The following is a 72,089-nucleotide window of genomic DNA, read 5'->3' as shown; positions in this document are numbered from 1 at the left end:
TGATATCATAAGATATGTGTCTTTCGCTTTCTGACTTACTACAAATTGCGTGATCACCTCTAGACTCATCTACGGTGCTCCAAATGCATTGTGTCAGTTTTTTCCTTGGCTAATATTCCATCTGTACCTGTACCAGTTCTTCTTTGTCCACTCATCTGTTGATGGCCTTTTTGGTTGCTTTCCTGTCTTGGCTATTATCATACGGTTGCAGTGCAGATTTGCCTGCTTGTGTCTTTCCAATTCTGTCTTCTTAGTTTATAGGCCCAGGAGTGGGACTGCTGGATCATATGGTAGAAAAATGTGCACCATGTAAAGGCACCTCCATTCTGCTCTCATTAGTGGCTCTTACCAGGTCACGTCCCAATTAAAGTTGAGGGTATGCACTTCTCCACAAACCATTCAGCATTTATTGCTTCTAGGTTTTTGCTGAAGTTTATTCTGACTGGTGTGAGCTGCTACCTGTTTGTGGTTGGATTTGCATGCATCTCATAATTCCTTGAAATTGAGCTTTCAGGCATGTCCTTTTTTTCTTAAAAGTGTGAGTACAGCTTACCTCTTCAAATGGTTTTCTTGAAGTATGTGCCACATTTTGAAATATTTTGGCCATTACTTCCCTCAAGACATTTTGAGGGCAGGTTTCATTTACAGCCCAACAGTACTTGTGCATATGAAATGACCCTTAGCACAGGTTTTAAAGCTGCTATTGCAGGTAATGGGCAGAGGGCGGCAGCATTTCTGCTTTTCCCACTCTGGTAACTAGGAAATAGGACTTCCGGCCAGTGGTTTTCCTCGGTCGTAAATTAGAGAGGAAAGTACCCGTATAAACCCCCAAATGCTGATGTCTCCTTACTTATGTTTGCTTTTAAATTGATTTTATATTTTTTATTGGAGTCATATTCTGTTGTGTACACGGACCACTTCTTTGTGCATTCCTCTGTTGATGGTGATTTTCATTGTATCCAAGTGCTGGCTATGGTAAATATTGCCGGAGTGCAGCCTTTGTCTTTCTGATTCTCATCCTCTCAGGTGACAGACCCGGCAGTGGGTAGGCTTGTTTGAATGGTAGCTCAGTATTTACCTTTTCAAGCAATATCCTTTGTGTTCTCATTACTGGCTCTTACCATGTCCCACTTTGAACCGAGGGTACGCATTTGTCCACAATCCCTTCAGCATTTATTGTTTGCAGACAGTTTGCTGATGGCCATTCTGACTAGTGAGAGCTTATGGGTTTTTGTAATTTGGACTTGCATGTCTTTAATAATACCTAATGTTCAGTATTTTGCCACAACTTTTTTTATTTCTCTTAAACAGAAAACAGAAAAAAACCAGTGAGTACAATAAACCTCTTGAAATTATCTTCTAGGAAGGTTGCCCTCTTTTGAATTTTTTGGTCGGTTTCCGTCCCCAGGATGTTTTTGGAGTGCAGGTATCATTTACAGGCCTGCAATGAGTGTGAATATTTAGTGACCATTATCACTGGGTTTAAAGCTGCTGTTTTGGAAATGGCCACAAGGCGGCAGCATTTCTCCATTCCCAAATCTCCTTAGTAGGGCAGAAGAGCCTTTTTGGAAGTCCTGTTCCCACGTTGTAAATTAGAATGGAATGTGCCAGGTAAAAAACCCCTTATGTTTATGTCACATTATTTCTTGTTCTTTGTTTTCGTTTTTTTAATCGGGGATAATGATTAGAATATTGGTTCTCTTAGGTATACACAATTTGAGTAATTTTTACATATATCTATCTATCTATCTATCTATCTATCTATCTATCTGTATATTAATGTACAGATCCTCTTCCCATGTAAATTATGGCAGAGTGTTCCATAGACTTCCCTTGCTATCTGGTCAGTCTTTTCGATATATGTATTTAATAGGTATTTGTACACGAATGGCAACACTAACCCTAATGTATCCATTCCCCCCACCTTTCCTTTTAAATAAGCATAGTATGTTGTCTAAGTCTGTGAGTGTCTTTCTCTGTGGAAGTAGGTTCATTTGAGTCCGTTGTTAGATAACGCCTGTACGTGATGTCATAGTATGTGTGTTTTGCATTCCGACTTACCTCATGTTCTGTGATTATCTCTAGGCTCATCTATGATGCCTCAAAGAGCAGTGTTTCATTGTTTTCCATGGCTAATGTTCCATTGTGTACATGGACCACTTCTTCTTTATCCATTCATCTGTTGATGGGCATTTCGCTTGCTTCTGTGTCTTGGCTATTGGGAAAATTCCTGCAGTGCAGCTGTTTCAGCCTGTGCCTTCTCGACTCTGGTCTTCTCAGGGGAGACGCTCAGCGGCGGGCCTGCTGGATGGAATGGTGGCTCAATTTTTCCTTTTAAACGCAGCTCCATTGTGTTCTCATTATTGGCTGTTACCACTTTACATCTCACCAGCAGCTAGAGGGTACACAGTTCTCTAAAACCCCTTCAGCATTTATTGTTTGTAGACCTTTTGCTGATGGTAGTTGACTAGCGTGAGTTGAAACCTTTTTGTAGGGTCGAGTTGCATGAGTCTTATAATTCCTGGTGTTGAGCTTTTATCCATTTCCCTTTTTTTGTAAAAGAGTGAGTAAAACTTACCTCTTCATACTATCTCCTTGAAAATTTTGCCAGTTTTGGATTTTTTGTCCATTCCCTACCTCAGCACAATGTTAGTGGGCAGGTGTCCTTTACACCCCGGTGTCCTTGTGAATGTAAAGTGACCTTTAGCTCTGGGTTGACAGCCACTCTTCTGGGAAACGGCCACAAGGCGGCAGCACTTCTACATTTGCAACTCGAGGTTTTTGGGCAACAGAGCCTTCCTGGAAATCCTGTTAGTAGGCTGCAAGTTAGAGTGGAATGTGCCAGGGCAAATCCCCAGGAGCTTAGATGTCCTTCTTATTGGTTATTTAAATTTAATTTTTATTAATTATCAGAGCAAATTTGATAAAAATGTTGTTTCTATTAGGAGTAAAACTCTGATTCATTATATCTATGTATCTAACTATTCATCTTTGGATCCTTTCCTGTGTACTTTATTAGAGAGTCTTGAGTACACCTCTCTTGGTATTCCATAGTTATTTTGTGACGTATATTTCATATGTGTTAGTACAGGTCTGTTAACGCCCATATCCTAATTCATCCATTCCGTCCACTTTTCCATTTAGTTAAACATAACTTTGTTTTCTTAATCCATGTGTGTCCTCCTCTTGGAAATAATTTCATGGGTATCAATATTTAGGTAACACCTATAGTTATTAGCATAGATTATCTGTTTTGGGGTTTCTTCCATACTTCAAGTTGGGTGATTTATCTGTAGGTCCTTATATGGTGGTGGAACCGGCACTGTATCATGGTCTTCCATGCCTAAGATTGCATTGTGTACATGGACACTTCTTTGTGCATTTTTCTGTTGCTGGACATTTTGGTTTCTTCCACATCTTGGCTATGTGAAATGATGCTGCCGTGCAGGACTGCCAGCCTGTGTCTTTTTGATTCTGGTCTATTCAGGTGATAGGTGTGTGAAAGGGCCTTCCAGATAACATGGTAGCTCAGTTTTTACCTTTAAACGCACCTCCAATCTGTTCTCACTACTGGCTGTTACCAGGTTACATCCCACCAGAAGCTAGTGGCTACGCAGTTCTCTAAAACCCCTTCAGCATTTATTCTTTGTACAGTTTTTTGGTCATGATCATTCTGACGACTATGAGGTGAACCTTTTGTAGACTGGATTTTCATGGTTTATTAATTCCTGATGTTGAGCCTTTTTCCATGCCCTTTGTTTTTAAACAAAGAAGAAAGAAACAAAAAGTAAGAGAAGCCAAAATGTGTATAAAATATGCCTCTTGAAATTGTCATTCTGAAATATGCACATCTTTTGAGGTTTTTGCTCAATTTAGGACCCAAGGATTTGTTTTGAGGGCACGTGTCAGTTGCGGGCCTGCAATTATTTTCAATATCCAGTAACCATTAGCCCTGGGTTAAGAGCTGCTGTTGTGTGAAACGGCCACAAGGCGGCAGCATTTCTCCTTTACCAAATCTGGTTACTAGGGTAACAGAGTCTCAATGGAAGTCGTGTTCTAGGTTGTAAAGTAGAATGGAATGTGCCAGGAAAGAGCCCCTTAAGTTTATGTCTCACTACTTCTTATTCGTTTTTTTAATTCAATTTTTATGTTTTATCACAGCAAGTTTGATTACAATGTTTTGTTTGTTCTAGGTGTGCAAGATGTCGTTCTTTTACACGTATACATATATGTATTCTTCTTCGGATCCTTTTCCCATGTAGGTTATGACAGAATGTTGAGTAGTCTTCTCTTGGTATTCTGTAGGTCTTTGCTGATTATACACTTCACCTGTGTTTGTATAGCTCTGTTAACCCCAGTAACCTAATGGATCCAATGCTTACACCTTTCCATTGGTGAAACATAAGTTTGTTTAATGAACCTGTGATTGCCTTTCCCTGTGGAAATATCTTCACTGATATCAATTTTTAGGTAACACCTCTAAGTGATATCATAAGATATGTGTCTTTCGCTTTCTGACTTACTACAAATTGCGTGATCACCTCTAGACTCATCTACGGTGCTCCAAATGCATTGTGTCAGTTTTTTCCTTGGCTAATATTCCATCTGTACCTGTACCAGTTCTTCTTTGTCCACTCATCTGTTGATGGCCTTTTTGGTTGCTTTCCTGTCTTGGCTATTATCATACGGTTGCAGTGCAGATTTGCCTGCTTGTGTCTTTCCAATTCTGTCTTCTTAGTTTATAGGCCCAGGAGTGGGACTGCTGGATCATATGGTAGAAAAATGTGCACCATGTAAAGGCACCTCCATTCTGCTCTCATTAGTGGCTCTTACCAGGTCACGTCCCAATTAAAGTTGAGGGTATGCACTTCTCCACAAACCATTCAGCATTTATTGCTTCTAGGTTTTTGCTGAAGTTTATTCTGACTGGTGTGAGCTGCTACCTGTTTGTGGTTGGATTTGCATGCATCTCATAATTCCTTGAAATTGAGCTTTCAGGCATGTCCTTTTTTTCTTAAAAGTGTGAGTACAGCTTACCTCTTCAAATGGTTTTCTTGAAGTATGTGCCACATTTTGAAATATTTTGGCCATTACTTCCCTCAAGACATTTTGAGGGCAGGTTTCATTTACAGCCCAACAGTACTTGTGCATATGAAATGACCCTTAGCACAGGTTTTAAAGCTGCTATTGCAGGTAACGGGCAGAGGGCGGCAGCATTTCTGCTTTTCCCACTCTGGTAACTAGGAAATAGGACTTCCGGCCAGTGGTTTTCCTCGGTCGTAAATTAGAGAGGAAAGTACCCGTATAAACCCCCAAATGCTGATGTCTCCTTACTTATGTTTGCTTTTAAATTGATTTTATATTTTTTATTGGAGTCATATTCTGTTGTGTACACGGACCACTTCTTTGTGCATTCCTCTGTTGATGGTGATTTTCATTGTATCCAAGTGCTGGCTATGGTAAATATTGCCGGAGTGCAGCCTTTGTCTTTCTGATTCTCATCCTCTCAGGTGACAGACCCGGCAGTGGGTAGGCTTGTTTGAATGGTAGCTCAGTATTTACCTTTTCAAGCAATATCCTTTGTGTTCTCATTACTGGCTCTTACCATGTCCCACTTTGAACCGAGGGTACGCATTTGTCCACAATCCCTTCAGCATTTATTGTTTGCAGACAGTTTGCTGATGGCCATTCTGACTAGTGAGAGCTTATGGGTTTTTGTAATTTGGACTTGCATGTCTTTAATAATACCTAATGTTCAGTATTTTGCCACAACTTTTTTTATTTCTCTTAAACAGAAAACAGAAAAAAACCAGTGAGTACAATAAACCTCTTGAAATTATCTTCTAGGAAGGTTGCCCTCTTTTGAATTTTTTGGTCGGTTTCCGTCCCCAGGATGTTTTTGGAGTGCAGGTATCATTTACAGGCCTGCAATGAGTGTGAATATTTAGTGACCATTATCACTGGGTTTAAAGCTGCTGTTTTGGAAATGGCCACAAGGCGGCAGCATTTCTCCATTCCCAAATCTCCTTAGTAGGGCAGAAGAGCCTTTTTGGAAGTCCTGTTTCCAGGTTGTAAATTAGAATGGAATGTGCCAGTTTTAAAACCCCGTAAGTTTATGTCACATTATTTCTTGTTCTTTGTTCTCATTTTTTAATTGGGGTGATGATTAGAATATTGGTTTTACAAGGTATACACAATGTGAGATAGAAATCTGAGCCTAGAGGTAATCACAGAACATGAGGTAACTCGGAAACCAAAAGACAAATACTATGATATCACTTACAGCAGTTATCTAACAACTGACACAAATGAACATACTTCCACAGAGAAGGACAGTCACAGACTTAGAAAACATACTCTGCTTATCTAAAGGAAAGGTGGGTGGAATGCATAAATTAAGATTTGGGTTGACATTTGTGTCCAAATACCTATTAAATACATATATTAAAAAGACTGACCATATAGCAAGGGAAGTCTACGGAACAGTCTGCAATAATTTACATGGGAAGAGGATCTGTACATTTATCTATCTATCTCTCTCTATATATATATATGTAAAAATTCCTCCAATTGTTTATACCCAGCACAACCAATATTCTAATCATTACACCGATTAAATGTGACATATACTTACGGGGTTTTTTACCTGGCACATTCCATTCTAATTTACCACCTGGGAAAAGGTCTTCCAAAAAGCCTCTTCTGCCCTAGTAATCAGATTTGGGAATGGAGAAATGCTGCCGTCTTGTGGCCATTTCCCAAACAGCAGCTTTAAACCCAGTGATAATGGTCACTAAACATTCACACTCATTGCAGGCGTGTAAATGATTCCTGCACTCAAAAAACATCCTGGGGTCGGAAAACAACCAAAAAATTCAACAGAGTGCAACCTTCCAAGAAGATAATTTCAAGAGGTTTATTGTACTCACTTTTTTTTTTGTTTTCTCTTTAAGAGAAATTTAAAAAGGTGTGGCGAAATGCTGAACATTCGGAATTATTAAAGACATGCAAATCCAAATTACAAAAACCTATTAGCTCACACCAGTCAGAATGTCCATCAGCAAAAATTCTGCAAACAATAAATGCTGAAGGGGTTGTGCAGAAATGCGTACCCTCGGTTCAAAGTGGGACATGGTAGGAGCCAGTAATGAAAACACAAACGATATTCCTTGAAAAGGTAAATATTGAGCTACCATTCAATCAAGCATACCCACTGCCGGGCCTATCGCCTGAGAGGATGAGAATCCAAAAGACACAGGCTGGCAATCCTGCACTCTGGCAATACTTACCATAGACAACACCTGGAAGCAACGAAAATGTCCATCAACAGAGGAACATGCACAAAGAAGAAGTGGTCCATGTACACAATGGAATATGACTCCAATAAAAAATACCAATTCAATTTAAAAAAACAAACATAAGTAAGGAGACACCAGCCTTTGGAGGTTTATCCGGGCACATTCCTCTCTAATTTAAAACTGAGGAAAACCACTGGCAGGAAGGTCTGTTTCCCTAGTTACCACAGTGGGAAAAGCAGAAATGCTGCCGCCCTCTGCCCGATACCTACAACAGCAGCTTTAAAACCTGTGCTAAGGGTCACTTAATATGCACAAGTACTGTTGGGCTGTAAATGAAACCTGCCCTCAAAATGTCTTCAGGGAAGTAATGGCCAAGATATTTCAAAATGTGGCACATACTTCAAGAAAACAATTTGAAGAGGTAAGCTGTATTCACAGTTTTAAGAAACAAAGGGACATGCCTGAAAGCTCAATTTCAAGGGATTATGAGACGCATGCCAATCCAACCACAAACAGGTACCAGTTCACACCAGTCAGAATAAACTTCAGCAAAAAACTACAAGGAATAAATGCTGAATGGTTTGTGGAGAAGTGCATAGCCTCAACTTCCAGTGGGACGTGACCTGGTAAGAGCCACTAATGAGAGCAGAATGGAGGTGCCTTTGCATGGTAAACATTCTGCTACCATATGATCCAGCAGGCCCGCTCCTGGGCCTATCACCTAAGAAGACAGAATTGGAAAGACACAGGCAGGCAAATCTGCATTGCAGCCGTATTACAATAGCCAAGACATGGAAGCAACCAAAAAGTCCATCAACAGATGAGTGGACAAAGAAGAACTGGTGTAGGTACAGATGGAATATTAGCCAAGGAATAAGATGACACAATGCCATTTGGAGCACCGCAGATGAGTCTAGAGGTGATCACTCAACTTGTAGTAAGTCAGAAAGCGAAAGACATATATCCTATGATATCACTTACAGGCGTTACCTAAAAATTGATACCAGTGAAGATATTTCCACAGAGAAAGGCAAGCAGAGATTTATTAAACAAACTTATGTTTCACCAATGGAAAGGGGTGAGGATTGGATACATTTGGTTACTGGGGTTAACAGAGCTATACAAACACAGGTGAAGTATATAATCACCAAAGACCTACAGAATACCAAGAGAAGACTACTCAACATTCTGTCCTAACCTACATGGGAAAAGGATCCGAAGAATACATATATGTATATGTGTAAAAGAACGACATCTTGCACACCTAGAACAAGCAAAACTTTGTAAGCAAACTTGCTGTGATAAAACAAACATTAAATTAAAAAAAACGAATAAGAAGTAGTGAGATAAACTTAAGGGGCTCTTTCCTGGCACATTCCATTCTACTTTACAACCTAGAACACGACTTCCATTGAGACTCTGTTACCCTAGTGACCAGATTCTGTAAAGGAGAACTGCTGCCGCCTTGAGGCCGTTTCACACCACAGCAGCTCTAAACCCAGGGCTAATGGTTACTTGATATTCAAAATAATTGCAGGCCTGTAAATGACACGTGCCCTCAAAACAAATCCTTGGGTCGTAAATCAAGCAAAAACCTCAAAAGTCGTGCATATTTCAAAACGACAATTTCAAGAGGCATATTTTACGCACATTTTGGCTTCGCTTTCTTCTTGTTTCTTTTTTGTTTAAAAAAAGGGCATGGAAAAAGGCTCAACATCAGGAATTAATAAACCATGAAAACCCAGTCTACAAAAAGGTTCACCTCACAGCCGTCAGAATGATCATCACCAAAAAACTGGACAAAGAATAAATGCTGAAGGAAGTTTAGAGAACTGCGTAGCTGCTAGCTTCTGGTGGGATGTAACCTGGTAACAGCGCATAGTGAGAACAGAATGGAGGTGTGGTTAAGGTAAAAACTGAGCTACCATGTTATCTGGTAGGCCCTTTCATACACCTATCACCTGAGTAGACCAGAATCAAAAAGACACAGGCTGGCAATCCTGCACGGCAGCATCGTTTAACATAACCAAGACGTGGAAGAAACCAAAATGTCCAGCAACAGAAAAATGCACAAAGAAGAAGTGTCCATGTACACAATGCAATAGTAGGCATGGAAAACAATGAAACAGTGCTGGTCGCACCACCATATAGGGACCTACAGATAAATCACCCAACTTGAAGTAAGGAAGAAACAGAAAAACAGATAATCTATGGTATCAATTATAGGCGTTACCTAAAAATTGATACCCATGAAATTATTTCCAAGAGGAGGACACACATGGATCCAGAAAACAAAATTATGTTTAACCAAATGGAAAAGTGTAAGGAATGGATGAATTAGGATATGGGGGTTAACAGACATGTACTAACACATATGAAATATATGTCACGAAGTAACTATGGAATACCAAGAGAGGTGTACTCAACACTCTCTAATCTACACGGGAAAGGATCCAGAGATCAATAGTTAGATACATAGATATAATGAATCAGATTTTATACACCTACTAGAAACAACATTTTTATCAAATTTGCTCTGATAATTGATAAAAATTAAATTGAAATAACAAACAAGAAGGAGATATAAGCTCTTGGGGGTTTGCCCTGGCACATTCCACTCTAACTTGCAGCCTACTAACAGGATTTCCAGGAAGGCTCTGTTGCCCAAAAACCTCGAGGTGGAAATGTAGAAGTGCTGCCGCCTTGTGGACGTTTTCCGCAAGAGCGGCCTTAAACCCAGAGCTAAAGGTCACTTTACATTCACAAGGACACAGGGCTGTAAAGGACACCTGCCGTCAAAAATTGGGCTGAGGTAGGGAATGGACAAAAAAATTCAAACCTGCCAAAATTTCCAATGAGATAGTATGAAGAGGTAAGTTTTACTCACTCTTTTGCAAAACAAGGAGAATGGATAAAAGCTCAACATCAGGAATTATGAGACTCATGCAAATCGAACCTACACAAAGGTTTCAACTCACGCTAGTCAACTCCCATCAGCAAAAGGTCTACAAACAATAAATGCTGAAGGGGTTTTAGAGAACTGTGTACCCTCTAGCTGCTGGTGAGATGTAAAGTGGTAACAGCCAATAATGAGAACAGAAAGTTGCTGCGTTTAAAAGTAAAAATTGAGCCACCGTTCCATCCAGCAGAAAGTGCCTTATAAAGGTAACAACTGAGCTACTATGTGATCCTGCCAAACCACTAATGGGCCTGTAACCCAAGAACACCAGAATTCAGAAAGATACAGGTACCCCAACGTGCTCTTCAGCAATACTTAAAATAGCCAGACATGGATGCAAGCAAAATGTCCAATTACAGATGAATGGACAAAGAGTGGTACACGTACACAATCGTATATTAGCCATGGAAAAGATGAAACAATGCCTTTTGCAGCACCACTGATGAACCTATGGGTAATCATACTACATAAAGTAAGTCACAAAAAGAAAGACAAATATCCAATGATATCATTTAGTAGTGTTATCTAAAAATTGATATCCATGAACATATTTCCACTGAGAAAGACCCATACAGACTTTGAAAATGGTGAAAGGAATGGAAAAATTAGGATGTTGGGGTTAACATGCATTTAATAATTCATATAAAATATATAATCAAGAAGAACCTACTGGATGCCAAGGGACGTCTACTCAACTCTCTCGAATGACCAACATGGGAAAGAATCTAAACCTGATTAGATATATGTATATATGTATATGTATGAATGAACCAGATTCTGTACACCTAGAACAAACACAACATTGTAATCAAATTTACTCTGATAAGAAATAAAAATTAAATTAAACAAGAAGTAATGTGACACAAGATTTTGGGTATTTGTCCTGGCACTTTACACTCCAATTTATAACCTAGGAAGAGGAATTCCACTAAGACTCTGTTTTCCCTAGCAATCAAGTTGAGTTTGAATAAATTCCGCTGCCTTGTTGCCCCCCTCCTGCAACTTCAACTTTGAAAACAATGCTTATGGGTACTTAATATTCACAAGGACCATTGGGCTGTAAATGATACCCACAATCAGGAAATGTCCAGGGGTAGGTAAGCAAAATAAATTCCAAAGGAACAGACCTCAAGATCCTATTTCAATAGGTAAATTTTACACTGTTTAAAAGAAAAGCACTTGAAAAGATGCTCTAATTCCTGTATTATTAGCATCATGGAAATCAAAACTACAATGAGGGATCACTTCACATGAGTAAGAATAGCAATCATCGAAAAATCTACAAACAATAAATGCTTGAGAGGTTGTAGAACAAAGGGAATCCTCCTATGCTGCTGTTGGGAACTAACGTGGTAACAGCCACTATAAATAACAGTATGGTGGTGCCTTTACAAGGTAAAATTAGAGGTAACATATGATCCAGCAGTCCCACTCCCAGGCATATAACAGGAGAAAACCAGAATTGGAAAACACAGATGCAACCATATGTGTACTGCAGCACAATTTACAATGTCTAAGACATGGAAGCAACCAAAATATCCATCAGCAGATGGATGGATAAAGAAGTGGTACATGTTCACAGTGAAATATTACTCAGAAATGAAAAAGAATGAAGGAATGCCATTTGCAGCATCATGCATAGAATTAGAGATAATCATACTAAGTGAAGTAAGTCAGAAAGAGAAAGTCAAATATCAGATGATACTACTTATAGCTGAAATTTAACAACTGATAGCAATGAACTAATTTACAAGAGAGAAACAGGGACTTTCCAGGTGGTCCAATGGTTAAGAATCCAAGCTTCCACTTCAGAGGGCATGGGTTCGATCCCTGGTGTTGGGAGAACTAATATCATGCATGCCTCGCAGTACAGCCAAACAAATAAAATCAAAGAGAGAGAAACAGACTCACAGACTTAGAAAACAAACTTATGGTTACCCAATGAGAAAGGTGGGTGGAAGGATTAAATCAGGAGGCTTGGAAAAATATTTACACACTAATACATATAAAATAGATTATCAACAAGGACCTACTGTATAACAAAGGGAAGTCTACTCAACACTCTCCAATAACCTATATGCGAAAATAATCTGAAGATGAACAGACATGAATATACATAACTGAACAAGATTCTGTACACCTACCACAAACAAAATATTTTAAATCAACTTTATTCCAATAAAAAAGAAAAATTAAATTAAACCAAAAAAAGAAGTAACAAAACAGAAGATTTGGGGTGTTTGTTCTGCCACAGCCCACACTAATTTACAATCCAGGAGCCCGTCTTCCACAGTGGGTCTGGTTACCCAAGTAACCAGAGAGGGGCATGAAGGAAATCCTACCACCTGTGCCCATTTCCACAACAGCAACTTTAAAACATGTGCTTATGGGCACTTCATAGTCACAAGGACTGCCAAGGGGTAAATGACACCTGCCCTTAACAAATGTCCTGTGGTAGTTATCGAACAAAAATTCAAAATAGTCAGACTTTCAAAAAGCCTATGTCAACTGTAACTTTTTCTCACAGTGTTTTAAAAAATACATGCAAAGATGCTCAAAATCTTGAATTACTAGACACATAAAAGTCAAAACTACAACAAGGTATCACCTCGCACAGTCAGAATGGCCATCGTCAAAATGTTTACAAACCATAAATGCTGGAGGGGACATGGAGAAAAGGGAACCCTCCTATGCTGTTGGTGACATGTAAGCTAGTAACAGCCACTATAAAGCAGACTATGGAGATGCCTTTAAAATGTAAAAATAGAGCTACCATATCATCCAGCAGTCCTACTTCTGGGCCTACATCTGCAGAAAGCCAGAATTCAAAAAGACAAATGCACCCAAACCCAAACATGCACTGCAGCACTATTTACAATAGCCAAGACATGGATGCAACCAAAATGTCCATCAACAGATGAATGGATAATGAAGAAATGACACATGTACACAATCAAATATTACTGAGAAATGAAAAAGGATGATCATCTCTAGGTCCATTCCTGTTGCTGCAAATGACATTATTTCATTCTAAGGGAAGTAATTCAGATAGAAAAAGACAAATATATGATAGCACTTATAGTGGCATCAAAAAAATGATAGAAATGAACAAATTTATGAAACAGAAACAAACCAACAGACTTCAGATATCCTTCAGTGAGAAAAATTTTTAAATCTGTTACCAATCATTAAATGTCAACCTGAAAAATGTAAGCAATAAATAACACTGTAAACGTATTAATTCTCCCCAAATGAACCTATACCAGGCATTAGCAAACTAAACCTGGAGATCACATCCAGCCTATCACCTTCTTTTGTAAATTAAATTTAATGAATGACCCACAAGAAAACCCATAATGAGACGTCAGGTCACACCTCTCAACGTGGCTATTATTCCAAAGTCTACAAATATGAAATGTTGTTCATGACATGGAGAAGGGAATTCTAGTACACTGTTGGTGGGATTGTAAATTGGTACACCCACTATGAAAAGAATATGGAGGTCCTGAGAAAAGCTACAAGTAGAACTATCATATTAGCCAACAATTCCACTGCTTGGTATATGTCCAAAGAAAATGAAGACACCAATTTGACAAGATGCATGCATCCCAGTGTTCATAGCAGCATTATTTACAATTGCCAACATATGGAAGCAAACTGAATGTCCATCAACAGATAAGTGGATAAAGAAGATGTGGTATGTATACACAATAGACTATTACTCAGCCATTAAAAAGGATCAAATCCTGACATTTGCAACAATGTGGATAGGCCTAGATTATTTATACCTACTTAAATCAGTTAGAGAAAAACAAATACTCTCTGTTCTCACTTCTCTGTTGAATCTAAAAATGCAAGAAAGGAATGTATATAACAAAACAAATAGATTCACAGAGAACAAATTAGTGGTTACTGGTGGGGTGAGAGAAGGGGGGAGGGAAAGACAGTAGTTTATTTCTCTAAATCCAATACCCCTACGTATGAAATAAAAAACAAGGATATATAGTACAACATAGGGAAATATAGCCATTATTTTGTAATCACTTTAGTGGAGCATGACCTATAAAAATATTCAATCCATATGTTGTTCCCCTGAGACTAATGTAATATTGTAAATCAACTATACTTCAATTTAAATACTCCATAGGGTGGCTGAACGGATTAAAGAAAGTTCAATTATACTGTGTACAAGAGATTCATGTTAACTTCTAATCCATATATAGCATAAAATTGAATGATTGGAAAAAATACTCCATGAAAATGATACTTGCCTAACTGGTCTATTATGAGGTAAAAAACACTTGAACTCAAACCTCTCAAAGGAAAGTAGGTTATCATATAATGAAAAATGGATTAATTCATCAAGAAATCATGACAATTATAAATATGTATGTATCCAGCTTTGGAGCCTCTCAACATATAAAGAATATATTAACCCACGTGAAGGGGAACATGTGCAGAAATAAAATAATAGTAAGAAACATCAATATCCAACTTTCAACACTGTATAGATCATCCGGACAAAATATCAATCAGGAAAGACAGAACTTGAACACACACTTGATAGCAAATGAACCTAACATACATCTACAATATATTCCACTCAACAGCAACAAACTTTCCATTGTTCTTAAGTACACATAGAACACTGCCTAGGGTAGATCCTATGTTAAGCCACAAAACAAGTCTTCAAAAATCCAAGAATATTAAATCATATCAAGGATCATTTGCAACCACAATGGTATGAAACTGAAATTCAATATTAAAAAGAATAATTGAAAATTCAAGAACACTTAGAAATTGAATAAGCTCCTGAATAGCCAGTGCAGACAGGAATAAATCAAAAGGGAAATTTAAAGGAAATCTTAAAGCAAACAAAATTGGAAACACAAAGTACCTAAATTTATGGAATAGAGGAACAAGACTACAATTCAAACTAACAATAGAAGTACCATACCACCCAGCAATCCAACTACTGGGCATTTACCCTGAGAAAATCATAATTCAAAAACAGTTATGTACAACAATGTTCACTGAAGCTCTATTTACAATGGCCAAGACATGGAAGCAACATAAGTGTCCATCAACAGATGAATGGATAAAGAAGATCTGGCATATATATACAATGGAATATTACTCAGCCATACAAAGAAACAAAACTGAGCTATTTGTAGTGAGGTGGAAGGACTTAGAGCCTTTCCTACACAGAAAGTGTAGAAAGAGAAAAAAAGACAATATTCGAACACTCCCTAACACCATACACAAAAATAAATTCAAAATGGATTAGAGACCTTAATGTAAGACCGGACAGTATAAAACTTAGAGGAAAACATAGGAAGAATTCTCGGACATAAACCACAACATGATCTTTTCTGATGCACCTCCTAGAGTAACGGAATAAAAAACAAAATAAACAAATGGGTCCTAATGAAACGTAAAAGCTTCTGCAAAGCAAAGGAAACTACACACAAGATGAAAAGACAACTCTCAGAATAGGAGAAATATTTGCAAATGAATCAACAGACAAAGGATTAATCTCCAATATAAACAAACAGCTCATGCAGCTCAATATTAAAAAAAACAAACAACCCAATACAAAAATGGGCAGAAGACCTAAATACACACTTCTTCCAAGAAGACATAGAGATGGCCAAGAAGCACATGAAAAGGTGCTCAACGTCACTAATTAGAGAAATGCAAATCAAAACTACGAGGTATCACCTCACACCTGTTAGAATGGGCATCATCAGAAAATCTACAAACAACAAATGCTGAAGAGGGCTGGAGAAAAGGAACCCTCTTCCACTACTGGTGGGAATGTAAATTGATTCAGTCACTATGGAGACTAGTATGGAGGTTCCTTAAAAATCTAAAAATAGAATTACCATATGATCCAGCAATGCCACTACTGGGTATATACCCAGAGAAAACCATAAGTCAAACAGAAACATTCACCACAATGTTCATTGCAGCACTCTTTACAATAGCCAGGTAATGGAAGCCACCTAAATGCCCACAGGCAGGCGAATGGATAAAGATGTGGTACGTATATAAAATGGAATATTTCTCAGCCATAAAAAGGAATGAAATTGGGTCATTTGTAGAGACATGGATGGATCTAGAGACTGTCATACAGAGTGAAGTAAGTCAGAAAGAGAAAAACAAATATTGTATATTAAGGCATATATGTGGAACCTAGAAAAATGGTACAGATGAACCAGTTTGCAGGGCAGAAGTAGAGACACAGAGGTAGAGAACAAACCTATGGACACCAAGGGGGGAACGCCATGTGAGGGTGGTGGTGGGATGAATTGGGAGATTGGGATTCACATGTGCACACTTATATGTATAAAATAGATAACCAATAAGAACCTGCTGTATAAAAAAACAAATAAAATTTAAAAATTAAAATAATAAAATTTAAAAAGTAAAACAGAAAAAGAAGTTCTTCCCTTCCCAAAGCTGTATTTATATGAATGAATGATTTCCATGCTTATATCTATAAATACAAAAAATAGGAATAAACCCTAGCTTGAACCAAAAAAGAAAAAGACAAAAAATCAGAACCCACCAGTTACACAGAGGAAAACCCTACCAGGGCACTTGCTCCAGTGTTAAACAAGTCTGAAGTTGGTCACAGGTGGGGAATCATCTCCCATGCAGCCAGCAGGCCCCCCGCAAGGAGCGTCCTCACTGCAAAGCTGGGGGACCGTGCCGAGGCGTCTGTGAGTAAACAGGAGCTGAGCCCCAGGCCAGCTGCTGCTGAACTGTTCCCACCCTTCCCAGGTAAAACACCTGACTGTGTGCAAGGACTTGAAAGCCCACAGGAAGGGCCGTGGAGCCACACCAGCGACAGCACGCAGGCCGACTTGGTGCCGGCAGGCCAGCCAGGATGGTCCTGGCCCAGACGCTCTTCTGGAAGCTTTCCACTTCCCTGCCTGAGATACCCCTCCTGTCCCGGCCCCCACTGCTTTTTTCCTTCCTCACCTCTGCCCGGCGAGCAATTCCAGCAGCAGGTATGGGTGACACATCCTCTTCTTTAGCGGGTGGCAGCCTGGCAACTCCTGCAGAAAGTCCAGCAGAGCCCCACTCACACCGGGCCACCCAAAAAGCCACACACGGCCCCTCGCTCCCTCCCACCAGCCCAGCCCCGACACTGCTGACGGGGCAGAAAATATGGCGTCAGGCACAGCTGCAGGGGCTCTTGCTGCCTGGAGTGGTGTTTATATTGACCTCAACCCAGGCACACCTGGGGAGGGCTGGCCCGCCGGGTCAGCCAATCCTCACCCCTCAGCGGCTCACATTTGCAGAAAATGGCCCTTGCGGCACCGGCCACGTACAAGGAAGAGGTGTGGGCTCCTGAGAGTCAGGAGAGACAAGGGGCTGCAGCCCTGGCTTGTTTGCTATTCAATTTAGCTGCCCCATGAGTGGGAGACAACTTCAAGAAGACCCTCTATTAATGAGAGGAACCCAGAAGTCAGGGAGAGGAGGGGTGGCGGGTGGAGACAGAGGTCTGGTGCCCCGGCTGCAGTGGAAGCCTCTGGAAGACCAGGCAGAGGGAGGCTGCACAGAGTGATGCCCAGGGTCACAGACCCGTCAGAGCTGCTGTTTGTTAGTTCAAGTCCTGCTCTGAGGTGCTCTGTGTCAGCTCAACCGACAGGTGGGCTGGGGGCGCTCTGCAATGAGGGCTATGTGCACGGTTCCTGTGTGCCCAGGCTTGCTGGGTGCCTGCCCAGGTGAGCTCCATACCCGTGTAGGGGCCTGACCACGAGAGCCCCGTGGGCTGCTGGGTACCTGTCCAGGTGAGCTCCATATCCTGGGAGGGGCCTGACCACGAGAGCCCCGTGAGCTGCTGGGTAACTGCCCAGGTGAACTCCATATCCTGGAAGGGGCCTGACCACGAGAGCCCCGAGGGCTACTGGGTACCTGGTAACGAACGTCAGGACAGTCAGTGAAGCCACCAAGAATATACATCCAGTAGATCCTAATTCCCACACCCTGCTGGTCATTCTACCATCCACCAGGACATGGTATTCTGTATTAGACTTCGATGATGCCTTCTTCTGTATTCCATTAGTCCCAGAGTCACAAGAAATTTGGGCTTGTGGTGGGCAGGACTCAACATACAACGAAGACAATACCGCTGGGGCCGTCCTGCCCCAGGGGTTCAAAAATTCCCACACCGTCTATGGGGAAACTTAACTAAAACCTAAAAGATCTACCTCTGGAGAAGGGAACCTTCCTTCAATATGCAGACCACATTCTGCTCGCCAGCCCTACTAAGGAGGCCTCTGAGCTACCTAGCCAAGAAAGGATAGAAGGTGTCCAAGAAAAAGGCTCAAATATCACAGACTAAGGTAACCTGCCTGGACTGCCTTCTCACAGAAGGTCGGAAAAGCCCATCCCAGCAAAGGGAAGAAGCCATTTGCAGCCTTACCCCTTCTAAAACTAGAAGACAGCTTAGGGGTTCCTGGGGAGGCCGCGGTTTGCTGCATCTGGATCCCTAACTACAGTCTAATAGCTGGGCCTCTATAAGAAACACTGACACGAAAAGATGATGATCCTTTTGAATAGAATCCAGAAGCAGCCTTTCAAGAATGGAAGGAGCAGTCACTTCAGACCCTTGCCCTGGAACTCCCTAGTTTAGCTAAACCCGTTGACCTTTACATTCTCGGTCGAAAGTGAACCGCCCTTGGAGCATTAGTGCAAACACTGGGACCACTTGAACTGTAACAACTCAAGTATGCCATCCAGGTAGGAGAAGCTACGGTCACCAAGGGCTTGGCCCGCCGCCCCATCCGGCCAGGATACTGGGGGTATCTAAAAACCTGGAAATCAGCAGCCCACAAGGCCAGCTCCCTCCTAAGGGAAAAGGACCCCACGTGGTGATCCTAACCACCCACCATGCCCTGAAGTTGCAGAGCAGGGATCGCTCCGTGGACACACTGACCTCGAGTGAGGAGGCCCTCCAACCCCAACCTCCAGAGAGACAACCAGGGTCAACGGGCCCCCATGACGACTCGTGGGACCATCACTTGACCTGGAGTTTCTCTCAGAAAACAACAACAGTGTCATATTTGTATATGTATAGCTGATTCACTTTGTTATACAGCAGAAGCTAACACACCATTGTAAAGCAATTACATACCAATAAAGGTGTAAAAGAGAAAAAAAGAAAGCCCAGAGATAAACCTACACACCTATGGTCAACTAATCTATGACAAAGGAGGCAAGACTATACAATGGATAAAAGACAGTCTCTTCGATCAGTGGTGCTGGGAAAACTAGACAGCTACGTGTAAAAGAATGAAATTTGAACACTCCCTAACACCATACACAAAAATAAATTCAAAATGGATTAGAGACCTTAATGTAAGACCGGACAGTATAAAACTTAGAGGAAAACATAGGAAGAATTCTCGGACATAAACCACAACATGATCTTTTCTGATGCACCTCCTAGAGTAACGGAATAAAAAACAAAATAAACAAATGGGTCCTAATGAAACGTAAAAGCTTCTGCAAAGCAAAGGAAACTACACACAAGATGAAAAGACAACTCTCAGAATAGGAGAAATATTTGCAAATGAATCAACAGACAAAGGATTAATCTCCAATATAAACAAACAGCTCATGCAGCTCAATATTAAAAAAAAACAAACAACCCAATACAAAAATGGGCAGAAGACCTAAATACACACTTCTTCCAAGAAGACATAGAGATGGCCAAGAAGCACATGAAAAGGTGCTCAACGTCACTAATTAGAGAAATGCAAATCAAAACTACGAGGTATCACCTCACACCTGTTAGAATGGGCATCATCAGAAAATCTACAAACAACAAATGCTGAAGAGGGCTGGAGAAAAGGAACCCTCTTCCACTACTGGTGGGAATGTAAATTGATTCAGTCACTATGGAGACTAGTATGGAGGTTCCTTAAAAATCTAAAAATAGAATTACCATATGATCCAGCAATGCCACTACTGGGTATATACCCAGAGAAAACCATAAGTCAAACAGAAACATTCACCACAATGTTCATTGCAGCACTCTTTACAATAGCCAGGTAATGGAAGCCACCTAAATGCCCACAGGCAGGCGAATGGATAAAGATGTGGTACGTATATAAAATGGAATATTTCTCAGCCATAAAAAGGAATGAAATTGGGTCATTTGTAGAGACATGGATGGATCTAGAGACTGTCATACAGAGTGAAGTAAGTCAGAAAGAGAAAAACAAATATTGTATATTAAGGCATATATGTGGAACCTAGAAAAATGGTACAGATGAACCAGTTTGCAGGGCAGAAGTAGAGACACAGAGGTAGAGAACAAACCTATGGACACCAAGGGGGGAACGCCATGTGAGGGTGGTGGTGGGATGAATTGGGATTCACATGTGCACACTTATATGTATAAAATAGATAACCAATAAGAACCTGCTGTATAAAAAAACAAATAAAATAAAATTTAAAAATTAAAATAATAAATAAAATTTAAAAAGTAAAACAGAGAAAGAAGTTCTTCCCTTCCCAAAGCTGTATTTATATGAATGAATGATTTCCATGCTTATATCTATAAATACAAAAAATAGGAATAAACCCTAGCTTGAACCAAAAAAGAAAAAGACAAAAAATCAGAACCCACCAGTTACACAGAGGAAAACCCTACCAGGGCACTTGCTCCAGTGTTAAACAAGTCTGAAGTTGGTCACAGGTGGGGAATCATCTCCCATGCAGCCAGCAGGCCCCCCGCAAGGAGCGTCCTCACTGCAAAGCTGGGGGACCGTGCCGAGGCGTCTGTGAGTAAACAGGAGCTGAGCCCCAGGCCAGCTGCTGCTGAACTGTTCCCACCCTTCCCAGGTAAAACACCTGACTGTGTGCAAGGACTTGAAAGCCCACAGGAAGGGCCGTGGAGCCACACCAGCGACAGCACGCAGGCCGACTTGGTGCCGGCAGGCCAGCCAGGATGGTCCTGGCCCAGACGCTCTTCTGGAAGCTTTCCACTTCCCTGCCTGAGATACCCCTCCTGTCCCGGCCCCCACTGCTTTTTTCCTTCCTCACCTCTGCCCGGCGAGCAATTCCAGCAGCAGGTATGGGTGACACATCCTCTTCTTTAGCGGGTGGCAGCCTGGCAACTCCTGCAGAAAGTCCAGCAGAGCCCCACTCACACCGGGCCACCCAAAAAGCCACGCACGGCCCCTCACTCCCTCCCACCAGCCCCGCCCCGACACTGCTGACGGGGCAGAAAATATGGCGTCAGGCACAGCTGCAGGGGCTCTTGCTGCCTGGAGTGGTGTTTATATTGACCTCAACCCAGGCACACCTGGGGAGGGCTGCCCCGCCGGGTCAGCCAATCCTCACCCCTCAGCGGCTCACATTTGCAGAAAATGGCCCTTGCGGCACCGGCCACGTACAAGGAAGAGGTGTGGGCTCCTGAGAGTCAGGAGAGACAAGGGGCTGCAGCCCTGGCTTGTTTGCTATTCAATTTAGCTGCCCCATGAGTGGGAGACAACTTCAAGAAGACCCTCTATTAATGAGAGGAACCCAGAAGTCAGGGAGAGGAGGGGTGGCGGGTGGAGACAGAGGTCTGGTGCCCCGGCTGCAGTGGAAGCCTCTGGAAGACCAGGCAGAGGGAGGCTGCACAGAGTGATGCCCAGGGTCACAGACCCGTCAGAGCTGCTGTTTGTTAGTTCAAGTCCTGCTCTGAGGTGCTCTGTGTCAGCTCAACCGACAGGTGGGCTGGGGGCGCTCTGCAATGAGGGCTATGTGCACGGTTCCTGTGTGCCCAGGCTTGCTGGGTGCCTGCCCAGGTGAGCTCCATACCCGTGTAGGGGCCTGACCACGAGAGCCCCGTGGGCTGCTGGGTACCTGTCCAGGTGAGCTCCATATCCTGGGAGGGGCCTGACCACGAGAGCCCCGTGAGCTGCTGGGTAACTGCCCAGGTGAACTCCATATCCTGGAAGGGGCCTGACCACGAGAGCCCCGAGGGCTACTGGGTACCTGGTAACGAACGTCAGGACAGTCAGTGAAGCCACCAAGAATATACATCCAGTAGATCCTAATTCCCACACCCTGCTGGTCATTCTACCATCCACCAGGACATGGTATTCTGTATTAGACTTCGATGATGCCTTCTTCTGTATTCCATTAGTCCCAGAGTCACAAGAAATTTGGGCTTGTGGTGGGCAGGACTCAACATACAACGAAGACAATACCGCTGGGGCCGTCCTGCCCCAGGGGTTCAAAAATTCCCACACCGTCTATGGGGAAACTTAACTAAAACCTAAAAGATCTACCTCTGGAGAAGGGAACCTTCCTTCAATATGCAGACCACATTCTGCTCGCCAGCCCTACTAAGGAGGCCTCTGAGCTACCTAGCCAAGAAAGGATAGAAGGTGTCCAAGAAAAAGGCTCAAATATCACAGACTAAGGTAACCTGCCTGGACTGCCTTCTCACAGAAGGTCGGAAAAGCCCATCCCAGCAAAGGGAAGAAGCCATTTGCAGCCTTACCCCTTCTAAAACTAGAAGACAGCTTAGGGGTTCCTGGGGAGGCCGCGGTTTGCTGCATCTGGATCCCTAACTACAGTCTAATAGCTGGGCCTCTATAAGAAACACTGACACGAAAAGATGATGATCCTTTTGAATAGAATCCAGAAGCAGCCTTTCAAGAATGGAAGGAGCAGTCACTTCAGACCCTTGCCCTGGAACTCCCTAGTTTAGCTAAACCCATTGACCTTTACATTCTCGGTCGAAAGTGAACCGCCCTTGGAGCATTAGTGCAAACACTGGGACCACTTGAACTGTAACAACTCAAGTATGCCATCCAGGTAGGAGAAGCTACGGTCACCAAGGGCTTGGCCCGCCACCCCATCCGGCCAGGATACCGGGGATATCTAAAAACCTGGAAATCAGCAGCCCACAAGGCCAGCTCCCTCCTAAGGGAAAAGGACCCCACGTGGTGATCCTAACCACCCACCATGCCCTGAAGTTGCAGAGCAGGGATCGCTCCGTGGACACACTGACCTCGAGTGAGGAGGCCCTCCAACCCCAACCTCCAGAGAGACAACCAGGGTCAACGGGCCCCCATGACGACTCGTGTGACCATCACTTGACCTGGAGTTTCTTTCAGAAAACAACAACAGTGTCATATTTGTATATGTATAGCTGATTCACTTTGTTATACAGCAGAAGCTAACACACCATTGTAAAGCAATTACATACCAATAAAGGTGTAAAAGAGAAAAAAAGAAAGCCCAGAGATAAACCTACACACCTATGGTCAACTAATCTATGACAAAGGAGGCAAGACTATACAATGGATAAAAGACAGTCTCTTCGATCAGTGGTGCTGGGAAAACTAGACAGCTACGTGTAAAAGAATGAAATTTGAACACTCCCTAACACCATACACAAAAATAAATTCAAAATGGATTAGAGACCTTAATGTAAGACCGGACAGTATAAAACTTAGAGGAAAACATAGGAAGAATTCTCGGACATAAACCACAACATGATCTTTTCTGATGCACCTCCTAGAGTAACGGAATAAAAAACAAAATAAACAAATGGGTCCTAATGAAACGTAAAAGCTTCTGCAAAGCAAAGGAAACTACACACAAGATGAAAAGACAACTCTCAGAATAGGAGAAATATTTGCAAATGAATCAACAGACAAAGGATTAATCTCCAATATAAACAAACAGCTCATGCAGCTCAATATTAAAAAAAACAAACAACCCAATACAAAAATGGGCAGAAGACCTAAATACACACTTCTTCCAAGAAGACATAGAGATGGCCAAGAAGCACATGAAAAGGTGCTCAACGTCACTAATTAGAGAAATGCAAATCAAAACTACGAGGTATCACCTCACACCTGTTAGAATGGGCATCATCAGAAAATCTACAAACAACAAATGCTGAAGAGGGCTGGAGAAAAGGAACCCTCTTCCACTACTGGTGGGAATGTAAATTGATTCAGTCACTATGGAGACTAGTATGGAGGTTCCTTAAAAATCTAAAAATAGAATTACCATATGATCCAGCAATGCCACTACTGGGTATATACCCAGAGAAAACCATAAGTCAAACAGAAACATTCACCACAATGTTCATTGCAGCACTCTTTACAATAGCCAGGTAATGGAAGCCACCTAAATGCCCACAGGCAGGCGAATGGATAAAGATGTGGTACGTATATAAAATGGAATATTTCTCAGCCATAAAAAGGAATGAAATTGGGTCATTTGTAGAGACATGGATGGATCCAGAGACTGTCACACAGAGTGAAGTAAGTCAGAAAGAGAAAAACAAATATTGTATATTAAGGCATATATGTGGAACCTAGAAAAATGGTACAGATGAACCAGTTTGCAGGGCAGAAGTAGAGACACAGAGGTAGAGAACAAACCTATGGACACCAAGGGGGGAACGCCATGTGAGGGTGGTGGTGGGATGAATTGGGAGATTGGGATTCACATGTGCACACTTATATGTATAAAATAGATAACCAATAAGAACCTGCTGTATAAAAAAACAAATAAAATAAAATTTAAAAATTAAAATAATAAATAAAATTTAAAAAGTAAAACAGAAAAAGAAGTTCTTCCCTTCCCAAAGCTGTATTTATATGAATGAATGATTTCCATGCTTATATCTATAAATACAAAAAATAGGAATAAACCCTAGCTTGAACCAAAAAAGAAAAAGACAAAAAATCAGAACCCACCAGTTACACAGAGGAAAACCCTACCAGGGCACTTGCTCCAGTGTTAAACAAGTCTGAAGTTGGTCACAGGTGGGGAATCATCTCCCATGCAGCCAGCAGGCCCCCCGCAAGGAGCGTCCTCACTGCAAAGCTGGGGGACCGTGCCGAGGCGTCTGTGAGTAAACAGGAGCTGAGCCCCAGGCCAGCTGCTGCTGAACTGTTCCCACCCTTCCCAGGTAAAACACCTGACTGTGTGCAAGGACTTGAAAGCCCACAGGAAGGGCCGTGGAGCCACACCAGCGACAGCACGCAGGCCGACTTGGTGCCGGCAGGCCAGCCAGGATGGTCCTGGCCCAGACGCTCTTCTGGAAGCTTTCCACTTCCCTGCCTGAGATACCCCTCCTGTCCCGGCCCCCACTGCTTTTTTCCTTCCTCACCTCTGCCCGGCGAGCAATTCCAGCAGCAGGTATGGGTGACACATCCTCTTCTTTAGCGGGTGGCAGCCTGGCAACTCCTGCAGAAAGTCCAGCAGAGCCCCACTCACACCGGGCCACCCAAAAAGCCACACACGGCCCCTCGCTCCCTCCCACCAGCCCAGCCCCGACACTGCTGACGGGGCAGAAAATATGGCGTCAGGCACAGCTGCAGGGGCTCTTGCTGCCTGGAGTGGTGTTTATATTGACCTCAACCCAGGCACACCTGGGGAGGGCTGGCCCGCCGGGTCAGCCAATCCTCACCCCTCAGCGGCTCACATTTGCAGAAAATGGCCCTTGCGGCACCGGCCACGTACAAGGAAGAGGTGTGGGCTCCTGAGAGTCAGGAGAGACAAGGGGCTGCAGCCCTGGCTTGTTTGCTATTCAATTTAGCTGCCCCATGAGTGGGAGACAACTTCAAGAAGACCCTCTATTAATGAGAGGAACCCAGAAGTCAGGGAGAGGAGGGGTGGCGGGTGGAGACAGAGGTCTGGTGCCCCGGCTGCAGTGGAAGCCTCTGGAAGACCAGGCAGAGGGAGGCTGCACAGAGTGATGCCCAGGGTCACAGACCCGTCAGAGCTGCTGTTTGTTAGTTCAAGTCCTGCTCTGAGGTGCTCTGTGTCAGCTCAACCGACAGGTGGGCTGGGGGCGCTCTGCAATGAGGGCTATGTGCACGGTTCCTGTGTGCCCAGGCTTGCTGGGTGCCTGCCCAGGTGAGCTCCATACCCGTGTAGGGGCCTGACCACGAGAGCCCCGTGGGCTGCTGGGTACCTGTCCAGGTGAGCTCCATATCCTGGGAGGGGCCTGACCACGAGAGCCCCGTGAGCTGCTGGGTAACTGCCCAGGTGAACTCCATATCCTGGAAGGGGCCTGACCACGAGAGCCCCGAGGGCTACTGGGTACCTGGTAACGAACGTCAGGACAGTCAGTGAAGCCACCAAGAATATACATCCAGTAGATCCTAATTCCCACACCCTGCTGGTCATTCTACCATCCACCAGGACATGGTATTCTGTATTAGACTTCGATGATGCCTTCTTCTGTATTCCATTAGTCCCAGAGTCACAAGAAATTTGGGCTTGTGGTGGGCAGGACTCAACATACAACGAAGACAATACCGCTGGGGCCGTCCTGCCCCAGGGGTTCAAAAATTCCCACACCGTCTATGGGGAAACTTAACTAAAACCTAAAAGATCTACCTCTGGAGAAGGGAACCTTCCTTCAATATGCAGACCACATTCTGCTCGCCAGCCCTACTAAGGAGGCCTCTGAGCTACCTAGCCAAGAAAGGATAGAAGGTGTCCAAGAAAAAGGCTCAAATATCACAGACTAAGGTAACCTGCCTGGACTGCCTTCTCACAGAAGGTCGGAAAAGCCCATCCCAGCAAAGGGAAGAAGCCATTTGCAGCCTTACCCCTTCTAAAACTAGAAGACAGCTTAGGGGTTCCTGGGGAGGCCGCGGTTTGCTGCATCTGGATCCCTAACTACAGTCTAATAGCTGGGCCTCTATAAGAAACACTGACACGAAAAGATGATGATCCTTTTGAATAGAATCCAGAAGCAGCCTTTCAAGAATGGAAGGAGCAGTCACTTCAGACCCTTGCCCTGGAACTCCCTAGTTTAGCTAAACCCGTTGACCTTTACATTCTCGGTCGAAAGTGAACCGCCCTTGGAGCATTAGTGCAAACACTGGGACCACTTGAACTGTAACAACTCAAGTATGCCATCCAGGTAGGAGAAGCTACGGTCACCAAGGGCTTGGCCCGCCGCCCCATCCGGCCAGGATACTGGGGGTATCTAAAAACCTGGAAATCAGCAGCCCACAAGGCCAGCTCCCTCCTAAGGGAAAAGGACCCCACGTGGTGATCCTAACCACCCACCATGCCCTGAAGTTGCAGAGCAGGGATCGCTCCGTGGACACACTGACCTCGAGTGAGGAGGCCCTCCAACCCCAACCTCCAGAGAGACAACCAGGGTCAACGGGCCCCCATGACGACTCGTGGGACCATCACTTGACCTGGAGTTTCTCTCAGAAAACAACAACAGTGTCATATTTGTATATGTATAGCTGATTCACTTTGTTATACAGCAGAAGCTAACACACCATTGTAAAGCAATTACATACCAATAAAGGTGTAAAAGAGAAAAAAAGAAAGCCCAGAGATAAACCTACACACCTATGGTCAACTAATCTATGACAAAGGAGGCAAGACTATACAATGGATAAAAGACAGTCTCTTCGATCAGTGGTGCTGGGAAAACTAGACAGCTACGTGTAAAAGAATGAAATTTGAACACTCCCTAACACCATACACAAAAATAAATTCAAAATGGATTAGAGACCTTAATGTAAGACCGGACAGTATAAAACTTAGAGGAAAACATAGGAAGAATTCTCGGACATAAACCACAACATGATCTTTTCTGATGCACCTCCTAGAGTAACGGAATAAAAAACAAAATAAACAAATGGGTCCTAATGAAACGTAAAAGCTTCTGCAAAGCAAAGGAAACTACACACAAGATGAAAAGACAACTCTCAGAATAGGAGAAATATTTGCAAATGAATCAACAGACAAAGGATTAATCTCCAATATAAACAAACAGCTCATGCAGCTCAATATTAAAAAAAAACAAACAACCCAATACAAAAATGGGCAGAAGACCTAAATACACACTTCTTCCAAGAAGACATAGAGATGGCCAAGAAGCACATGAAAAGGTGCTCAACGTCACTAATTAGAGAAATGCAAATCAAAACTACGAGGTATCACCTCACACCTGTTAGAATGGGCATCATCAGAAAATCTACAAACAACAAATGCTGAAGAGGGCTGGAGAAAAGGAACCCTCTTCCACTACTGGTGGGAATGTAAATTGATTCAGTCACTATGGAGACTAGTATGGAGGTTCCTTAAAAATCTAAAAATAGAATTACCATATGATCCAGCAATGCCACTACTGGGTATATACCCAGAGAAAACCATAAGTCAAACAGAAACATTCACCACAATGTTCATTGCAGCACTCTTTACAATAGCCAGGTAATGGAAGCCACCTAAATGCCCACAGGCAGGCGAATGGATAAAGATGTGGTACGTATATAAAATGGAATATTTCTCAGCCATAAAAAGGAATGAAATTGGGTCATTTGTAGAGACATGGATGGATCTAGAGACTGTCATACAGAGTGAAGTAAGTCAGAAAGAGAAAAACAAATATTGTATATTAAGGCATATATGTGGAACCTAGAAAAATGGTACAGATGAACCAGTTTGCAGGGCAGAAGTAGAGACACAGAGGTAGAGAACAAACCTATGGACACCAAGGGGGGAACGCCATGTGAGGGTGGTGGTGGGATGAATTGGGATTCACATGTGCACACTTATATGTATAAAATAGATAACCAATAAGAACCTGCTGTATAAAAAAACAAATAAAATAAAATTTAAAAATTAAAATAATAAATAAAATTTAAAAAGTAAAACAGAAAAAGAAGTTCTTCCCTTCCCAAAGCTGTATTTATATGAATGAATGATTTCCATGCTTATATCTATAAATACAAAAAATAGGAATAAACCCTAGCTTGAACCAAAAAAGAAAAAGACAAAAAATCAGAACCCACCAGTTACACAGAGGAAAACCCTACCAGGGCACTTGCTCCAGTGTTAAACAAGTCTGAAGTGGGTCACAGGTGGGGAATCATCTCCCATGCAGCCAGCAGGCCCCCCGCAAGGAGCGTCCTCACTGCAAAGCTGGGGGACCGTGCCGAGGCGTCTGTGAGTAAACAGGAGCTGAGCCCCAGGCCAGCTGCTGCTGAACTGTTCCCACCCTTCCCAGGTAAAACACCTGACTGTGTGCAAGGACTTGAAAGCCCACAGGAAGGGCCGTGGAGCCACACCAGCGACAGCACGCAGGCCGACTTGGTGCCGGCAGGCCAGCCAGGATGGTCCTGGCCCAGACGCTCTTCTGGAAGCTTTCCACTTCCCTGCCTGAGATACCCCTCCTGTCCCGGCCCCCACTGCTTTTTTCCTTCCTCACCTCTGCCCGGCGAGCAATTCCAGCAGCAGGTATGGGTGACACATCCTCTTCTTTAGCGGGTGGCAGCCTGGCAACTCCTGCAGAAAGTCCAGCAGAGCCCCACTCACACCGGGCCACCCAAAAAGCCACGCACGGCCCCTCACTCCCTCCCACCAGCCCAGCCCCGACACTGCTGACGGGGCAGAAAATATGGCGTCAGGCACAGCTGCAGGGGCTCTTGCTGCCTGGAGTGGTGTTTATATTGACCTCAACCCAGGCACACCTGGGGAGGGCTGCCCCGCCGGGTCAGCCAATCCTCACCCCTCAGCGGCTCACATTTGCAGAAAATGGCCCTTGCGGCACCGGCCACGTACAAGGAAGAGGTGTGGGCTCCTGAGAGTCAGGAGAGACAAGGGGCTGCAGCCCTGGCTTGTTTGCTATTCAATTTAGCTGCCCCATGAGTGGGAGACAACTTCAAGAAGACCCTCTATTAATGAGAGGAACCCAGAAGTCAGGGAGAGGAGGGGTGGCGGGTGGAGACAGAGGTCTGGTGCCCCGGCTGCAGTGGAAGCCTCTGGAAGACCAGGCAGAGGGAGGCTGCACAGAGTGATGCCCAGGGTCACAGACCCGTCAGAGCTGCTGTTTGTTAGTTCAAGTCCTGCTCTGAGGTGCTCTGTGTCAGCTCAACCGACAGGTGGGCTGGGGGCGCTCTGCAATGAGGGCTATGTGCACGGTTCCTGTGTGCCCAGGCTTGCTGGGTGCCTGCCCAGGTGAGCTCCATACCCGTGTAGGGGCCTGACCACGAGAGCCCCGTGGGCTGCTGGGTACCTGTCCAGGTGAGCTCCATATCCTGGGAGGGGCCTGACCACGAGAGCCCCGTGAGCTGCTGGGTAACTGCCCAGGTGAACTCCATATCCTGGAAGGGGCCTGACCACGAGAGCCCCGAGGGCTACTGGGTACCTGGTAACGAACGTCAGGACAGTCAGTGAAGCCACCAAGAATATACATCCAGTAGATCCTAATTCCCACACCCTGCTGGTCATTCTACCATCCACCAGGACATGGTATTCTGTATTAGACTTCGATGATGCCTTCTTCTGTATTCCATTAGTCCCAGAGTCACAAGAAATTTGGGCTTGTGGTGGGCAGGACTCAACATACAACGAAGACAATACCGCTGGGGCCGTCCTGCCCCAGGGGTTCAAAAATTCCCACACCGTCTATGGGGAAACTTAACTAAAACCTAAAAGATCTACCTCTGGAGAAGGGAACCTTCCTTCAATATGCAGACCACATTCTGCTCGCCAGCCCTACTAAGGAGGCCTCTGAGCTACCTAGCCAAGAAAGGATAGAAGGTGTCCAAGAAAAAGGCTCAAATATCACAGACTAAGGTAACCTGCCTGGACTGCCTTCTCACAGAAGGTCGGAAAAGCCCATCCCAGCAAAGGGAAGAAGCCATTTGCAGCCTTACCCCTTCTAAAACTAGAAGACAGCTTAGGGGTTCCTGGGGAGGCCGCGGTTTGCTGCATCTGGATCCCTAACTACAGTCTAATAGCTGGGCCTCTATAAGAAACACTGACACGAAAAGATGATGATCCTTTTGAATAGAATCCAGAAGCAGCCTTTCAAGAATGGAAGGAGCAGTCACTTCAGACCCTTGCCCTGGAACTCCCTAGTTTAGCTAAACCCATTGACCTTTACATTCTCGGTCGAAAGTGAACCGCCCTTGGAGCATTAGTGCAAACACTGGGACCACTTGAACTGTAACAACTCAAGTATGCCATCCAGGTAGGAGAAGCTACGGTCACCAAGGGCTTGGCCCGCCACCCCATCCGGCCAGGATACCGGGGGTATCTAAAAACCTGGAAATCAGCAGCCCACAAGGCCAGCTCCCTCCTAAGGGAAAAGGACCCCACGTGGTGATCCTAACCACCCACCATGCCCTGAAGTTGCAGAGCAGGGATCGCTCCGTGGACACACTGACCTCGAGTGAGGAGGCCCTCCAACCCCAACCTCCAGAGAGACAACCAGGGTCAACGGGCCCCCATGACGACTCGTGTGACCATCACTTGACCTGGAGTTTCTTTCAGAAAACAACAACAGTGTCATATTTGTATATGTATAGCTGATTCACTTTGTTATACAGCAGAAGCTAACACACCATTGTAAAGCAATTACATACCAATAAAGGTGTAAAAGAGAAAAAAAGAAAGCCCAGAGATAAACCTACACACCTATGGTCAACTAATCTATGACAAAGGAGGCAAGACTATACAATGGATAAAAGACAGTCTCTTCGATCAGTGGTGCTGGGAAAACTAGACAGCTACGTGTAAAAGAATGAAATTTGAACACTCCCTAACACCATACACAAAAATAAATTCAAAATGGATTAGAGACCTTAATGTAAGACCGGACAGTATAAAACTTAGAGGAAAACATAGGAAGAATTCTCGGACATAAACCACAACATGATCTTTTCTGATGCACCTCCTAGAGTAACGGAATAAAAAACAAAATAAACAAATGGGTCCTAATGAAACGTAAAAGCTTCTGCAAAGCAAAGGAAACTACACACAAGATGAAAAGACAACTCTCAGAATAGGAGAAATATTTGCAAATGAATCAACAGACAAAGGATTAATCTCCAATATAAACAAACAGCTCATGCAGCTCAATATTAAAAAAAACAAACAACCCAATACAAAAATGGGCAGAAGACCTAAATACACACTTCTTCCAAGAAGACATAGAGATGGCCAAGAAGCACATGAAAAGGTGCTCAACGTCACTAATTAGAGAAATGCAAATCAAAACTACGAGGTATCACCTCACACCTGTTAGAATGGGCATCATCAGAAAATCTACAAACAACAAATGCTGAAGAGGGCTGGAGAAAAGGAACCCTCTTCCACTACTGGTGGGAATGTAAATTGATTCAGTCACTATGGAGACTAGTATGGAGGTTCCTTAAAAATCTAAAAATAGAATTACCATATGATCCAGCAATGCCACTACTGGGTATATACCCAGAGAAAACCATAAGTCAAACAGAAACATTCACCACAATGTTCATTGCAGCACTCTTTACAATAGCCAGGTAATGGAAGCCACCTAAATGCCCACAGGCAGGCGAATGGATAAAGATGTGGTACGTATATAAAATGGAATATTTCTCAGCCATAAAAAGGAATGAAATTGGGTCATTTGTAGAGACATGGATGGATCCAGAGACTGTCACACAGAGTGAAGTAAGTCAGAAAGAGAAAAACAAATATTGTATATTAAGGCATATATGTGGAACCTAGAAAAATGGTACAGATGAACCAGTTTGCAGGGCAGAAGTAGAGACACAGAGGTAGAGAACAAACCTATGGACACCAAGGGGGGAACGCCATGTGAGGGTGGTGGTGGGATGAATTGGGAGATTGGGATTCACATGTGCACACTTATATGTATAAAATAGATAACCAATAAGAACCTGCTGTATAAAAAAACAAATAAAATAAAATTTAAAAATTAAAATAATAAATAAAATTTAAAAAGTAAAACAGAAAAAGAAGTTCTTCCCTTCCCAAAGCTGTATTTATATGAATGAATGATTTCCATGCTTATATCTATAAATACAAAAAATAGGAATAAACCCTAGCTTGAACCAAAAAAGAAAAAGACAAAAAATCAGAACCCACCAGTTACACAGAGGAAAACCCTACCAGGGCACTTGCTCCAGTGTTAAACAAGTCTGAAGTTGGTCACAGGTGGGGAATCATCTCCCATGCAGCCAGCAGGCCCCCCGCAAGGAGCGTCCTCACTGCAAAGCTGGGGGACCGTGCCGAGGCGTCTGTGAGTAAACAGGAGCTGAGCCCCAGGCCAGCTGCTGCTGAACTGTTCCCACCCTTCCCAGGTAAAACACCTGACTGTGTGCAAGGACTTGAAAGCCCACAGGAAGGGCCGTGGAGCCACACCAGCGACAGCACGCAGGCCGACTTGGTGCTGGCAGGCCAGCCAGGATGGTCCTGGCCCAGACGCTCTTCTGGAAGCTTTCCACTTCCCTGCCTGAGATACCCCTCCTGTCCCGGCCCCCACTGCTTTTTTCCTTCCTCACCTCTGCCCGGCGAGCAATTCCAGCAGCAGGTATGGGTGACACATCCTCTTCTTTAGCGGGTGGCAGCCTGGCAACTCCTGCAGAAAGTCCAGCAGAGCCCCACTCACACCGGGCCACCCAAAAAGCCACACACGGCCCCTCGCTCCCTCCCACCAGCCCAGCCCCGACACTGCTGACGGGGCAGAAAATATGGCGTCAGGCACAGCTGCAGGGGCTCTTGCTGCCTGGAGTGGTGTTTATATTGACCTCAACCCAGGCACACCTGGGGAGGGCTGGCCCGCCGGGTCAGCCAATCCTCACCCCTCAGCGGCTCACATTTGCAGAAAATGGCCCTTGCGGCACCGGCCACGTACAAGGAAGAGGTGTGGGCTCCTGAGAGTCAGGAGAGACAAGGGGCTGCAGCCCTGGCTTGTTTGCTATTCAATTTAGCTGCCCCATGAGTGGGAGACAACTTCAAGAAGACCCTCTATTAATGAGAGGAACCCAGAAGTCAGGGAGAGGAGGGGTGGCGGGTGGAGACAGAGGTCTGGTGCCCCGGCTGCAGTGGAAGCCTCTGGAAGACCAGGCAGAGGGAGGCTGCACAGAGTGATGCCCAGGGTCACAGACCCGTCAGAGCTGCTGTTTGTTAGTTCAAGTCCTGCTCTGAGGTGCTCTGTGTCAGCTCAACCGACAGGTGGGCTGGGGGCGCTCTGCAATGAGGGCTATGTGCACGGTTCCTGTGTGCCCAGGCTTGCTGGGTGCCTGCCCAGGTGAGCTCCATACCCGTGTAGGGGCCTGACCACGAGAGCCCCGTGGGCTGCTGGGTACCTGTCCAGGTGAGCTCCATATCCTGGGAGGGGCCTGACCACGAGAGCCCCGTGAGCTGCTGGGTAACTGCCCAGGTGAACTCCATATCCTGGAAGGGGCCTGACCACGAGAGCCCCGAGGGCTACTGGGTACCTGGTAACGAACGTCAGGACAGTCAGTGAAGCCACCAAGAATATACATCCAGTAGATCCTAATTCCCACACCCTGCTGGTCATTCTACCATCCACCAGGACATGGTATTCTGTATTAGACTTCGATGATGCCTTCTTCTGTATTCCATTAGTCCCAGAGTCACAAGAAATTTGGGCTTGTGGTGGGCAGGACTCAACATACAACGAAGACAATACCGCTGGGGCCGTCCTGCCCCAGGGGTTCAAAAATTCCCACACCGTCTATGGGGAAACTTAACTAAAACCTAAAAGATCTACCTCTGGAGAAGGGAACCTTCCTTCAATATGCAGACCACATTCTGCTCGCCAGCCCTACTAAGGAGGCCTCTGAGCTACCTAGCCAAGAAAGGATAGAAGGTGTCCAAGAAAAAGGCTCAAATATCACAGACTAAGGTAACCTGCCTGGACTGCCTTCTCACAGAAGGTCGGAAAAGCCCATCCCAGCAAAGGGAAGAAGCCATTTGCAGCCTTACCCCTTCTAAAACTAGAAGACAGCTTAGGGGTTCCTGGGGAGGCCGCGGTTTGCTGCATCTGGATCCCTAACTACAGTCTAATAGCTGGGCCTCTATAAGAAACACTGACACGAAAAGATGATGATCCTTTTGAATAGAATCCAGAAGCAGCCTTTCAAGAATGGAAGGAGCAGTCACTTCAGACCCTTGCCCTGGAACTCCCTAGTTTAGCTAAACCCGTTGACCTTTACATTCTCGGTCGAAAGTGAACCGCCCTTGGAGCATTAGTGCAAACACTGGGACCACTTGAACTGTAACAACTCAAGTATGCCATCCAGGTAGGAGAAGCTACGGTCACCAAGGGCTTGGCCCGCCGCCCCATCCGGCCAGGATACTGGGGGTATCTAAAAACCTGGAAATCAGCAGCCCACAAGGCCAGCTCCCTCCTAAGGGAAAAGGACCCCACGTGGTGATCCTAACCACCCACCATGCCCTGAAGTTGCAGAGCAGGGATCGCTCCGTGGACACACTGACCTCGAGTGAGGAGGCCCTCCAACCCCAACCTCCAGAGAGACAACCAGGGTCAACGGGCCCCCATGACGACTCGTGGGACCATCACTTGACCTGGAGTTTCTCTCAGAAAACAACAACAGTGTCATATTTGTATATGTATAGCTGATTCACTTTGTTATACAGCAGAAGCTAACACACCATTGTAAAGCAATTACATACCAATAAAGGTGTAAAAGAGAAAAAAAGAAAGCCCAGAGATAAACCTACACACCTATGGTCAACTAATCTATGACAAAGGAGGCAAGACTATACAATGGATAAAAGACAGTCTCTTCGATCAGTGGTGCTGGGAAAACTAGACAGCTACGTGTAAAAGAATGAAATTTGAACACTCCCTAACACCATACACAAAAATAAATTCAAAATGGATTAGAGACCTTAATGTAAGACCGGACAGTATAAAACTTAGAGGAAAACATAGGAAGAATTCTCGGACATAAACCACAACATGATCTTTTCTGATGCACCTCCTAGAGTAACGGAATAAAAAACAAAATAAACAAATGGGTCCTAATGAAACGTAAAAGCTTCTGCAAAGCAAAGGAAACTACACACAAGATGAAAAGACAACTCTCAGAATAGGAGAAATATTTGCAAATGAATCAACAGACAAAGGATTAATCTCCAATATAAACAAACAGCTCATGCAGCTCAATATTAAAAAAAAACAAACAACCCAATACAAAAATGGGCAGAAGACCTAAATACACACTTCTTCCAAGAAGACATAGAGATGGCCAAGAAGCACATGAAAAGGTGCTCAACGTCACTAATTAGAGAAATGCAAATCAAAACTACGAGGTATCACCTCACACCTGTTAGAATGGGCATCATCAGAAAATCTACAAACAACAAATGCTGAAGAGGGCTGGAGAAAAGGAACCCTCTTCCACTACTGGTGGGAATGTAAATTGATTCAGTCACTATGGAGACTAGTATGGAGGTTCCTTAAAAATCTAAAAATAGAATTACCATATGATCCAGCAATGCCACTACTGGGTATATACCCAGAGAAAACCATAAGTCAAACAGAAACATTCACCACAATGTTCATTGCAGCACTCTTTACAATAGCCAGGTAATGGAAGCCACCTAAATGCCCACAGGCAGGCGAATGGATAAAGATGTGGTACGTATATAAAATGGAATATTTCTCAGCCATAAAAAGGAATGAAATTGGGTCATTTGTAGAGACATGGATGGATCTAGAGACTGTCATACAGAGTGAAGTAAGTCAGAAAGAGAAAAACAAATATTGTATATTAAGGCATATATGTGGAACCTAGAAAAATGGTACAGATGAACCAGTTTGCAGGGCAGAAGTAGAGACACAGAGGTAGAGAACAAACCTATGGACACCAAGGGGGGAACGCCATGTGAGGGTGGTGGTGGGATGAATTGGGATTCACATGTGCACACTTATATGTATAAAATAGATAACCAATAAGAACCTGCTGTATAAAAAAACAAATAAAATAAAATTTAAAAATTAAAATAATAAATAAAATTTAAAAAGTAAAACAGAAAAAGAAGTTCTTCCCTTCCCAAAGCTGTATTTATATGAATGAATGATTTCCATGCTTATATCTATAAATACAAAAAATAGGAATAAACCCTAGCTTGAACCAAAAAAGAAAAAGACAAAAAATCAGAACCCACCAGTTACACAGAGGAAAACCCTACCAGGGCACTTGCTCCAGTGTTAAACAAGTCTGAAGTGGGTCACAGGTGGGGAATCATCTCCCATGCAGCCAGCAGGCCCCCCGCAAGGAGCGTCCTCACTGCAAAGCTGGGGGACCGTGCCGAGGCGTCTGTGAGTAAACAGGAGCTGAGCCCCAGGCCAGCTGCTGCTGAACTGTTCCCACCCTTCCCAGGTAAAACACCTGACTGTGTGCAAGGACTTGAAAGCCCACAGGAAGGGCCGTGGAGCCACACCAGCGACAGCACGCAGGCCGACTTGGTGCCGGCAGGCCAGCCAGGATGGTCCTGGCCCAGACGCTCTTCTGGAAGCTTTCCACTTCCCTGCCTGAGATACCCCTCCTGTCCCGGCCCCCACTGCTTTTTTCCTTCCTCACCTCTGCCCGGCGAGCAATTCCAGCAGCAGGTATGGGTGACACATCCTCTTCTTTAGCGGGTGGCAGCCTGGCAACTCCTGCAGAAAGTCCAGCAGAGCCCCACTCACACCGGGCCACCCAAAAAGCCACGCACGGCCCCTCACTCCCTCCCACCAGCCCCGCCCCGACACTGCTGACGGGGCAGAAAATATGGCGTCAGGCACAGCTGCAGGGGCTCTTGCTGCCTGGAGTGGTGTTTATATTGACCTCAACCCAGGCACACCTGGGGAGGGCTGCCCCGCCGGGTCAGCCAATCCTCACCCCTCAGCGGCTCACATTTGCAGAAAATGGCCCTTGCGGCACCGGCCACGTACAAGGAAGAGGTGTGGGCTCCTGAGAGTCAGGAGAGACAAGGGGCTGCAGCCCTGGCTTGTTTGCTATTCAATTTAGCTGCCCCATGAGTGGGAGACAACTTCAAGAAGACCCTCTATTAATGAGAGGAACCCAGAAGTCAGGGAGAGGAGGGGTGGCGGGTGGAGACAGAGGTCTGGTGCCCCGGCTGCAGTGGAAGCCTCTGGAAGACCAGGCAGAGGGAGGCTGCACAGAGTGATGCCCAGGGTCACAGACCCGTCAGAGCTGCTGTTTGTTAGTTCAAGTCCTGCTCTGAGGTGCTCTGTGTCAGCTCAACCGACAGGTGGGCTGGGGGCGCTCTGCAATGAGGGCTATGTGCACGGTTCCTGTGTGCCCAGGCTTGCTGGGTGCCTGCCCAGGTGAGCTCCATACCCGTGTAGGGGCCTGACCACGAGAGCCCCGTGGGCTGCTGGGTACCTGTCCAGGTGAGCTCCATATCCTGGGAGGGGCCTGACCACGAGAGCCCCGTGAGCTGCTGGGTAACTGCCCAGGTGAACTCCATATCCTGGAAGGGGCCTGACCACGAGAGCCCCGAGGGCTACTGGGTACCTGGTAACGAACGTCAGGACAGTCAGTGAAGCCACCAAGAATATACATCCAGTAGATCCTAATTCCCACACCCTGCTGGTCATTCTACCATCCACCAGGACATGGTATTCTGTATTAGACTTCGATGATGCCTTCTTCTGTATTCCATTAGTCCCAGAGTCACAAGAAATTTGGGCTTGTGGTGGGCAGGACTCAACATACAACGAAGACAATACCGCTGGGGCCGTCCTGCCCCAGGGGTTCAAAAATTCCCACACCGTCTATGGGGAAACTTAACTAAAACCTAAAAGATCTACCTCTGGAGAAGGGAACCTTCCTTCAATATGCAGACCACATTCTGCTCGCCAGCCCTACTAAGGAGGCCTCTGAGCTACCTAGCCAAGAAAGGATAGAAGGTGTCCAAGAAAAAGGCTCAAATATCACAGACTAAGGTAACCTGCCTGGACTGCCTTCTCACAGAAGGTCGGAAAAGCCCATCCCAGCAAAGGGAAGAAGCCATTTGCAGCCTTACCCCTTCTAAAACTAGAAGACAGCTTAGGGGTTCCTGGGGAGGCCGCGGTTTGCTGCATCTGGATCCCTAACTACAGTCTAATAGCTGGGCCTCTATAAGAAACACTGACACGAAAAGATGATGATCCTTTTGAATAGAATCCAGAAGCAGCCTTTCAAGAATGGAAGGAGCAGTCACTTCAGACCCTTGCCCTGGAACTCCCTAGTTTAGCTAAACCCATTGACCTTTACATTCTCGGTCGAAAGTGAACCGCCCTTGGAGCATTAGTGCAAACACTGGGACCACTTGAACTGTAACAACTCAAGTATGCCATCCAGGTAGGAGAAGCTACGGTCACCAAGGGCTTGGCCCGCCACCCCATCCGGCCAGGATACCGGGGGTATCTAAAAACCTGGAAATCAGCAGCCCACAAGGCCAGCTCCCTCCTAAGGGAAAAGGACCCCACGTGGTGATCCTAACCACCCACCATGCCCTGAAGTTGCAGAGCAGGGATCGCTCCGTGGACACACTGACCTCGAGTGAGGAGGCCCTCCAACCCCAACCTCCAGAGAGACAACCAGGGTCAACGGGCCCCCATGACGACTCGTGTGACCATCACTTGACCTGGAGTTTCTTTCAGAAAACAACAACAGTGTCATATTTGTATATGTATAGCTGATTCACTTTGTTATACAGCAGAAGCTAACACACCATTGTAAAGCAATTACATACCAATAAAGGTGTAAAAGAGAAAAAAAGAAAGCCCAGAGATAAACCTACACACCTATGGTCAACTAATCTATGACAAAGGAGGCAAGACTATACAATGGATAAAAGACAGTCTCTTCGATCAGTGGTGCTGGGAAAACTAGACAGCTACGTGTAAAAGAATGAAATTTGAACACTCCCTAACACCATACACAAAAATAAATTCAAAATGGATTAGAGACCTTAATGTAAGACCGGACAGTATAAAACTTAGAGGAAAACATAGGAAGAATTCTCGGACATAAACCACAACATGATCTTTTCTGATGCACCTCCTAGAGTAACGGAATAAAAAACAAAATAAACAAATGGGTCCTAATGAAACGTAAAAGCTTCTGCAAAGCAAAGGAAACTACACACAAGATGAAAAGACAACTCTCAGAATAGGAGAAATATTTGCAAATGAATCAACAGACAAAGGATTAATCTCCAATATAAACAAACAGCTCATGCAGCTCAATATTAAAAAAAACAAACAACCCAATACAAAAATGGGCAGAAGACCTAAATACACACTTCTTCCAAGAAGACAGAGATGGCCAAGAAGCACATGAAAAGGTGCTCAACGTCACTAATTAGAGAAATGCAAATCAAAACTACGAGGTATCACCTCACACCTGTTAGAATGGGCATCATCAGAAAATCTACAAACAACAAATGCTGAAGAGGGCTGGAGAAAAGGAACCCTCTTCCACTACTGGTGGGAATGTAAATTGATTCAGTCACTATGGAGACTAGTATGGAGGTTCCTTAAAAATCTAAAAATAGAATTACCATATGATCCAGCAATGCCACTACTGGGTATATACCCAGAGAAAACCATAAGTCAAACAGAAACATTCACCACAATGTTCATTGCAGCACTCTTTACAATAGCCAGGTAATGGAAGCCACCTAAATGCCCACAGGCAGGCGAATGGATAAAGATGTGGTACGTATATAAAATGGAATATTTCTCAGCCATAAAAAGGAATGAAATTGGGTCATTTGTAGAGACATGGATGGATCTAGAGACTGTCATACAGAGTGAAGTAAGTCAGAAAGAGAAAAACAAATATTGTATATTAAGGCATATATGTGGAACCTAGAAAAATGGTACAGATGAACCAGTTTGCAGGGCAGAAGTAGAGACACAGAGGTAGAGAACAAACCTATGGACACCAAGGGGGGAACGCCATGTGAGGGTGGTGGTGGGATGAATTGGGATTCACATGTGCACACTTATATGTATAAAATAGATAACCAATAAGAACCTGCTGTATAAAAAAACAAATAAAATAAAATTTAAAAATTAAAATAATAAATAAAATTTAAAAAGTAAAACAGAAAAAGAAGTTCTTCCCTTCCCAAAGCTGTATTTATATGAATGAATGATTTCCATGCTTATATCTATAAATACAAAAAATAGGAATAAACCCTAGCTTGAACCAAAAAAGAAAAAGACAAAAAATCAGAACCCACCAGTTACACAGAGGAAAACCCTACCAGGGCACTTGCTCCAGTGTTAAACAAGTCTGAAGTGGGTCACAGGTGGGGAATCATCTCCCATGCAGCCAGCAGGCCCCCCGCAAGGAGCGTCCTCACTGCAAAGCTGGGGGACCGTGCCGAGGCGTCTGTGAGTAAACAGGAGCTGAGCCCCAGGCCAGCTGCTGCTGAACTGTTCCCACCCTTCCCAGGTAAAACACCTGACTGTGTGCAAGGACTTGAAAGCCCACAGGAAGGGCCGTGGAGCCACACCAGCGACAGCACGCAGGCCGACTTGGTGCCGGCAGGCCAGCCAGGATGGTCCTGGCCCAGACGCTCTTCTGGAAGCTTTCCACTTCCCTGCCTGAGATACCCCTCCTGTCCCGGCCCCCACTGCTTTTTTCCTTCCTCACCTCTGCCCGGCGAGCAATTCCAGCAGCAGGTATGGGTGACACATCCTCTTCTTTAGCGGGTGGCAGCCTGGCAACTCCTGCAGAAAGTCCAGCAGAGCCCCACTCACACCGGGCCACCCAAAAAGCCACGCACGGCCCCTCACTCCCTCCCACCAGCCCCGCCCCGACACTGCTGACGGGGCAGAAAATATGGCGTCAGGCACAGCTGCAGGGGCTCTTGCTGCCTGGAGTGGTGTTTATATTGACCTCAACCCAGGCACACCTGGGGAGGGCTGCCCCGCCGGGTCAGCCAATCCTCACCCCTCAGCGGCTCACATTTGCAGAAAATGGCCCTTGCGGCACCGGCCACGTACAAGGAAGAGGTGTGGGCTCCTGAGAGTCAGGAGAGACAAGGGGCTGCAGCCCTGGCTTGTTTGCTATTCAATTTAGCTGCCCCATGAGTGGGAGACAACTTCAAGAAGACCCTCTATTAATGAGAGGAACCCAGAAGTCAGGGAGAGGAGGGGTGGCGGGTGGAGACAGAGGTCTGGTGCCCCGGCTGCAGTGGAAGCCTCTGGAAGACCAGGCAGAGGGAGGCTGCACAGAGTGATGCCCAGGGTCACAGACCCGTCAGAGCTGCTGTTTGTTAGTTCAAGTCCTGCTCTGAGGTGCTCTGTGTCAGCTCAACCGACAGGTGGGCTGGGGGCGCTCTGCAATGAGGGCTATGTGCACGGTTCCTGTGTGCCCAGGCTTGCTGGGTGCCTGCCCAGGTGAGCTCCATACCCGTGTAGGGGCCTGACCACGAGAGCCCCGTGGGCTGCTGGGTACCTGTCCAGGTGAGCTCCATATCCTGGGAGGGGCCTGACCACGAGAGCCCCGTGAGCTGCTGGGTAACTGCCCAGGTGAACTCCATATCCTGGAAGGGGCCTGACCACGAGAGCCCCGAGGGCTACTGGGTACCTGGTAACGAACGTCAGGACAGTCAGTGAAGCCACCAAGAATATACATCCAGTAGATCCTAATTCCCACACCCTGCTGGTCATTCTACCATCCACCAGGACATGGTATTCTGTATTAGACTTCGATGATGCCTTCTTCTGTATTCCATTAGTCCCAGAGTCACAAGAAATTTGGGCTTGTGGTGGGCAGGACTCAACATACAACGAAGACAATACCGCTGGGGCCGTCCTGCCCCAGGGGTTCAAAAATTCCCACACCGTCTATGGGGAAACTTAACTAAAACCTAAAAGATCTACCTCTGGAGAAGGGAACCTTCCTTCAATATGCAGACCACATTCTGCTCGCCAGCCCTACTAAGGAGGCCTCTGAGCTACCTAGCCAAGAAAGGATAGAAGGTGTCCAAGAAAAAGGCTCAAATATCACAGACTAAGGTAACCTGCCTGGACTGCCTTCTCACAGAAGGTCGGAAAAGCCCATCCCAGCAAAGGGAAGAAGCCATTTGCAGCCTTACCCCTTCTAAAACTAGAAGACAGCTTAGGGGTTCCTGGGGAGGCCGCGGTTTGCTGCATCTGGATCCCTAACTACAGTCTAATAGCTGGGCCTCTATAAGAAACACTGACACGAAAAGATGATGATCCTTTTGAATAGAATCCAGAAGCAGCCTTTCAAGAATGGAAGGAGCAGTCACTTCAGACCCTTGCCCTGGAACTCCCTAGTTTAGCTAAACCCATTGACCTTTACATTCTCGGTCGAAAGTGAACCGCCCTTGGAGCATTAGTGCAAACACTGGGACCACTTGAACTGTAACAACTCAAGTATGCCATCCAGGTAGGAGAAGCTACGGTCACCAAGGGCTTGGCCCGCCACCCCATCCGGCCAGGATACCGGGGGTATCTAAAAACCTGGAAATCAGCAGCCCACAAGGCCAGCTCCCTCCTAAGGGAAAAGGACCCCACGTGGTGATCCTAACCACCCACCATGCCCTGAAGTTGCAGAGCAGGGATCGCTCCGTGGACACACTGACCTCGAGTGAGGAGGCCCTCCAACCCCAACCTCCAGAGAGACAACCAGGGTCAACGGGCCCCCATGACGACTCGTGTGACCATCACTTGACCTGGAGTTTCTTTCAGAAAACAACAACAGTGTCATATTTGTATATGTATAGCTGATTCACTTTGTTATACAGCAGAAGCTAACACACCATTGTAAAGCAATTACATACCAATAAAGGTGTAAAAGAGAAAAAAAGAAAGCCCAGAGATAAACCTACACACCTATGGTCAACTAATCTATGACAAAGGAGGCAAGACTATACAATGGATAAAAGACAGTCTCTTCGATCAGTGGTGCTGGGAAAACTAGACAGCTACGTGTAAAAGAATGAAATTTGAACACTCCCTAACACCATACACAAAAATAAATTCAAAATGGATTAGAGACCTTAATGTAAGACCGGACAGTATAAAACTTAGAGGAAAACATAGGAAGAATTCTCGGACATAAACCACAACATGATCTTTTCTGATGCACCTCCTAGAGTAACGGAATAAAAAACAAAATAAACAAATGGGTCCTAATGAAACGTAAAAGCTTCTGCAAAGCAAAGGAAACTACACACAAGATGAAAAGACAACTCTCAGAATAGGAGAAATATTTGCAAATGAATCAACAGACAAAGGATTAATCTCCAATATAAACAAACAGCTCATGCAGCTCAATATTAAAAAAAACAAACAACCCAATACAAAAATGGGCAGAAGACCTAAATACACACTTCTTCCAAGAAGACATAGAGATGGCCAAGAAGCACATGAAAAGGTGCTCAACGTCACTAATTAGAGAAATGCAAATCAAAACTACGAGGTATCACCTCACACCTGTTAGAATGGGCATCATCAGAAAATCTACAAACAACAAATGCTGAAGAGGGCTGGAGAAAAGGAACCCTCTTCCACTACTGGTGGGAATGTAAATTGATTCAGTCACTATGGAGACTAGTATGGAGGTTCCTTAAAAATCTAAAAATAGAATTACCATATGATCCAGCAATGCCACTACTGGGTATATACCCAGAGAAAACCATAAGTCAAACAGAAACATTCACCACAATGTTCATTGCAGCACTCTTTACAATAGCCAGGTAATGGAAGCCACCTAAATGCCCACAGGCAGGCGAATGGATAAAGATGTGGTACGTATATAAAATGGAATATTTCTCAGCCATAAAAAGGAATGAAATTGGGTCATTTGTAGAGACATGGATGGATCCAGAGACTGTCACACAGAGTGAAGTAAGTCAGAAAGAGAAAAACAAATATTGTATATTAAGGCATATATGTGGAACCTAGAAAAATGGTACAGATGAACCAGTTTGCAGGGCAGAAGTAGAGACACAGAGGTAGAGAACAAACCTATGGACACCAAGGGGGGAACGCCATGTGAGGGTGGTGGTGGGATGAATTGGGAGATTGGGATTCACATGTGCACACTTATATGTATAAAATAGATAACCAATAAGAACCTGCTGTATAAAAAAACAAATAAAATAAAATTTAAAAATTAAAATAATAAATAAAATTTAAAAAGTAAAACAGAAAAAGAAGTTCTTCCCTTCCCAAAGCTGTATTTATATGAATGAATGATTTCCATGCTTATATCTATAAATACAAAAAATAGGAATAAACCCTAGCTTGAACCAAAAAAGAAAAAGACAAAAAATCAGAACCCACCAGTTACACAGAGGAAAACCCTACCAGGGCACTTGCTCCAGTGTTAAACAAGTCTGAAGTGGGTCACAGGTGGGGAATCATCTCCCATGCAGCCAGCAGGCCCCCCGCAAGGAGCGTCCTCACTGCAAAGCTGGGGGACCGTGCCGAGGCGTCTGTGAGTAAACAGGAGCTGAGCCCCAGGCCAGCTGCTGCTGAACTGTTCCCACCCTTCCCAGGTAAAACACCTGACTGTGTGCAAGGACTTGAAAGCCCACAGGAAGGGCCGTGGAGCCACACCAGCGACAGCACGCAGGCCGACTTGGTGCCGGCAGGCCAGCCAGGATGGTCCTGGCCCAGACGCTCTTCTGGAAGCTTTCCACTTCCCTGCCTGAGATACCCCTCCTGTCCCGGCCCCCACTGCTTTTTTCCTTCCTCACCTCTGCCCGGCGAGCAATTCCAGCAGCAGGTATGGGTGACACATCCTCTTCTTTAGCGGGTGGCAGCCTGGCAACTCCTGCAGAAAGTCCAGCAGAGCCCCACTCACACCGGGCCACCCAAAAAGCCACACACGGCCCCTCGCTCCCTCCCACCAGCCCAGCCCCGACACTGCTGACGGGGCAGAAAATATGGCGTCAGGCACAGCTGCAGGGGCTCTTGCTGCCTGGAGTGGTGTTTATATTGACCTCAACCCAGGCACACCTGGGGAGGGCTGGCCCGCCGGGTCAGCCAATCCTCACCCCTCAGCGGCTCACATTTGCAGAAAATGGCCCTTGCGGCACCGGCCACGTACAAGGAAGAGGTGTGGGCTCCTGAGAGTCAGGAGAGACAAGGGGCTGCAGCCCTGGCTTGTTTGCTATTCAATTTAGCTGCCCCATGAGTGGGAGACAACTTCAAGAAGACCCTCTATTAATGAGAGGAACCCAGAAGTCAGGGAGAGGAGGGGTGGCGGGTGGAGACAGAGGTCTGGTGCCCCGGCTGCAGTGGAAGCCTCTGGAAGACCAGGCAGAGGGAGGCTGCACAGAGTGATGCCCAGGGTCACAGACCCGTCAGAGCTGCTGTTTGTTAGTTCAAGTCCTGCTCTGAGGTGCTCTGTGTCAGCTCAACCGACAGGTGGGCTGGGGGCGCTCTGCAATGAGGGCTATGTGCACGGTTCCTGTGTGCCCAGGCTTGCTGGGTGCCTGCCCAGGTGAGCTCCATACCCGTGTAGGGGCCTGACCACGAGAGCCCCGTGAGCTGCTGGGTAACTGCCCAGGTGAACTCCATATCCTGGAAGGGGCCTGACCACGAGAGCCCCGAGGGCTACTGGGTACCTGGTAACGAACGTCAGGACAGTCAGTGAAGCCACCAAGAATATACATCCAGTAGATCCTAATTCCCACACCCTGCTGGTCATTCTACCATCCACCAGGACATGGTATTCTGTATTAGACTTCGATGATGCCTTCTTCTGTATTCCATTAGTCCCAGAGTCACAAGAAATTTGGGCTTGTGGTGGGCAGGACTCAACATACAACGAAGACAATACCGCTGGGGCCGTCCTGCCCCAGGGGTTCAAAAATTCCCACACCGTCTATGGGGAAACTTAACTAAAACCTAAAAGATCTACCTCTGGAGAAGGGAACCTTCCTTCAATATGCAGACCACATTCTGCTCGCCAGCCCTACTAAGGAGGCCTCTGAGCTACCTAGCCAAGAAAGGATAGAAGGTGTCCAAGAAAAAGGCTCAAATATCACAGACTAAGGTAACCTGCCTGGACTGCCTTCTCACAGAAGGTCGGAAAAGCCCATCCCAGCAAAGGGAAGAAGCCATTTGCAGCCTTACCCCTTCTAAAACTAGAAGACAGCTTAGGGGTTCCTGGGGAGGCCGCGGTTTGCTGCATCTGGATCCCTAACTACAGTCTAATAGCTGGGCCTCTATAAGAAACACTGACACGAAAAGATGATGATCCTTTTGAATAGAATCCAGAAGCAGCCTTTCAAGAATGGAAGGAGCAGTCACTTCAGACCCTTGCCCTGGAACTCCCTAGTTTAGCTAAACCCGTTGACCTTTACATTCTCGGTCGAAAGTGAACCGCCCTTGGAGCATTAGTGCAAACACTGGGACCACTTGAACTGTAACAACTCAAGTATGCCATCCAGGTAGGAGAAGCTACGGTCACCAAGGGCTTGGCCCGCCGCCCCATCCGGCCAGGATACTGGGGGTATCTAAAAACCTGGAAATCAGCAGCCCACAAGGCCAGCTCCCTCCTAAGGGAAAAGGACCCCACGTGGTGATCCTAACCACCCACCATGCCCTGAAGTTGCAGAGCAGGGATCGCTCCGTGGACACACTGACCTCGAGTGAGGAGGCCCTCCAACCCCAACCTCCAGAGAGACAACCAGGGTCAACGGGCCCCCATGACGACTCGTGGGACCATCACTTGACCTGGAGTTTCTCTCAGAAAACAACAACAGTGTCATATTTGTATATGTATAGCTGATTCACTTTGTTATACAGCAGAAGCTAACACACCATTGTAAAGCAATTACATACCAATAAAGGTGTAAAAGAGAAAAAAAGAAAGCCCAGAGATAAACCTACACACCTATGGTCAACTAATCTATGACAAAGGAGGCAAGACTATACAATGGATAAAAGACAGTCTCTTCGATCAGTGGTGCTGGGAAAACTAGACAGCTACGTGTAAAAGAATGAAATTTGAACACTCCCTAACACCATACACAAAAATAAATTCAAAATGGATTAGAGACCTTAATGTAAGACCGGACAGTATAAAACTTAGAGGAAAACATAGGAAGAATTCTCGGACATAAACCACAACATGATCTTTTCTGATGCACCTCCTAGAGTAACGGAATAAAAAACAAAATAAACAAATGGGTCCTAATGAAACGTAAAAGCTTCTGCAAAGCAAAGGAAACTACACACAAGATGAAAAGACAACTCTCAGAATAGGAGAAATATTTGCAAATGAATCAACAGACAAAGGATTAATCTCCAATATAAACAAACAGCTCATGCAGCTCAATATTAAAAAAAAACAAAGGGCTTCCCGGGTGGCGCAGTGGTTGAGAGTCCGCCTGCCGATGCAAGGGACATGGGTTCGTGCCCCGGTCTGGGAAGATCCCACATGCCGCGGAGTAGCTGGGCCCGTGAGCCATTGCCACTGAGCCTGCACATCCGGAGCCTGTGCTCCACAACGGGAGAAGCCACAACAGTGAGAGGCCCACGTAACACAAAAAAAAAAAAAAAAAAAGAAAAAAAAATAAAATAAAAATAAAAAAAACAAACAACCCAATACAAAAATGGGCAGAAGACCTAAATACACACTTCTTCCAAGAAGACATAGAGATGGCCAAGAAGCACATGAAAAGGTGCTCAACGTCACTAATTAGAGAAATGCAAATCAAAACTACGAGGTATCACCTCACACCTGTTAGAATGGGCATCATCAGAAAATCTACAAACAACAAATGCTGAAGAGGGCTGGAGAAAAGGAACCCTCTTCCACTACTGGTGGGAATGTAAATTGATTCAGTCACTATGGAGAACAGTATGGAGGTTCCTTAAAAATCTAAAAATAGAATTACCATATGATCCAGCAATGCCACTACTGGGTATATACCCAGAGAAAACCATAAGTCAAACAGAAACATTCACCACAATGTTCATTGCAGCACTCTTTACAATAGCCAGGTAATGGAAGCCACCTAAATGCCCACAGGCAGGCGAATGGATAAAGATGTGGTACGTATATAAAATGGAATATTTCTCAGCCATAAAAAGGAATGAAATTGGGTCATTTGTAGAGACATGGATGGATCTAGAGACTGTCATACAGAGTGAAGTAAGTCAGAAAGAGAAAAACAAATATTGTATATTAAGGCATATATGTGGAACCTAGAAAAATGGTACAGATGAACCAGTTTGCAGGGCAGAAGTAGAGACACAGAGGTAGAGAACAAACCTATGGACACCAAGGGGGGAACGCCATGCGAGGGTGGTGGTGGGATGAATTGGGAGATTGGGATTCACATGTGCACACTTATATGTATAAAATAGATAACCAATAAGAACCTGCTGTATAAAAAAACAAAACAAATAAAATTTAAAAATTAAAATAATAAATAAAATTTAAAAAGTAAAACAGAAAAAGAAGTTCTTCCCTTCCCAAAGCTGTATTTATATGAATGAATGATTTCCATGCTTATATCTATAAATACAAAAAATAGGAATAAACCCTAGCTTGAACCAAAAAAGAAAAAGACAAAAAATCAGAACCCACCAGTTACACAGAGGAAAACCCTACCAGGGCACTTGCTCCAGTGTTAAACAAGTCTGAAGTTGGTCACAGGTGGGGAATCATCTCCCATGCAGCCAGCAGGCCCCCCGCAAGGAGCGTCCTCACTGCAAAGCTGGGGGACCATGCCGAGGCGTCTGTGAGTAAACAGGAGCTGAGCCCCAGGCCAGCTGCTGCTGAACTGTTCCCACCCTTCCCAGGTAAAACACCTGACTGTGTGCAAGGACTTGAAAGCCCACAGGAAGGGCCGTGGAGCCACACCAGCGACAGCACGCAGGCCGACTTGGTGCCGGCAGGCCAGCCAGGATGGTCCTGGCCCAGACGCTCTTCTGGAAGCTTTCCACTTCCCTGCCTGAGATACCCCTCCTGTCCCGGCCCCCACTGCTTTTTTCCTTCCTCACCTCTGCCCGGCGAGCAATTCCAGCAGCAGGTATGGGTGACACATCCTCTTCTTTAGCGGGTGGCAGCCTGGCAACTCCTGCAGAAAGTCCAGCAGAGCCCCACTCACACCGGGCCACCCAAAAAGCCACGCACGGCCCCTCACTCCCTCCCACCAGCCCAGCCCCGACACTGCTGACGGGGCAGAAAATATGGCGTCAGGCACAGCTGCAGGGGCTCTTGCTGCCTGGAGTGGTGTTTATATTGACCTCAACCCAGGCACACCTGGGGAGGGCTGCCCCGCCGGGTCAGCCAATCCTCACCCCTCAGCGGCTCACATTTGCAGAAAATGGCCCTTGCGGCACCGGCCACGTACAAGGAAGAGGTGTGGGCTCCTGAGAGTCAGGAGAGACAAGGGGCTGCAGCCCTGGCTTGTTTGCTATTCAATTTAGCTGCCCCATGAGTGGGAGACAACTTCAAGAAGACCCTCTATTAATGAGAGGAACCCAGAAGTCAGGGAGAGGAGGGGTGGCGGGTGGAGACAGAGGTCTGGTGCCCCGGCTGCAGTGGAAGCCTCTGGAAGACCAGGCAGAGGGAGGCTGCACAGAGTGATGCCCAGGGTCACAGACCCGTCAGAGCTGCTGTTTGTTAGTTCAAGTCCTGCTCTGAGGTGCTCTGTGTCAGCTCAACCGACAGGTGGGCTGGGGGCGCTCTGCAATGAGGGCTATGTGCACGGTTCCTGTGTGCCCAGGCTTGCTGGGTGCCTGCCCAGGTGAGCTCCATACCCGTGTAGGGGCCTGACCACGAGAGCCCCGTGGGCTGCTGGGTACCTGTCCAGGTGAGCTCCATATCCTGGGAGGGGCCTGACCACGAGAGCCCCGTGAGCTGCTGGGTAACTGCCCAGGTGAACTCCATATCCTGGAAGGGGCCTGACCACGAGAGCCCCGAGGGCTACTGGGTACCTGGTAACGAACGTCAGGACAGTCAGTGAAGCCACCAAGAATATACATCCAGTAGATCCTAATTCCCACACCCTGCTGGTCATTCTACCATCCACCAGGACATGGTATTCTGTATTAGACTTCGATGATGCCTTCTTCTGTATTCCATTAGTCCCAGAGTCACAAGAAATTTGGGCTTGTGGTGGGCAGGACTCAACATACAACGAAGACAATACCGCTGGGGCCGTCCTGCCCCAGGGGTTCAAAAATTCCCACACCGTCTATGGGGAAACTTAACTAAAACCTAAAAGATCTACCTCTGGAGAAGGGAACCTTCCTTCAATATGCAGACCACATTCTGCTCGCCAGCCCTACTAAGGAGGCCTCTGAGCTACCTAGCCAAGAAAGGATAGAAGGTGTCCAAGAAAAAGGCTCAAATATCACAGACTAAGGTAACCTGCCTGGACTGCCTTCTCACAGAAGGTCGGAAAAGCCCATCCCAGCAAAGGGAAGAAGCCATTTGCAGCCTTACCCCTTCTAAAACTAGAAGACAGCTTAGGGGTTCCTGGGGAGGCCGCGGTTTGCTGCATCTGGATCCCTAACTACAGTCTAATAGCTGGGCCTCTATAAGAAACACTGACACGAAAAGATGATGATCCTTTTGAATAGAATCCAGAAGCAGCCTTTCAAGAATGGAAGGAGCAGTCACTTCAGACCCTTGCCCTGGAACTCCCTAGTTTAGCTAAACCCGTTGACCTTTACATTCTCGGTCGAAAGTGAACCGCCCTTGGAGCATTAGTGCAAACACTGGGACCACTTGAACTGTAACAACTCAAGTATGCCATCCAGGTAGGAGAAGCTACGGTCACCAAGGGCTTGGCCCGCCGCCCCATCCGGCCAGGATACTGGGGGTATCTAAAAACCTGGAAATCAGCAGCCCACAAGGCCAGCTCCCTCCTAAGGGAAAAGGACCCCACGTGGTGATCCTAACCACCCACCATGCCCTGAAGTTGCAGAGCAGGGATCGCTCCGTGGACACACTGACCTCGAGTGAGGAGGCCCTCCAACCCCAACCTCCAGAGAGACAACCAGGGTCAACGGGCCCCCATGACGACTCGTGGGACCATCACTTGACCTGGAGTTTCTCTCAGAAAACAACAACAGTGTCATATTTGTATATGTATAGCTGATTCACTTTGTTATACAGCAGAAGCTAACACACCATTGTAAAGCAATTACATACCAATAAAGGTGTAAAAGAGAAAAAAAGAAAGCCCAGAGATAAACCTACACACCTATGGTCAACTAATCTATGACAAAGGAGGCAAGACTATACAATGGATAAAAGACAGTCTCTTCGATCAGTGGTGCTGGGAAAACTAGACAGCTACGTGTAAAAGAATGAAATTTGAACACTCCCTAACACCATACACAAAAATAAATTCAAAATGGATTAGAGACCTTAATGTAAGACCGGACAGTATAAAACTTAGAGGAAAACATAGGAAGAATTCTCGGACATAAACCACAACATGATCTTTTCTGATGCACCTCCTAGAGTAACGGAATAAAAAACAAAATAAACAAATGGGTCCTAATGAAACGTAAAAGCTTCTGCAAAGCAAAGGAAACTACACACAAGATGAAAAGACAACTCTCAGAATAGGAGAAATATTTGCAAATGAATCAACAGACAAAGGATTAATCTCCAATATAAACAAACAGCTCATGCAGCTCAATATTAAAAAAAAACAAAGGGCTTCCCGGGTGGCGCAGTGGTTGAGAGTCCGCCTGCCGATGCAAGGGACATGGGTTCGTGCCCCGGTCTGGGAAGATCCCACATGCCGCGGAGTAGCTGGGCCCGTGAGCCATTGCCACTGAGCCTGCACATCCGGAGCCTGTGCTCCACAACGGGAGAAGCCACAACAGTGAGAGGCCCACGTAACACACACACACAAAAAATAAATAAAAAAAAATAAAATAAAAATAAAAAAAACAAACAACCCAATACAAAAATGGGCAGAAGACCTAAATACACACTTCTTCCAAGAAGACATAGAGATGGCCAAGAAGCACATGAAAAGGTGCTCAACGTCACTAATTAGAGAAATGCAAATCAAAACTACGAGGTATCACCTCACACCTGTTAGAATGGGCATCATCAGAAAATCTACAAACAACAAATGCTGAAGAGGGCTGGAGAAAAGGAACCCTCTTCCACTACTGGTGGGAATGTAAATTGATTCAGTCACTATGGAGAACAGTATGGAGGTTCCTTAAAAATCTAAAAATAGAATTACCATATGATCCAGCAATGCCACTACTGGGTATATACCCAGAGAAAACCATAAGTCAAACAGAAACATTCACCACAATGTTCATTGCAGCACTCTTTACAATAGCCAGGTAATGGAAGCCACCTAAATGCCCACAGGCAGGCGAATGGATAAAGATGTGGTACGTATATAAAATGGAATATTTCTCAGCCATAAAAAGGAATGAAATTGGGTCATTTGTAGAGACATGGATGGATCTAGAGACTGTCATACAGAGTGAAGTAAGTCAGAAAGAGAAAAACAAATATTGTATATTAAGGCATATATGTGGAACCTAGAAAAATGGTACAGATGAACCAGTCTGCAGGGCAGAAATAGAGACAGAGGTAGAGAACAAACCTATGGACACCAGGGGGGAACGCCATGTGAGGGTGGTGGTGAGATGAATTGGGAGATTGGGATTCACATGTGCACACTTATATGTATAAAATAGATAACCAATAAGAACCTGCTGTATAAAAAAACAAAACAAATAGAATTTAAAAATTAAAATAATAAATAAAATTTAAAAAGTAAAACAGAAAAAGAAGTTCTTCCCTTCCCAAAGCTGTATTTATATGAATGAATGATTTCCATGCTTATATCTATAAATACAAAAAATAGGAATAAACCCTAGCTTGAACCAAAAAAGAAAAAGACAAAAAATCAGAACCCACCAGTTACACAGAGGAAAACCCTACCAGGGCACTTGCTCCAGTGTTAAACAAGTCTGAAGTGGGTCACAGGTGGGGAATCATCTCCCATGCAGCCAGCAGGCCCCCCGCAAGGAGCGTCCTCACTGCAAAGCTGGGGGACCGTGCCGAGGCGTCTGTGAGTAAACAGGAGCTGAGCCCCAGGCCAGCTGCTGCTGAACTGTTCCCACCCTTCCCAGGTAAAACACCTGACTGTGTGCAAGGACTTGAAAGCCCACAGGAAGGGCCGTGGAGCCACACCAGCGACAGCACGCAGGCCGACTTGGTGCCGGCAGGCCAGCCAGGATGGTCCTGGCCCAGACGCTCTTCTGGAAGCTTTCCACTTCCCTGCCTGAGATACCCCTCCTGTCCCGGCCCCCACTGCTTTTTTCCTTCCTCACCTCTGCCCGGCGAGCAATTCCAGCAGCAGGTATGGGTGACACATCCTCTTCCTTTAGCGGGTGGCAGCCTGGCAACTCCTGCAGAAAGTCCAGCAGAGCCCCACTCACACCGGGCCACCCAAAAAGCCATGCACGGCCCCTCACTCCCTCCCACCAGCCCAGCCCCGACACTGCTGACGGGGCAGAAAATATGGCGTCAGGCACAGCTGCAGGGGCTCTTGCTGCCTGGAGTGGTGTTTATATTGACCTCAACCCAGGCACACCTGGGGAGGGCTGGCCCGCCGGGTCAGCCAATCCTCACCCCTCAGCGGCTCACATTTGCAGAAAATGGCCCTTGCGGCACCGGCCACGTACAAGGAAGAGGTGTGGGCTCCTGAGAGTCAGGAGAGACAAGGGGCTGCAGCCCTGGCTTGTTTGCTATTCAATTTAGCTGCCCCATGAGTGGGAGACAACTTCAAGAAGACCCTCTATTAATGAGAGGAACCCAGAAGTCAGGGAGAGGAGGGGTGGCGGGTGGAGACAGAGGTCTGGTGCCCCGGCTGCAGTGGAAGCCTCTGGAAGACCAGGCAGAGGGAGGCTGCACAGAGTGGTGCCCAGGGTCACAGACCCGTCAGAGCTGCTGTTTGTTAGTTCAAGTCCTGCTCTGAGGTGCTCTGTGTCAGCTCAACCGACAGGTGGGCTGGGGGCGCTCTGCAATGAGGGCTATGTGCACGGTTCCTGTGTGCCCAGGCTTGCTGGGTGCCTGCCCAGGTGAGCTCCATACCCGTGTAGGGGCCTGACCACGAGAGCCCCGTGGGCTGCTGGGTACCTGTCCAGGTGAGCTCCATATCCTGGGAGGGGCCTGACCACGAGAGCCCCGTGAGCTGCTGGGTAACTGCCCAGGTGAACTCCATATCCTGGAAGGGGCCTGACCACGAGAGCCCCGAGGGCTACTGGGTACCTGGTAACGAACATCAGGACAGTCAGTGAAGCCACCAAGAATATACATCCAGTAGATCCTAATTCCCACACCCTGCTGGTCATTCTACCATCCACCAGGACATGGTATTCTGTATTAGACTTCGATGATGCCTTCTTCTGTATTCCATTAGTCCCAGAGTCACAAGAAATTTGGGCTTGTGGTGGGCAGGACTCAACATACAACGAAGACAATACCGCTGGGGCCGTCCTGCCCCAGGGGTTCAAAAATTCCCACACCGTCTATGGGGAAACTTAACTAAAACCTAAAAGATCTACCTCTGGAGAAGGGAACCTTCCTTCAATATGCAGACCACATTCTGCTCGCCAGCCCTACTAAGGAGGCCTCTGAGCTACCTAGCCAAGAAAGGATAGAAGGTGTCCAAGAAAAAGGCTCAAATATCACAGACTAAGGTAACCTGCCTGGACTGCCTTCTCACAGAAGGTCGGAAAAGCCCATCCCAGCAAAGGGAAGAAGCCATTTGCAGCCTTACCCCTTCTAAAACTAGAAGACAGCTTAGGGGTTCCTGGGGAGGCCGCGGTTTGCTGCATCTGGATCCCTAACTACAGTCTAATAGCTGGGCCTCTATAAGAAACACTGACACGAAAAGATGATGATCCTTTTGAATAGAATCCAGAAGCAGCCTTTCAAGAATGGAAGGAGCAGTCACTTCAGACCCTTGCCCTGGAACTCCCTAGCTTAGCTAAACCCGTTGACCTTTACATTCTCGGTCGAAAGTGAACCGCCCTTGGAGCATTAGTGCAAACACTGGGACCACTTGAACTGTAACAACTCAAGTATGCCATCCAGGTAGGAGAAGCTACGGTCACCAAGGGCTTGGCCCGCCGCCCCATCCGGCCAGGATACTGGGGGTATCTAAAAACCTGGAAATCAGCAGCCCACAAGGCCAGCTCCCTCCTAAGGGAAAAGGACCCCACGTGGTGATCCTAACCACCCACCATGCCCTGAAGTTGCAGAGCAGGGATCGCTCCGTGGACACACTGACCTCGAGTGAGGAGGCCCTCCAACCCCAACCTCCAGAGAGACAACCAGGGTCAACGGGCCCCCATGACGACTCGTGGGACCATCACTTGACCTGGAGTTTCTCTCAGAAAACAACAACAGTGTCATATTTGTATATGTATAGCTGATTCACTTTGTTATACAGCAGAAGCTAACACACCATTGTAAAGCAATTACATACCAATAAAGGTGTAAAAGAGAAAAAAAGAAAGCCCAGAGATAAACCTACACACCTATGGTCAACTAATCTATGACAAAGGAGGCAAGACTATACAATGGATAAAAGACAGTCTCTTCGATCAGTGGTGCTGGGAAAACTAGACAGCTACGTGTAAAAGAATGAAATTTGAACACTCCCTAACACCATACACAAAAATAAATTCAAAATGGATTAGAGACCTTAATGTAAGACCGGACAGTATAAAACTTAGAGGAAAACATAGGAAGAATTCTCGGACATAAACCACAACATGATCTTTTCTGATGCACCTCCTAGAGTAACGGAATAAAAAACAAAATAAACAAATGGGTCCTAATGAAACGTAAAAGCTTCTGCAAAGCAAAGGAAACTACACACAAGATGAAAAGACAACTCTCAGAATAGGAGAAATATTTGCAAATGAATCAACAGACAAAGGATTAATCTCCAATATAAACAAACAGCTCATGCAGCTCAATATTAAAAAAAACAAACAACCCAATACAAAAATGGGCAGAAGACCTAAATACACACTTCTTCCAAGAAGACATAGAGATGGCCAAGAAGCACATGAAAAGGTGCTCAACGTCACTAATTAGAGAAATGCAAATCAAAACTACGAGGTATCACCTCACACCTGTTAGAATGGGCATCATCAGAAAATCTACAAACAACAAATGCTGAAGAGGGCTGGAGAAAAGGAACCCTCTTCCACTACTGGTGGGAATGTAAATTGATTCAGTCACTATGGAGACTAGTATGGAGGTTCCTTAAAAATCTAAAAATAGAATTACCATATGATCCAGCAATGCCACTACTGGGTATATACCCAGAGAAAACCATAAGTCAAACAGAAACATTCACCACAATGTTCATTGCAGCACTCTTTACAATAGCCAGGTAATGGAAGCCACCTAAATGCCCACAGGCAGGCGAATGGATAAAGATGTGGTACGTATATAAAATGGAATATTTCTCAGCCATAAAAAGGAATGAAATTGGGTCATTTGTAGAGACATGGATGGATCCAGAGACTGTCACACAGAGTGAAGTAAGTCAGAAAGAGAAAAACAAATATTGTATATTAAGGCATATATGTGGAACCTAGAAAAATGGTACAGATGAACCAGTTTGCAGGGCAGAAGTAGAGACACAGAGGTAGAGAACAAACCTATGGACACCAAGGGGGGAACGCCATGTGAGGGTGGTGGTGGGATGAATTGGGATTCACATGTGCACACTTATATGTATAAAATAGATAACCAATAAGAACCTGCTGTATAAAAAAACAAATAAAATAAAATTTAAAAATTAAAATAATAAATAAAATTTAAAAAGTAAAACAGAAAAAGAAGTTCTTCCCTTCCCAAAGCTGTATTTATATGAATGAATGATTTCCATGCTTATATCTATAAATACAAAAAATAGGAATAAACCCTAGCTTGAACCAAAAAAGAAAAAGACAAAAAATCAGAACCCACCAGTTACACAGAGGAAAACCCTACCAGGGCACTTGCTCCAGTGTTAAACAAGTCTGAAGTGGGTCACAGGTGGGGAATCATCTCCCATGCAGCCAGCAGGCCCCCCGCAAGGAGCGTCCTCACTGCAAAGCTGGGGGACCGTGCCGAGGCGTCTGTGAGTAAACAGGAGCTGAGCCCCAGGCCAGCTGCTGCTGAACTGTTCCCACCCTTCCCAGGTAAAACACCTGACTGTGTGCAAGGACTTGAAAGCCCACAGGAAGGGCCGTGGAGCCACACCAGCGACAGCACGCAGGCCGACTTGGTGCCGGCAGGCCAGCCAGGATGGTCCTGGCCCAGACGCTCTTCTGGAAGCTTTCCACTTCCCTGCCTGAGATACCCCTCCTGTCCCGGCCCCCACTGCTTTTTTCCTTCCTCACCTCTGCCCGGCGAGCAATTCCAGCAGCAGGTATGGGTGACACATCCTCTTCTTTAGCGGGTGGCAGCCTGGCAACTCCTGCAGAAAGTCCAGCAGAGCCCCACTCACACCGGGCCACCCAAAAAGCCACGCACGGCCCCTCACTCCCTCCCACCAGCCCCGCCCCGACACTGCTGACGGGGCAGAAAATATGGCGTCAGGCACAGCTGCAGGGGCTCTTGCTGCCTGGAGTGGTGTTTATATTGACCTCAACCCAGGCACACCTGGGGAGGGCTGCCCCGCCGGGTCAGCCAATCCTCACCCCTCAGCGGCTCACATTTGCAGAAAATGGCCCTTGCGGCACCGGCCACGTACAAGGAAGAGGTGTGGGCTCCTGAGAGTCAGGAGAGACAAGGGGCTGCAGCCCTGGCTTGTTTGCTATTCAATTTAGCTGCCCCATGAGTGGGAGACAACTTCAAGAAGACCCTCTATTAATGAGAGGAACCCAGAAGTCAGGGAGAGGAGGGGTGGCGGGTGGAGACAGAGGTCTGGTGCCCCGGCTGCAGTGGAAGCCTCTGGAAGACCAGGCAGAGGGAGGCTGCACAGAGTGATGCCCAGGGTCACAGACCCGTCAGAGCTGCTGTTTGTTAGTTCAAGTCCTGCTCTGAGGTGCTCTGTGTCAGCTCAACCGACAGGTGGGCTGGGGGCGCTCTGCAATGAGGGCTATGTGCACGGTTCCTGTGTGCCCAGGCTTGCTGGGTGCCTGCCCAGGTGAGCTCCATACCCGTGTAGGGGCCTGACCACGAGAGCCCCGTGGGCTGCTGGGTACCTGTCCAGGTGAGCTCCATATCCTGGGAGGGGCCTGACCACGAGAGCCCCGTGAGCTGCTGGGTAACTGCCCAGGTGAACTCCATATCCTGGAAGGGGCCTGACCACGAGAGCCCCGAGGGCTACTGGGTACCTGGTAACGAACGTCAGGACAGTCAGTGAAGCCACCAAGAATATACATCCAGTAGATCCTAATTCCCACACCCTGCTGGTCATTCTACCATCCACCAGGACATGGTATTCTGTATTAGACTTCGATGATGCCTTCTTCTGTATTCCATTAGTCCCAGAGTCACAAGAAATTTGGGCTTGTGGTGGGCAGGACTCAACATACAACGAAGACAATACCGCTGGGGCCGTCCTGCCCCAGGGGTTCAAAAATTCCCACACCGTCTATGGGGAAACTTAACTAAAACCTAAAAGATCTACCTCTGGAGAAGGGAACCTTCCTTCAATATGCAGACCACATTCTGCTCGCCAGCCCTACTAAGGAGGCCTCTGAGCTACCTAGCCAAGAAAGGATAGAAGGTGTCCAAGAAAAAGGCTCAAATATCACAGACTAAGGTAACCTGCCTGGACTGCCTTCTCACAGAAGGTCGGAAAAGCCCATCCCAGCAAAGGGAAGAAGCCATTTGCAGCCTTACCCCTTCTAAAACTAGAAGACAGCTTAGGGGTTCCTGGGGAGGCCGCGGTTTGCTGCATCTGGATCCCTAACTACAGTCTAATAGCTGGGCCTCTATAAGAAACACTGACACGAAAAGATGATGATCCTTTTGAATAGAATCCAGAAGCAGCCTTTCAAGAATGGAAGGAGCAGTCACTTCAGACCCTTGCCCTGGAACTCCCTAGTTTAGCTAAACCCGTTGACCTTTACATTCTCGGTCGAAAGTGAACCGCCCTTGGAGCATTAGTGCAAACACTGGGACCACTTGAACTGTAACAACTCAAGTATGCCATCCAGGTAGGAGAAGCTACGGTCACCAAGGGCTTGGCCCGCCGCCCCATCCGGCCAGGATACTGGGGGTATCTAAAAACCTGGAAATCAGCAGCCCACAAGGCCAGCTCCCTCCTAAGGGAAAAGGACCCCACGTGGTGATCCTAACCACCCACCATGCCCTGAAGTTGCAGAGCAGGGATCGCTCCGTGGACACACTGACCTCGAGTGAGGAGGCCCTCCAACCCCAACCTCCAGAGAGACAACCAGGGTCAACGGGCCCCCATGACGACTCGTGGGACCATCACTTGACCTGGAGTTTCTCTCAGAAAACAACAACAGTGTCATATTTGTATATGTATAGCTGATTCACTTTGTTATACAGCAGAAGCTAACACACCATTGTAAAGCAATTACATACCAATAAAGGTGTAAAAGAGAAAAAAAGAAAGCCCAGAGATAAACCTACACACCTATGGTCAACTAATCTATGACAAAGGAGGCAAGACTATACAATGGATAAAAGACAGTCTCTTCGATCAGTGGTGCTGGGAAAACTAGACAGCTACGTGTAAAAGAATGAAATTTGAACACTCCCTAACACCATACACAAAAATAAATTCAAAATGGATTAGAGACCTTAATGTAAGACCGGACAGTATAAAACTTAGAGGAAAACATAGGAAGAATTCTCGGACATAAACCACAACATGATCTTTTCTGATGCACCTCCTAGAGTAACGGAATAAAAAACAAAATAAACAAATGGGTCCTAATTAAACGTAAAAGCTTCTGCAAAGCAAAGGAAACTACACACAAGATGAAAAGACAACTCTCAGAATAGGAGAAATATTTGCAAATGAATCAACAGACAAAGGATTAATCTCCAATATAAACAAACAGCTCATGCAGCTCAATATTAAAAAAAAACAAAGGGCTTCCCGGGTGGCGCAGTGGTTGAGAGTCCGCCTGCCGATGCAAGGGACATGGGTTCGTGCCCCGGTCTGGGAAGATCCCACATGCCGCGGAGTAGCTGGGCCCGTGAGCCATTGCCACTGAGCCTGCACATCCGGAGCCTGTGCTCCACAACGGGAGAAGCCACAACAGTGAGAGGCCCACGTAACACACACACACAAAAAATAAATAAAAAAAAATAAAATAAAAATAAAAAAAACAAACAACCCAATACAAAAATGGGCAGAAGACCTAAATACACACTTCTTCCAAGAAGACATAGAGATGGCCAAGAAGCACATGAAAAGGTGCTCAACGTCACTAATTAGAGAAATGCAAATCAAAACTACGAGGTATCACCTCACACCTGTTAGAATGGGCATCATCAGAAAATCTACAAACAACAAATGCTGAAGAGGGCTGGAGAAAAGGAACCCTCTTCCACTACTGGTGGGAATGTAAATTGATTCAGTCACTATGGAGAACAGTATGGAGGTTCCTTAAAAATCTAAAAATAGAATTACCATATGATCCAGCAATGCCACTACTGGGTATATACCCAGAGAAAACCATAAGTCAAACAGAAACATTCACCACAATGTTCATTGCAGCACTCTTTACAATAGCCAGGTAATGGAAGCCACCTAAATGCCCACAGGCAGGCGAATGGATAAAGATGTGGTACGTATATAAAATGGAATATTTCTCAGCCATAAAAAGGAATGAAATTGGGTCATTTGTAGAGACATGGATGGATCTAGAGACTGTCATACAGAGTGAAGTAAGTCAGAAAGAGAAAAACAAATATTGTATATTAAGGCATATATGTGGAACCTAGAAAAATGGTACAGATGAACCGGTCTGCAGGGCAGAAATAGAGACAGAGGTAGAGAACAAACCTATGGACACCAGGGGGGAACGCCATGTGAGGGTGGTGGTGAGATGAATTGGGAGATTGGGATTCACATGTGCACACTTATATGTATAAAATAGATAACCAATAAGAACCTGCTGTATAAAAAAACAAAACAAATAGAATTTAAAAATTAAAATAATAAATAAAATTTAAAAAGTAAAACAGAAAAAGAAGTTCTTCCCTTCCCAAAGCTGTATTTATATGAATGAATGATTTCCATGCTTATATCTATAAATACAAAAAATAGGAATAAACCCTAGCTTGAACCAAAAAAGAAAAAGACAAAAAATCAGAACCCACCAGTTACACAGAGGAAAACCCTACCAGGGCACTTGCTCCAGTGTTAAACAAGTCTGAAGTGGGTCACAGGTGGGGAATCATCTCCCATGCAGCCAGCAGGCCCCCCGCAAGGAGCGTCCTCACTGCAAAGCTGGGGGACCGTGCCGAGGCGTCTGTGAGTAAACAGGAGCTGAGCCCCAGGCCAGCTGCTGCTGAACTGTTCCCACCCTTCCCAGGTAAAACACCTGAATATGTACAAGGGCATGAAATCCTAGAGGAAGGGCCGTGGAGCCACACCAGCGACAGCACACAGGCCAACTTGGTGCCTGCAGGCGAGGCAGGATGGTCCTGACCCCGGGCGCTCTTCTGGAAGCTTTCCATTTCCCTGCCTGAGATACCCCTCCTGTCCCGGACCCCACCCCTTTTTTTCCTTCCTGACCTCAGCCCGGAGAGAAATTCCAGTGGAACTTATGGGTGACACATCCTCTTCTTTACAGGTGGCAGCCTGGCAACTCCTGCACAAAGTCCAGCAGAACCCCACACACACCGGGCCACCCACAAAGCCGTGGCCCCTCACACGCTCCCACCAGCAGAGCCCCGAGACTGCTGACGGGGCAGAGAATATGGAGTCAGGCACAGCTTCAGGGGCTATTGCTGCCTGGAGCGCTGTTTATATTGACCTCAACCAGGCAGAGCTGGGGAGGGCCGGCCGGCACGGTAAGGCTGCCCAGGTCAGCTAATCCACAACCCTCAGGGAATCACATTGTTGAAAATGGACCTCGCTAAGGCAGAATCGAAGCCAAGGAAAATAAGGACACAATGCCATTTGCAGCACCGTAGATGAGTCTAGAGGTAATCATGTGACATGTAGTAAGTCAGAAAGTGAAAGGCACATATCGTATCATATCACTTATAGGTGTTACCTAAAAATGGATACCAGGGCAGATATTTCCACGGAGAAGGGCAATCACATATTCATTAAACAAACTTATGGTTCACCGATGGAAAGGTGTGAGGATTGGTTTCATTACGATATTGGGGTTAACAGACATACAAACACAGGTGATATATATAATAACCAAAGAGCTACGGAATACAAAGAGAGGAGTAAACAACATTCTGTCATAACGTACATGGGAAAAGGATCCCAGGAAGAACAGACATCTGTATATGTGTAAAACAACCACATCTACCATACCTACAACAAGCCAAACATTGTAATCAAACTTGCTGTAATAAAAAATAAAAAATTAAATTAAAAACACGAACAAGAATTAGTGAGACAAACTTCAGGGGCTTTTTCCTGTCACATTCTGTTCTAAATTCCAATCAAGAAGGCGACTTCCATTGAGCCTCTGTTGCCCTAGTAACCAGATATGAATGAGAGAACTGCTGCCACCTTGTGGCCGTTTCACACAACAGCAGCTTTAATCCCAGCGCTCATGGTCAGTTGATATTCAAAATCATTGCAGGCCTGTAAATGACACCTGCCCTGAAAACAAATCCTGGGGTCACATATCGACCAAAAAATTTAAAGGACGTCCATATTTCAAAACGACCGTTTCAAAAGGCATATTTTATGCACATTAGTGTTCTGCTTCTTTTTCTTTCTTTCTTTTTTGGTTAAAAACACGGGAATGGAAAAAGGCATCCCTCAGAATGGGCGAAAATAGTTGCAAACGAATCAATGGACAAAGGTTTAATCTCCAATATATATAAACAGCTCATGCAGCTTATTAAAAAAACAAACAACCCAATACAAAAATGGGCAGAAGATCTAAAGAGTCGTTTCTTCAAAGAAGACACAGAGATGGCCAAGACGCACATGAAAAGCTGCTCAAGAGCACTAATTATTAGAGAGATGCAAATCAAAACTACAATGAGGTATCACCTCACACCTGTTAGAATCGGCATCATCAGAAAATCTACAAACAAGAAATTCTGGGGAGGGTGTGGACAAAAGGAGCCCTCTTCCACTATTGGTGGGAATGTAAATAGATACAGTCACTATGGAGAACAGTATGGAGTTTCCTTTAAAAAACTAGAAATAGAATTACCATCTGACCCAGCAATCCCACTTTTGGGCATATACCCAGAGACAGCCATAAATCAAAAAGGCACATTCACCACAAGGTTCATTGCAGCACTATTTACAATAGCCAGGTAATGGAAACAACCTAAATGCCCACAGACAGATGAATGGATAAAGATGGGGTACATATATAAAATGGAATATTCCTCGGCCATAAAAAGGAATGAAACTGGGTCATTTGTAGAGACCTCGATGGATCTAGAGAGTGTCATACAGAATGAAGTAAGTCAGAAAGTGGAAAACAAATATTGTATATTAATGCATATATGTGGAACCTAAAAAATGGTACAGATGAACTGGTTTGCAGGGAAGAAATAGAGACACAGAGGTAGAGAACAAACGTATGGACACCAAGTGTGGGAAGCCATGGGGTGGTGGTGGTGGGATGAGTTGGGAGTTTGCGATTGACCTGTATACATGTATATGCATAAAATACATAACTAATAATAACCCGCTGTATAAAAAAGTAAATAAAATTAAATTTCAAAATTTTAAAATATAAAATTTAAAAATAAAACAGAAAAAAGTTCTTCCCTTCACACAGATGTATTTATAGGAATGAATTATTTCCATGCTTATATCTATAAATACATAAAAGAGGAATAAAATCTAACTTGAACCATAAACGAAAAAAAACCCTGAACCCACCAGTTATACAGAGGAAAACACTATCAGGGCTCTTGCTCCAGCGGTAAACAATTCTAAAATTGGTAAGAGGTGGGGAATGATCTCCCATACAGCCAGCAACCCACACCCCACACAAGGAGCTTCCTCATTGCAAAGCGGGGGGACCGTGCCGAGGCATCTCTGAATAAAGGTGAGCTGAGCCCCAGGCCAGCTGCTGCTGAACTGTTCCCACCCTTCCCAGGTAAAACACCTGAATATGTACAAAGGCTTGAAAGCCTAGAGGAAGGGCCGTGGAGCCACACCAGCGACAGCACGCAGGCCAACTTGGTGACTGCAGGCCAGCCAGGGTGATCCTGGCCCTGGGCGCTCTTCCGGAAGCTTTCCATTGTCCTGCCTGAGATACCCCTCTTGTCCAGGCCCCCACTGCTTTTTTCCTTCCTCACCTCTGTCCGGAGAGAAATTCCATCGGAAGGTATGGGTGACACATCCTCTTCTTTACAGGTGGCAGCCTGGCAACTAATGCAGAAAGGTCAGCAGAACCCCACTCACACCGGGCCACCCACAAAGCAGTGGCCCCTCACTCCCTCCCACCACACAGCCCCGAGACTGCTGACGGGGCAGAGAATATGGAGTCAGGCACAGCTTCAGGGGCTATTGCGGCCTTGAGCGCTGCTTATATTGACCTCAAGCAGGCACACCTGCGGTGGGCCGGCCGGCAGGATTAGGCTCCCCAGGTCAGCTAATCCACAACCCTCAGGGAATCACATTCTTGAAAATGGACCTCGCTAAGGCAGAATAGAATCCAAGGAAAAAAAGGACACTGTGCCATTTGCAGCACCGTACATGAGTCTAGAGGTAATCACGTGACTTGTAGTAAGTCAGAAAGTGAAAAACACATATCATATCATATCACTTATAGGTGTTACCTTAAAATGGATACCAGGGCAGATATTTCCACGGAGAAGGGCAATCACAGATTCATTAAACAAACTTATGGTTCACCAATGGAAAGGTGTGAGGATTGGTTTCATTACGATATTGGTGTTAACAGACATATACAAACACAGGTGACATATATAATTACCAAAGACCTACGGAGTACCAAAAGACTACTCAACATTATCTCATAACGCACATGGGAAAAGGATCCCAGGAAAAACAGACATCTCTATATGTGTAAAAGAACCACATCTTCCACACCTACAACAAGCCAAACATTTTAATCAAACTTGCTGTAATAAAAAATAAAAAATTAAATTAAAAACACGAACAAGAAGTAGGGAGAAAAACTTGAGGGGCTTTCTCCTGTCACATTCCATTCTAAATTCCAATCTAGAACACGACTTCCATTGAGGCTCTGTTGCCGTAGTAACCAGAATTGGTAAAGGAGAACTGCTGCCACCTTGTGGGCGTTTCACACAACAGCAGCTTTAATCCAAGCGCTCATGGTCAGTTGATATTCAAAATCATTGCAGGCCTGTAAATGACACCTGCCCTGAAAACAAATCCTGGGGTCACATATCGACCAAAAAATTTAAAGGACGTCCATATTTCAAAACGACCGTTTCAAAAGGCATATTTTATGCACATTAGTGTTCTGCTTCTTTTTCTTTCTTTCTTTTTTGGTTAAAAACAAGGGAATGGAAAAAGGCATCCCTCAGAATGGGCGAAAATAGTTGCAAACGAATCAATGGACAAAGGTTTAATCTCCAATATATATAAACAGCTCATGCAGCTTATTAAAAAAACAAACAACCCAATACAAAAATGGGCAGAAGATCTAAAGTGTCGTTTCTTCAAAGAAGACACAGAGATGGCCAAGACGCACATGAAAAGCTGCTCAAGAGCACTAATTATTAGAGAGATGCAAATCAAAACTACAATGAGGTATCACCTCACACCTGTTAGAATCGGCATCATCAGAAAATCTACAAATAAGAAATTCTGGGGAGGGTGTGGACAAAAGGAGCCCTCTTCCACTATTGGTGGGAATGTAAATAGATACAGTCACTATGGAGAACAGTATGGAGTTTCTTTAAAAAACTAGAAATAGAATTACCATCTGACCCAGCAATCCCACTTTTGGGCATATACCCAGAGACAGCCATAAATCAAAAAGGCACATTCACCACAAGGTTCATTGCAGCACTATTTACAATAGCCAGGTAATGGAAACAACCTAAATGCCCACAGACAGATGAATGGATAAAGATGGGGTACATATATAAAATGGAATATTCCTCGGCCATAAAAAGGAATGAAACTGGGTCATTTGTAGAGACCTCGATGGATCTAGAGAGTGTCATACAGAATGAACTAAGTCAGAAAGTGGAAAACAAATATTGTATATTAATGCATATATGTGGAACCTAAAAAATGGTACAGATGAACTGGTTTGCAGGGAAGAAATAGAGACACAGAGGTAGAGAACAAACGTATGGACACCAAGTGTGGGAAGCCATGGGGTGGTGGTGGTGGGATGAGTTGGGAGTTTGCGATTGACCTGTATACATGTATATGCATAAAATACATAACTAATAATAACCCGCTGTATAAAAAAGTAAATAAAATTAAATTTCAAAATTTTAAAATATAAAATTTAAAAATAAAACAGAAAAAAGTTCTTCCCTTCACACAGATGTATTTATAGGAATGAATTATTTCCATGCTTATATCTATAAATACATAAAAGAGGAATAAAATCTAACTTGAACCATAAACGAAAAAAAACCCTGAACCCACCAGTTATACAGAGGAAAACACTATCAGGGCTCTTGCTCCAGCGGTAAACAATTCTAAAATTGGTAAGAGGTGGGGAATCATCTCCCATACAGCCAGCAACCCACACCCCACACAAGGAGCTTCCTCATTGCAAAGCGGGGGGACCGTGCCGAGGCATCTCTGAATAAAGGTGAGCTGAGCCCCAGGCCAGCTGCTGCTGAACTGTTCCCACCCTTCCCAGGTAAAACACCTGAATATGTACAAAGGCTTGAAAGCCTAGAGGAAGGGCCGTGGAGCCACACCAGCGACAGCACGCAGGCCAACTTGGTGACTGCAGGCCAGCCAGGGTGATCCTGGCCCTGGGCGCTCTTCCGGAAGCTTTCCATTGTCCTGCCTGAGATACCCCTCTTGTCCCGGCCCCCACTGCTTTTTTCCTTCCTCACCTCTGTCCGGAGAGAAATTCCATCGGAAGGTATGGGTGACACATCCTCTTCTTTACAGGTGGCAGCCTGGCAACTCCTGCAGAAAGGTCAGCAGAACCCCACTCACACCGGGCCACCCACAAAGCAGTGGCCCCTCACTCCCTCCCACCACACAGCCCCGAGACTGCTTACGGGGCAGAGAATATGGAGTCAGGCACAGTTTCAGGGGCTATTGCGGCCTGGAGCACTGCTTATATTGACCTCAAGCAGGCACACCTGCGGTGGGCCGGCCGGCAGGATTAGGCTCCCCAGGTCAGCTAATCCACAACCCTCAGGGAATCACATTCTTGAAAATGGACCTCGCTAAGGCAGAATAGAATCCAAGGAAAAAAAGGACACTGTGCCATTTGCAGCACCGTACATGAGTCTAGAGGTAATCACGTGACTTGTTGTAAGTCAGAAAGTGAAAGACACATATCATATCATATCACTTATAGGTGTTACCTTAAAATGGATACCAGGGCAGATATTTCCACGGAGAAGGACAATCACAGATTCATTAAACAAACTTATGGTTCACCAATGGAAAGGTGTGAGGATTGGTTTCATTACGATATTGGGGTTAACAGACAAATACAAACACAGGTGACATATATAATTACCAAAGACCTACGGAGTACCAAAAGACTACTCAACATTATCTCATAACGCACATGGGAAAAGGATCCCAGGAAAAACAGACATCTGTATATGAGTAAAAGAACCACATCTTCCACACCTACAACAAGCCAAACATTTTAATCAAACTTGCTGTAATAAAAAATAAAAAATTAAATTAAAAACACGAACAAGAAGTAGGGAGACAAACTTGAGGGGCTTTCTCCTGTCACATTCCATTCTAAATTCCAATCTAGAACACGACTTCCATTGAAGCTCTGTTGCCCTTGTAACCAGAATTGGTAAGGGAGAACTGCTGCCACCTTGTGGCCGTTTCACACAACAGCAGCTTTAATCCCAGCGCTCATGGTCAGTTGATATTCAAAATCATTGCAGGCCTGTAAATGACACCTGCCCTGAAAACAAATCCTGGGGTCACATATCGACCAAAAAATTTAAAGGACGTCCATATTTCAAAACGACCGTTTCAAAAGGCATATTTTATGCACATTAGTGTTCTGCTTCTTTTTCTTTCTTTCTTTTTTGGTTAAAAACAAGGGAATGGAAAAAGGCATCCCTCAGAATGGGCGAAAATAGTTGCAAACGAATCAATGGACAAAGGTTTAATCTCCAATATATATAAACAGCTCATGCAGCTTATTAAAAAAACAAACAACCCAATACAAAATGGGCAGAAGATCTAAAGAGACGTTTCTTCAAAGAAGACACAGAGATGGCCAAGACACACATGAGAAGCTGCTCAACAGCACTAATTATTACAGAAATGCAAATCAAAACTACAATGAGGTATCACCTCACACCGTTAGAATCGGCATCATCAGAAACTCTACAAACAAATTCTGGGGAGGGTGTGGACAAAAGGAGCCCTCTTCCACTATGGTGGGAATGTAAATTGATACAGTCACTATTGAGAACAGTATGGAGTTTCCTTAAAAGAACTAGAAATAGAAACCTTGACTTTTCCTAACCCTAACCATAGCCCGGTATGGAATCCTACCACCAACCCTACACCTTATCTATGCCGTACACTAATCCTAATCCGTACGCTGGCACTAACCAGTGAGTCAACACGTACCCTGACCCTAACACGTTTCCATACCCTCAGCTGTGCCCTAAATCTTGTCGTTGCCTATCCTTAACCTTATCCCGGAACGGAAACCTACCATCAGCCCTACACCTTACCCTAAACTGTACCCTAATCCTAATTCATACATCAACACGTACCCTGACCCTAACACGTTTCCGTACCCTCACCTCTGCCATAAACCTTGCCGTTCCCTAACCCTAACCCTAGCCCGGAACGGAAACCTACCACCAACCCTACACCTTACCTTAAGCCGTACCCTAATCCTAATTCGTATGCTGACACTAACCTGTGCATCAACACATACCCTGACCCTAACACGTTTCGTACCCTCACCTGTGCCCTAAACTTTGCCGGTCCCTAAACATAACCCTAGACTGGAACGGAAACGTACCACCAACCCTACACCTTACTCTATGCGGTACCCTAATCCTCATGCGTATGCTGACACTAACCCGTGAGTCAACACGTACCCTGAACCTAACACATTTTTGTACCATCACCTGTGCCCAAAACCTTGCAATTCGCTAACCCTAACCCTACAACGGAATGGAAACCTACCGCCCTCCGTACACCTTACCCTACGCCGTACCCTAATCCTAATGCGTATGATGACACTATTCCATGTATCAACATGTATCATGACCCTAACACGTTTCTGTACCGTCACCTGTACCCTAAACCTTGCCGTACCCTATCACTAACCCTAGCCCAGAATGGAAAACTACCACAAACCGTACAGCATACCCTACACGGTACCCTAGTCCTAATCCGTACACTGACACTAACCCGTGCGTCAACACGTACACTGACCCTAACACTTTTCCGTTCCCTCACCTGTGCCCTAAACCGTGCCGTTGCCTAACCCTAACCCTAGCCCAAAACGGAAACCTACCACCAAACCTACACGTTACTCTACGCCATACCCTAATCATAATCCGAGCGTCAACACGTACCCTGACCCTAACACATTTCCGTACCCTCACCTATGCCCTAAACCTTGCCGTTCCATAACACTAACCCTAGCCTGGAACGGAAACCTACCACCAACCCTAGACCTTAACCTACGAAGGACCATAAACCTACTCCGTACGCTGACACTAACACATGCGTCAACACTTACCCTGACCCTAACACGTTACCGTACCTTCACCTGTGACCTAAACCTTGCCATTCCCTAACCCTAACCCTAGACCACAATGGAAACCTACCACCAAGCCTACACCTTACCCTAAGCCGTACCCTAATGCTAATCCATTTGTCAACACGTACCCTGACACTAACACGTTTCCATACCCTCATCTGTGCCCAAAACCTTGCCGTTCCCTAACACTAACCCTAGCCTGAAACGGAAACCTACCACCAACCATACACTTTTCCCTATGCCGCACCATAATCCTCATCTGTACGTTCACACTAACCCGTGCGTCAACACGTACCCTGAGCCTAACACGTTTCGATACCCTCACGTGTGCCCTAAACCTTGCCGTTCCCTAACCCTAACCCTAGCCCAGAACGGAAACCCACCACCAGCCCTACACCTTACCCTACGACGTACACTACTCCTGGCCCGTACGCTGGCACTGACCCGTGCGTCAGCACATAGCCTGACTCTCCCACGTTTCCGTACCCGCACCTGTGCCCTAAGACTTGCCGTTCCCTAACCCTAACCCTAGCCCGGAAAGGAAGTCCACCACCAGCCCTACACCTTTCCCTACGCCGTAGCCTACGACTGGCCCATACGCTGGCACTGACACGTGTGTCAGCACGTAGCATGACCCTCCCACGTTTCCATACCCTCACCTGTGCCCTAAGCCTTGACATTCCCTAACCCTAACCCTAGCCCGCAAAGGAAACCAACCACCAGCCCTACACCTTACCCTACGTTGTTGACTACTCCTGGCCTGTACGCTGGCACTGACCCGTGCGTCAGCACATAGCCTGACCCTGCACCATTTCCGTACCCTCAACTGTGCCCTAAGTCTTGTCCTTCCCTAACCCTAACCCTAGCCCAGAACAGAAACCCACCACCAGCCCTACAGCTTACCCTACGCCGTAGCCTAATCCTGGCCCGTACGCTGGCACTGATCCGTGCGTCAGCACGTAGC

At 45.6% G+C, this 72,089-nt stretch overlaps 8 long non-coding RNA genes across 8 annotated transcripts; all 8 read right to left on the bottom strand.

The window, feature by feature from the left end:
* Positions 1 to 18,141: 18,141 nt before the first annotated feature.
* LOC308610715 lies at positions 18,142 to 22,185 on the bottom strand. The gene is made up of 3 exons (XR_014014618.1): positions 22,129 to 22,185; positions 21,322 to 21,398; positions 18,142 to 18,183 (listed from the first exon to the last, which is right to left on the bottom strand). It is a non-coding gene; the product is annotated as an uncharacterized lncRNA (long non-coding RNA).
* Positions 22,186 to 22,218: 33 nt separating this feature from the next.
* LOC308610716 lies at positions 22,219 to 26,269 on the bottom strand. Its single transcript, XR_014014619.1, has 3 exons — positions 26,213 to 26,269; positions 25,406 to 25,482; positions 22,219 to 22,260 (listed from the first exon to the last, which is right to left on the bottom strand). It is a non-coding gene; the product is annotated as an uncharacterized lncRNA (long non-coding RNA).
* A 33-nt stretch (positions 26,270 to 26,302) lies between these two features.
* On the bottom strand, positions 26,303 to 30,346 carry LOC308610722. Its single transcript, XR_014014625.1, has 3 exons — positions 30,290 to 30,346; positions 29,483 to 29,559; positions 26,303 to 26,344 (listed from the first exon to the last, which is right to left on the bottom strand). It is a non-coding gene; the product is annotated as an uncharacterized lncRNA (long non-coding RNA).
* Positions 30,347 to 30,379: 33 nt separating this feature from the next.
* Positions 30,380 to 34,430, bottom strand: LOC308610720. Its single transcript, XR_014014623.1, has 3 exons — positions 34,374 to 34,430; positions 33,567 to 33,643; positions 30,380 to 30,421 (listed from the first exon to the last, which is right to left on the bottom strand). It is a non-coding gene; the product is annotated as an uncharacterized lncRNA (long non-coding RNA).
* A 33-nt stretch (positions 34,431 to 34,463) lies between these two features.
* On the bottom strand, positions 34,464 to 38,507 carry LOC308610718. Its single transcript, XR_014014621.1, has 3 exons — positions 38,451 to 38,507; positions 37,644 to 37,720; positions 34,464 to 34,505 (listed from the first exon to the last, which is right to left on the bottom strand). It is a non-coding gene; the product is annotated as an uncharacterized lncRNA (long non-coding RNA).
* A 33-nt stretch (positions 38,508 to 38,540) lies between these two features.
* LOC308610719 lies at positions 38,541 to 42,581 on the bottom strand. The gene is made up of 3 exons (XR_014014622.1): positions 42,525 to 42,581; positions 41,718 to 41,794; positions 38,541 to 38,582 (listed from the first exon to the last, which is right to left on the bottom strand). It is a non-coding gene; the product is annotated as an uncharacterized lncRNA (long non-coding RNA).
* Positions 42,582 to 46,632: 4,051 nt separating this feature from the next.
* On the bottom strand, positions 46,633 to 50,929 carry LOC308610721. Its single transcript, XR_014014624.1, has 3 exons — positions 50,873 to 50,929; positions 50,066 to 50,142; positions 46,633 to 46,674 (listed from the first exon to the last, which is right to left on the bottom strand). It is a non-coding gene; the product is annotated as an uncharacterized lncRNA (long non-coding RNA).
* A 4,360-nt stretch (positions 50,930 to 55,289) lies between these two features.
* On the bottom strand, positions 55,290 to 59,332 carry LOC308610717. The gene is made up of 3 exons (XR_014014620.1): positions 59,276 to 59,332; positions 58,469 to 58,545; positions 55,290 to 55,331 (listed from the first exon to the last, which is right to left on the bottom strand). It is a non-coding gene; the product is annotated as an uncharacterized lncRNA (long non-coding RNA).
* Positions 59,333 to 72,089: the final 12,757 nt, after the last annotated feature.

This window comes from Mesoplodon bidens, assembly GCF_964165515.1.
Source record: "Mesoplodon bidens genome assembly, contig: HAP1_SCAFFOLD_565, whole genome shotgun sequence".
NCBI lineage: Eukaryota > Metazoa > Chordata > Mammalia > Artiodactyla > Ziphiidae > Mesoplodon > Mesoplodon bidens.
The sequence above is the reverse complement of the archived record's forward strand: the minus strand, read 5'-3'. Positions and strand labels throughout refer to the sequence as shown.